We start from the raw sequence: 72,089 nt of genomic DNA, 5'->3' as shown, positions 1-72,089 counted from the left end.
AGAAGATTGATTGGGCTAGAGCTGCTGAAGAAGGCCCTAGGGTTCTCATGAACCTTAGGGTAGATTTCTGAGCCCATGGGCCAAGGTTGGGTCCAATTATCTTTGTACATATTAGACTAGGATGTCATTATATTTGGTCCTTGTATTTAGGGCTCCATATTGTAGGTAGGGTACCCTAGAAATATAGGATTTTTCAGCCCTCGTATTTTTGGGCACCTAGACTAGTTTTTGTATTAGGGGTAGTTTTGTAATTTCACATGCACTAAGTGGATATTTGATGTGTGTGGTTGGAAATAAATTTAATTGAATTGGTAGAAGCCCAATCCAATTAAATTTTAGAGGGGGAGTGAGCATTTGCTTACTACACCCCATTGCCACATCATATAGTCACACTTTGTGCATGTCCTTCATGCTTTTCATGCCTCATGACACCTAAGCACACTTAATGGAGAATCTTGGAATTGATCTTGGATTAGTGGGCTGAACCATAACTAAAATTCACTAATCATAATTAGTGAAATTTTGGCTCCAAAGTTTGGCTCTACAAATTCAATTTCAAATTCAAGTGAAATTTGAAATTCCCTCCAATTTTGTGTGACACTTAGGCTATAAATAGAGGTCATGTGTGTGCATTTTTTTGGAACTTTGATCATTTGAATATTAACTTCAGATTTCAGAGCTCTTTTTTAGCACAAAATTTCGTTCTCTTCTCTCCCTCTCCCTTCATTCATCTCCTTCTTCCTCCAAGCTCTTATCCATGGCCTCCTATGGTGGTGAGCTTCTTCTAGACTCATCTTCTCCTTGAAGTGGCGTCTCCTCTCTCTCTTCCTTCTCCATTCCGCTGCCATTTATCTTCCAAGAAGCAAAGGAATCCATTGATGAAGAAGATCCTAGGCCTACAAGCTCCAATGGAGCTTGCATCAAAGGGCACCAATTAAGAGGGTTCCAATGTGGCCCCACAAGCCGACACAGGCTTTGATAAACACTGTTTCCAGAGCGTGGAACATCAGTAGAGTTTCGAGGCCATCAAGGGATGGTCATTCCTCAGACAGAGACAGAGGCGGCTGTGGGATGATGAATTTCCGCACTTCCTTGGAGGAGGTGGAGCCATACAGCCAGGATCGCCAAACTTGTGATTTATCCTTTATTACTACTTTCAGTTATTTTCTTATTTTGTTATTTCCCTTGTGATCTGACATTATCTACTTCCAATTATTATGTCCATTGTGATTGAACTGAACATGTTGTTATTTGTCACATTGTGAGTAATTTACCGCTTTTGGCATATGGTCGTACTTACTTTACGATGATTTGTCCGAAACGGAAAAATGTGTGCAAGTATGGTGTACTTTCGTTCGCACGCCTTTTTTCAATAAAATGTAATCTTGGGTATCAACCGTGCCCAGGTTATGAGCTGTTTTTAATCTTTTGAAAAAAAAAGGCCGAAACAAAAAACAACAAAAACAAATAAGGACAAAAAATATATTTTTTTGACTAAAAAGCCTAGACTCTTTCGAAAGGAAATAAACTCCAGCTCTTTCTTTGAAAAGGATTCACCGATCAAAACACAAAATGGTTTTGTTGAAAAAATGTGTATACACCTGAAGGGTGAATGCTGTGAAAATTTTCCTGAACACCCAAAATGGACTCGGATGAATGCATGAATTGATAAAAGAGCATGTTTTGGAAACATTGGGTTGACTTAAATAGGGAAAATGAATCCTGAGCCCTAGTGTCACATGACCATAAAAACTTGATGCTTGAGTGTCCACATATGTGCATGCATGACCAATTTTGCATAAAATTTCTGAATCATCATTATTGCATATGTGTCATGGAAATAATGTGGGACATCCCCTTTATCCCTGAACCACTGGCCAAACCAACACCTTGGCATACATCATGTCCGGCCGTTCTACATGCCTTGAGCCAAAATCCCAACTCACCATAAACCTTGACCCAGGATGAGAATTTCTATCCTTGCCTTCAGAAGAAGGAACGGTGGGGTCTCCTAAGAAAGAAGGGTCACTCATTGTTGAGCTGCTAACACGTTTCAAAAATAAAAAAGAGAGAAGAAAGTTCTCGATCAAAGATCGGAAGAAAACAAAAGGAAAAATAAAGTTCCCGATCAAAGATCGGAAGAAAACAAAAGAAATGTACAGAAGGGTCTTCGGATCAGACAAATATCCAAACAATACGGAATATTCACAACCAAATAAGGAAAGAAAGGAAACCACGACTTGAAGTGGTCCTTTCCCTTTGATTGCCAACTCAAATCCTGTGTGCTGACGACTTTCTCGTCCCACGCTAAACAAAAACAGAAAAAGGGAAAGGCCAAAACACTCAGATCCAAATTTCCCACCAAAACACACCATTCCCAAAAAAGTCCTATTGATCCATGATCATGCATGTAATCTTTGATTTGATAGGAAATGATTTGCAAAATCAAGTCATGACATATCTATGGTTCGGAATTAGGATAAAACACTTACCTGTGTGAGATTGATACACTTCAAGTGATTTTCTTCTATTTTGTTGGACCCAGTGTTTCCTCTAAATGGTTGTTTAGAAATGAAATGCTAACATCCAAAATCTCATTTATGGTTATGAGAAAATGTCATCAGCGTTCTCTCCTCCCCCAATAGACACATTGTTTTTCACCAAAAATTATATGTTGCTCTGATCAGTTAGAGGTTTTGTTTCTTTACTAAAGCATGTTCGCATTTTAGTGAAAGAACACTGAGACTATTTTAGTCTCACAAATTCAAGAACTACGTAGGTCTGAGTTCCTCATCACGAATTGAGGATACGTAGGAGCAAAAAGCCTCGCTTTTGTCGACCACCCCACCTTTTGCTATCATGACCTGTGGGTCCGGTGGCAAGCGGAGACGCCCTATAGGGTAACCCGTACACACTCGTTTGCTATTCGTCAGACTCAAGAGTCCGGTAGCACGCAGAGACCAATGTGGTCATCTGCACCTTTCCTGGAGATGTCAGCGTCTTCCGGTCGAGACTGCGAAAAAGTCTCGTTTGCTATCCGTTAGAATCAAGGGTCCGGTAGCATGCAGTGACTAACGTCGTCATCTGCACCTTTCCCGGATATGTCAGCGTCTTTCGGCCAAGACTGCGAAAAAGTCTCGTTTGCTATCCGTCAGACTTAAGGGTCCGATAGCATGCAGTAACTAATATCGTCATTTGCACCTTTCCCGAAGATGTCAGCGTCTTCTGGCCGAGACCGTGAAAAAGTGTCATTTCTACCGTCAGACTTAAGGGTCCAGTAGCATGCGGAGATACCTTCAGGTTATCCGCACCTTTCGTCAACTAGAGGCAAGCGAGCCCGTTGACACGCAGAGACCAATGTGGTCATCTGCACCCTTCCCAAAGATGTCAGCGTCTTCTGGCCGAGACTGTGAAAAAGTCTCATTTCGGTCGTCAAACTCAAGGGTCCGGTAGCATGCAGTGACTAACATCGTCATCTGCACCTTTCCCGGATATGTCAGCGTCTTTCGGCCAAGACTGCGATCGTTTGCTATCCGTCAGACTTAAGGGTCCGATAGCATGCAGTAACTAATATCGTCATTTGCACCTTTCCCGAAGATGTCAGCGTCTTCTGGCCGAGACCGTGAAAAAGTGTCATTTCTACCGTCAGACTTAAGGGTCCAGTAGCATGCGGAGATACCTTAGGGTTATCCGCACCTTTCGTCAGCTAGAAGCAAGCGAGCCCGTTGACATCCAGAGACCAATGTGGTCATCTACACCCTTCCCGAAGTTGTCGAAGTCTTCCGGCCAAGACCGCAAAAAAGTCTCAATTTCGCTATCATGATCCAAGGGTCAGGTAGCACGCGAACACACCTTATGGTTATCCGCACCTTTCATCAGCCAGAGACAAGCGAGCCCGATGACACGCAGAGACCAATGTGGTCATCTGCACCCTTCCCGGAGATGTCAGCGTCTTCCGGCGAGACTACAAAAAAGTCTCATTTCTGCCATCAGACTCAAGTGTCTGGTAGCATGCAGAGACACCCTATACGGTAATCTGCACGCATTTTGAAGACAAAAATGTCTTCAGCCATTGCATGCCTTCAAAAGGCGACAATGACCCTCATTTACATTTCGAAGACAAAAATGTCTTCAGTCATTGCATGCCTTCAAAGGCGACAATGTCTCCATTTGTATTTCGAAGACAACAATGTCTTCACCTCAAAAACTTATATATCCTTTTCCCCTGTGCTTTGTAGGACTCGACGTCCTTTGTTTGTACGCTTTTTTTTTAAAAAAAAGGGAGAGTTAAAATGAAAATGAAAATGAATTAAACGAGAAAAGAAGGAATTTCAATATCTTCATGCCTTCACGGGTTTTACTGCTTGGATTTGCGCTAGTAGCCAGTCGGGTAAAAATTCAGCTCGAACGAAATTAGTGTCTTATCTTTACTTCCATTTTATCTCTAATAAAAGATAAGTAAAGAGGGACAACTGTCATAACCTAATTTGATCCGGGGACCATTGTTTGTCGGCATGCGACCTTCGTTTGACCACCTCCAAATGTTTAACACCCATCGTTGTGGAGTCCATAAAGTTTCGAGATGTGTCGGGAAGAAACTGATCAAAAACACGAAAACAGGAAAGTAATTAGCAAAGTGGGGTGTGTGTAAATAAACTATCATACCCTAATTTTGTCCGAGGACCATTGTTGATCGCTTCGGAAGGCTTAACACTCATCACGGCGGAATCTGTAAAGTTTCGTAAGATTTCAGAAAGAAAACAGCCAAAAACATAAAAATGGGGGGTGAACTTATCAAGATAGGGGTGTAAATAGAAATTCGAATCTAGGCCTTTCCGGAACATTTTGGAAGTTGGGTTGCTTAAGGAGGAAGCAACTCGGCGGCAAGCTCCTCCACGTTTTGTTGAAAAATGGTTTCTGGGGATTCCGGGGATTCTATGGCTTCCGTAAAATTTCTGAAAACCTTGGGTAAGCATATTTTACTTAATAATTATGAAAGGGAAGAGAAAAAAAGAGGAAAATCAAATCTGAAACACTTCCGTAAGGTTTCCTTAACTTTTCCGTAGAGTACAAAAAGGGGGGGTGAACTTAGTAATTAGGGTGCACTCAGAAATCTTCCTCAAGAAGCCTCTGGGCAGCAAGCACCTCCCTTTTTCCCTATAAATAGGGGAAAGGAGGGGTTGTTTCAAAAAGGTTCATGACCCCTAGGTCATGCATTTCGACTATTTTGGGTAAAAAAAACACGTTTTTGTGAAGAAAAATCGAGTCGAAGTCCTTCCGTAACGCTTTCGAGGCGTTTCCGTGAGCAAATCTGTGAAGATTTTCCTCCGTTCTTCACCGTTCTTCATCCTTTCTTCGTTCTTCAACCGGTAAGTGTTCGAATCCGAGACTTTCAATTCATTTCTTGTTTTGTTTGCTTTCATCTTCATCTCGTTCACTTTTGATTTTCTTTTCTTCCATCTTTAACGTGTTTTAACCGTTTATTTAAGTTATTATCTCGCCTAATAAATGATAAAATGAATTTCTACCAATCATTTGTGTTGTAATGCCGTTTAATCATTATTAAAGCAAAATCTAACTGATCGTTCACGCTGTAACCTCGGTTAAATAAAAAAAAAATAATAATAAAATAATCAAAATATCTTGAAAAATAATAATATAATAATCAAAATATCTTTGAATAAAATAATCAAAAAAATCAATCGAACGTTTTTCTTTGGAAGTTTCCTTGAATGAATTGACTAACAACCAAAGTGAAACTAAGGCTAAAGTCAACTCACAAATCAAGCTTTGTCCGCAAAAGTCACTTAAAACCGTTTTAAGGTCCAACGCCTTAAACAGTCCTCTTTACTTTTATCGATTAACATGGACCGTTCAAAAGCATAAAATCAACCCATAACTTTACCGCTTTTGCAAGAACTACGTAGGTCTGATTTCCTCATCGCAATTGAGGATATGTAGGAGCAAAAGCCCCGTTTTTGTCAACCACCCCAAGAGATTGTTAATGGTCCAACGCCTTAACGTTTCTCTCCTTTCAAAACCAATTTCACAATCAAGAGATCACTAATGGTCCAATGCCTTAATGTTTCTCTCCTTTCAAAAGAATCAAAAGATCATTTAATGGTCCAACCCCTTAAATGATTTTTTCGGTTAAAATCTATCTCGCAGAAAAAGATCAAAACAACTTAACCAACGTTTAGTTCTAAAAGAACTACGTAGGTCTGATTTCCTCATCGCAATTGAGGATACGTAGGAGCGAGGGAAACACCCTTGTCGACCACAAAAAGATAAAAAAAGTTATAAAAAGACCCATAAAAGTTGTTAGACCACACCTTCCCCGTGCATAAAAACAACTCCCGAACCTTTCACACTTAAAGTTGTTAGACCACACCTTTTCGATTTTTTTGGCGTTTTTCTTAAATAAACGTTAGTGGCGACTCCGTGCGCCTTCCTCCCTTGGAAGACGAACCCATGAGCCCTCGCATCGCCCTCCCATCGAAGGATAGGTTGCGACAGACTCTTGTTCCCAAACCTAAAACCAAGAGCATCATTGGAACAAAATGGATATTCAGAAATAAACTGGATGAACAAGGAAATGTGGTAAGAAACAAATCTAGGTTTGTAGCTCAAGGCTATAACCAACAAGATGGAATTTATTTCACTAAAACCTTTGCTCCTGTTGCTAGAGTTGCATCTATAAGAATCATGTTTGTCTTTGTTGCTCCTAAAAGCATAAAGCTTTTTCAAATGGATGTTAAAAGTTTTTTTTAAATGGATTTATTGAAGAGTAAGTGTATGCCAGACAACCTCCTGGCTTTGGATATCATACACTTCTAGACCATGTTTTCAAACTTCAAAAAACTTTGCATGGTATGAAACAGGCACCTCGTGCTTGGTATGCCAGACTGAGCTCTTTCCTCTTATAAAATGGTTTATTGAGAGGCAAAGTAGATACAACTCTCTTTAGAAGAGAAGTTGGTAAGGATTTCATTATAGTTTAGATATATGTTGATGATATTATCTTTGAAGCTACTAATGAATCTCTATGCAAGGGCTTCTTTGATCTTATGAAGAGTGAGTTTGAAATGAACATGCTGGGAGAACTTAAGTTCTTTATGGGGCTTCAGATCAAGCAAGAAATCAAAGGAATCTACACATTCACCAGTAGAAATACACTAAGGAACTTTTGGGGAAGTTTAAAATAGAAGATGCTAAGCCTATGAAAACTCATATGCATGCTTCCACTCCTCTGAGCAAAGACGAATAAGGTAAACCAATGGATCAAACAATCTACAAAGGTATGATCGAATCTCTTCTGTATCTAACCTTAAGTAGACCTGATATTATGCATAATGTATGTCTGTGTGGTAGATTTTAGTTTGATCCTTCTGAATCACATATAAAAGTTGTAAAAAAAGATATGATGATATCTAGTAGGTACCACTAACCAATGTTTGTTTTATAAAAAGAATCAAGATTTCGGGTTAGTAGGATACTAGGATGCAAACTATGCAAGAGACAAAGTAGAAAGAAAAAGCACGAGTGGAGGATGTCAATACATTGGACCTGGCCTGATATCTTGGGAAATCAAGAAACATTGCTTCATTGCTTTATCTACAGCTGAAGCTGAATATGTGTCTGCTACAAGCTGTTGTTCACAACTATTATAGGTAAAGTTTCAGCTGGAAGATTACTCTAGTTTTGAAAACAATATACCACTATATTGTGACAACACTAGTGTAATCAACCTACCTAAAAATCCCATACAACATTCAAAGGCTAATCATATTGAGATAAAATATCATTGCATTCATGATTATGTGCAAAATGGTGTTTTTTATATAAAGTTAAAGACACAAATCATCAATGGGTTGATATCTTCACTAAGTCTTTGTGTGAATAACACTTTGTTTATAAAAGGAAACATTTAAATATGACTAGTTTATCATATTAATGAAATATTTCTTTTTAGATGATCGCATCGTCTTACTTTCTTATCATTAATCTGTTGGACTAATGTTTATTGAAGTATATAGACAAAAGAGGAAACATGTTCACAAAGACAAACGTTTCAATATTTAATAGGATTTGAGCCGTTACATCAATCTCTCTTTCCTCTCCTTTCTGAAAAAATATAAAAGGAAAACACGGGAACTTGTAGAAGTTCTTGGAACTTTTTGAGCTCTCATAAGTATTTGTGTTTGCGCAAATCATCATTTGAGAACTTATAAAACTTTAAAACTTTCTCTGGTTTCCTTCTCTTCAAAAATCTGTGAACAATGACACCTCCAAGGAAGAACAAGTCCCCGACATTCCCATCATCAACAACATTGTAGATCCCATTCAAGTTTTCATTGAAGACGGGTTTATCCTTAGGAAGTGCATAAACTTTCAAAATCTGAAGGAAGAAGGCTTTGATATGAAGGGACTCCTTGACAGGGTTGGCTGGACACGCTTTTTGGAGAAGTCATTATTGAATCTTTGGAGACCTCGACAAGGGAAGAGGAGCTAAGACAGGCAGTTGCTAGTGATCAAGTACCTGATGAAGTGAGGCTTGAAGCTGTCAAACCTGCATATGAAAAAGAGCTACAGAAGGCAAAGTTTGATACCAGAGTGTAATTAGCCTTGGAAACAAGTGCTAAAATATTTTTTGTAGTGTCTACTGAAAGAGACTCATAGCTCCAACCAATTATTGTACAAGAAGAAATAGCTGAAGAAGAAAGAGAGGCTCTAGATGCTACAATACTTTAGTCTGTCATTAAAGTGTCATTGCAAGGGTCTGATGTTGCTACTAATTCAAACTTTATTAAAACAGACCCTGGAGTTGCACCTTTGCACTCTCATCCAGTCGCAATTGATGATGAACTTGTTGCTAATGCTCTGCTTTCTCAACCTATGCCAGAAGTAGACATCTCAAGACTGGAAAGCATCTATGGAGCTACTGAGTCTGTGTCCTTTGATACAATAAAGGTAAGATTGGAAATCAGGAAGAATGAAGATTATTGTTGTACCTCAACTCTTAACTGATATTTTCAACAAATTGCATCAACGTCTGAGCAGACTAAACAAAGACTCAACTGATTGGTTGTTGCCCTCAAGATCTCAACCTCAGACTAAACCTAAGCTAGTGCCTGTTTCAAACGGAAACGTTAGACTTTACCATGGCTTCAGGGGATACAAATTGTCTGAAGGGAAAACAAGCAACCAATCATGGAGAGAGAAGATGGATATAGGCACCCAATGCTTAAACCCAGAGATGCAAAAGATTGAGCTTCAAAAGTTAAATCTAGTTAAACTATGGAAAGGTGTGCAAGGGATTGATCATTTCTCTTATTCATCTATTGAGACCCATAGAGAAGAAAAGTTCCATGCTCTATCCAATTACATTGGAAGAGCAAGTCATATAAGGGAATTTACCTCTCCTCCAAACCTCCTCAACAACATCATCTTCGAACACACACCATTTGAGAGGAAGGTCTACCCTCCAAGTGCTATAGTCTGGAGAAGAAGGGAGGTTGCCTTTGATGAAATGCCTTTCTCCACTCCTCTAGACTTACAACAATTTCTCGATCTAAGCGTCTAACTTGAAGATCCTAAGCTAAGTCCAACCTTCTTAGAGTAGAAGTTCTCAGACTATGGCCCGTAGTTGTGTTTGTGCCTCAACTAGTATAAGGAAAGAAGTAGGGCAAGGCAAGCTTCCTTCAGATGACTACAATGACTAAATGTGCATCTACCTTTCATGTTAGGCTCTCAATTTCTATGTCTTGCATCCTCTAGAACTAAGTTCGAATTAGTAGTGGACAAGCTAGTTTTGATTCCTAAGGCAAACTTCTACAAGGACAAGGAGAATATGATTGAAGATGATGAAGATGCACCCCCAACATGCTATGTTAAAGCAAGACCAAACAGGCTCTTCAAACATTAAGTAGTTGCTCTGCATTAAAAATGGAAACTTACAAGCAAGGATTGGCAAGCTCTACAAAGGTATTATAGACTTGGAGCCCATTTCTCTGGTCTGGAACTTGAGAAGAAGCCACCACCAAATGGATTTCATCATAAGACAGGTTGCTGCTATCAAACAATCAATCAATCACAATCCTTTTGTGGTTGATTCACCATCCAATCACATCTGTTAATGGAAGAGAGACTTTGTTGCTATGTCTGAGTGCAATTTCTCTTTTACTGTTGAGCTTCCATACTCCACTTTCATTCATCACATATAACCTATCATTGAATAAGTTAATTTTGATGATGAGGTCCTTGCTGCTGCTGATATGGCCACAGAAGTCTACAACAACCCTCCTTTATCTCGAGAGTATGTTAGATTTCTTAACACAATTCTGCTCAAAACATGAGAGGGGCTTGCTGAAGCTCTTCATGATTGGGCTCATTGATCGAGGCCGTACCCGAATCAAATAAACATGAAAATGCAGTAACTAGGAAGTGATCCTAGGTCGTTTCCCAACGAGCAGTGACAAGCCAAATGTTCATAATATACTTGCAGTAACAGTAACGATGCGGGGGGGGCGGGGTTGGTTGTTTGGTAATTAAAGAGCAGAACAAATAAAATGGAATACGAAACTACTAATATTAAAAACGGGTTGTTTCCTCTGATTCAGAAGCCACTCTCTTATCCTGGGTTATGGAGAATTCGTCCCTAACAGTCAACCACTTAATCCAACCCTATTTCAATTTACTAAGCGAAAATCAACTTAGGGTTTTCAATACGTGATTAGGCACCACATACACCAGTTAGCCCTTCGTCCATTAAGCATGAACGCAAGTTAGGCTCAGAGGCAATTAATCGAACACGAAGCGTGCACTGATTAATATTCACGAAATTGGGATAACTGGTGAAGGGAAAACTGTCAGGAAACCACATTACAAACGAAACCTCAAAGAGAGTTGGGCTTCGTCCTCAAAAGGAAACAACACCAGAAAATCTAGCCTTCCATGGATTCAAACAGAAAACGCAAATGAAGCATAAAGTAGAAACGTAAATGAACGGAAACGTAAATGAACAGAAACGTAAATGAACAGAAATGTAAAATGGAACAGAAACGTAAATGAGAGTAGAAGAAGAAGAAGTAGAAAACGGAAATTTGCATTAAGAACGAAAGTTGTAACAAGGGAACAGAAAAATGTGAAAACCTAAAACCAAAGCTCTGAATAATGAAAATATCATAGCAGAATAGAATGCCCTGCACGAATCCCAAGGCAGCTATTTAAAAAGAGTCACTCAAAGTCACTGGGCCCTATTACAATACTCTGGCCCAAAACGAAATAAACACTGAACAACATAAAATAAAATTGCGAAATTTCCTAATTAGAAATTAACTAAGGTAAGCGCTGCTTTATTTGCCCTCTTCAAGTCCACAACCAAAATCCGGATTAAGCCCAATGTTTCATTAATTCCTGAAATTAGATTAAAAACATCAAATTAGCTAAATGAGCCCAAATAATAAAACTGCCTAATTAATTGACAATTAAGACCAATCAATAATTAAAATGGTGCAAAAAGGGTTTAGAAAATAGAAGAAAATGATGGCACATCAAAACCCCCCATACTTAGCCTTTTGCACTCCTGGGCAAAATGAAACAAAGAACAAAATCCAAGGATATCAAAGGGAGACAAACAAAAACATTCACATATTTCTCAATGAACATCAAGGAATGAAAGGAATGGGTAACATCTAACATAAGGAGATCCAAAAAGTCAAGACATTCATGAAAATCATCCAAGCAACCCAATCATGGCAAAATAGTTAATCAGCTCAAGAATGAAAAGTGATAAAGCCTCACAAGATATACACTCTATCTCTCAAGTGTCTAGGCTACTATTTACCCTCAAAGCACCCATGAAAGCAAACACCACATAAACTTGGCAAGATTCTAAAATTGACAATCAACCCATAAACACAAGCACATGAGGATCAAAAGGTCTTTTAAGGTTGTAATGGGGCCAAGGACAAGGTATGGAGAAATATGGAATAAGTGGCTAAATCCCAAAGGAATAGAGGAGCAAAAGGGAATAAGTGCATATTAAGAATAAGAAAATAAAAAGAAGTAAAGATAAAAATTAAACATGAAGAGTAGAACCAAGAGTTTCATCATTCTTGTGGCATTTAAGATCTTATTCACTCAACTTTATTGCTTTTCTTTTTCTTTTTTCGAATTTTTTTTTTCGATTTTTTTTTTTTTTTACTCTTTAGCCTTTGAGAAACAACATTTCATTCAGCATGTCCAACATTTAACCAATATACAATGTACATCAAGTATGGCCCAAAATACATCATGAAGCATAGCCAACAAAACAAGTTGTCCAATGAAACAAAAACCCCCCACACTTATTCCCAAAACAATTCCAAAGCTCCAAAATTCCTTAAGGATATGGTAATATCATGGTTTTTCACTTAAGGCTTGTAGTGAGCTTCAAAACAAGGAAAGGGAAACAAGGCTCAAAAGGGCTATCAAAGGAATTAATTCAAGGTAAGTCCATTTGGCTAGAAGCTTATAAGAACAAAATTGCCTTAATCATTTCCAAATATGCATGTGAATTAGGACGCATCAACAAGAATCAAGCCAAGGCTATTGTGCAAGCAATCAATGAGGCAAAACACACCAAATGATTATAATGATGGATGGCTCAAATTCTCACAAAGGTAAAATCATCACTTTCAAATTGAGCTTTCAAAACTATCATGACATGTAGAGAAGAATCAAGGATTTCAAGTCACAAAATGTCAAGAACTTTTATTTTCAAAACAATTACCCATTTCTTGAACATATCCTATAATTCAAAGAAAAACATGCAAAGTCGTACGTGCACACGAAATTGACCCAAAATATTAAACTGAAAATCCGACGAAACTAACAACATTAACAAATTAACACAACTAACAAATTAGCAAAACCAACAAAACTAGCAAAACCAAAGAACACTCCCCCCCCCCCATACTTAAACAACACATTGTCCTCAATGTAGCACAATTAACAGATTAAAAACAATTAAATCATCAAAGAGAATCGGACAAGTGTAATAAAAGCAAAGAAGGAGATAGGAAAAGAAAAACTCCCTAAGTCATGGTGGAGGAAGAGTAGGGTGGAGTAAGGAAGTCTCTTCCACCACTACGTCCACTAAAGAAGGGTTCGTGAGGAATGGCTTAAGTCGATGTCCGTTGACCTTGAAGCTCTTGTTTGTGGAGTCGCTTTTGATCTCAACTGTACCATAAGGAAAAACATTAGTAACAACAAAAGGACCAATCCACTTAGACCTCAACTTACCACTCATGAGTCCAAGCCTAGAATTATACAATAACACTTTTTTCCCAACCACGAAGTCTTTTTTAACTATCATGCTATCATGGAACTTCTTGGTCTTTTCTTTGTAGAACTTGGCATTCTCGTAGGCTTCTAGGCGGATTTCATCTAACTCACTCAGTTGCAACTTCCTTTCCTCGCCAGCTTGATCCATAGAGAGGTTGCAAGTCTTCACTGCCCAGTATGCTTTGTGCTCAATTTCCACTGGAAGATGACATGCCTTTCCAAAGACAACCCGATAAGGAGACATTCCTATGGGTGCTTTGTAGGCAGTCCGATGTGCCCAGAGAGCATCATCAAGCCTGGTACTCCAATCTTTCCTGCTTGGCTGCACAATCTTCTCTAGAATTCTCTTGATTTCCCTGTTAGAAATTTCTGCCTGTCCATTAGTCTGGGGGTGGTATGGTGTGGATACCCTGTGTACCACCCCGTACTTTTTAAGCAGGGCATGCATTGTCCTGTTGCAAAAATGGGTTCCTTGATCACTAACAATTGCTTTAGGTACTCCAAACCTGCAAAACAGATTAGACCTGACAAAGTCTGTGACAACTTTAGCATCATTAGTTCTAGTGGGTTTGGCTTCCACCCATTTTGAAACATAATCAACTGCAAGGAGAATATAAACATAACCAAAAGAGACAGGAAAAGGACCCATGAAATCTATACCCCAGACATCAAACACCTCACAAAATAGCATAGGTTGCTGAGGCATTTGTTGTCGCCATGTAAGTGTATTTCCTGCTCTCTGACACTACTCACAAGTGCTGCAGATCTTCCACGCATCTTTAAAGATGGTGGGCCAATAAAAACCACAATCAAGCACTTTGCGAGCTGTCCTTTGAACACCCAGATGACCTCCCGGTGTGGAAGAATGACAGAACTGCAGGACTGAGTCAGTCTCATGATCTGGAATGCACCGTCTAATGACCTGATCACTGCACAATTTCCACAAGTAGGGGTCATCCCAAATAAAATGCTTAGCATCACTTTTAATCTTATCTTTTTGGGCCTTAGATGCTAAGGGAGGAAAAACAGAGGCAACTAAATAATTGACAATGTTAGCAAACCAGGGAGTAGAAAGAGAGTCAGAAATACTATACAATATATACAAATGATCATCCGGGAAATCATCCCGAATAGGTGAATCTGCATCAGAGACACGTTCGATCCGACTCAAATGATCAGCAACTAGATTTTGTGCTCCGCTCCTATCACGGATCTCCAAGTCAAATTCTTGGAGCCAGAGCATCCATTGGATCAACCTAGGCTTAGAATCAGCCTTCTTCAACAAGTACTTTAGAGCTGCATGGTCAGTATAAACAATAATGCGAGTACCAAGCAAATAAGATCGAAATTTTTCAAGAGCAAAAACTATGGCTAGAAGCTCTTTCTCAGTAGTAGTATAATTTGCTTGGGCAGCATCTAAAGTCCTAGAAGCATAATATATTACCCTGGGCAATTTATCAATTTTCTGAGCAAGGACAGCCCCCAATGCATAATTTGATGCATCACACATAAGCTCAAAAGGGGCTGTCCAATCGGGTACCTGGATGATGGGGGTGGTAGTCAACGCTCTTTTGAGGCAATCAAAAGCCTCTTTGCATCTGTCATTAAAGTCAAACTCCACCTCCTTTTGCAACAAGTTGGACAGTGGAAGGGCTACTTTGCTAAAATCCCTTATAAAGCGCCTGTAGAATCCTGCATGACCCAGAAAAGATCGCACCTCTCGCACACAAGAGGGGTAAGGCAATTGTGAAATAACAGAAATTTTTGCAGGATCTACTTCAATACCCTTATTGGAAATAATGTGGCCTAAAACTATACCTTGCTCAACCATAAAATGACATTTTTCAAAATTTAGAACAAGGTTAGTTTCAATGCATCTATTCAAAACTTTTTCCAAACTATTCAAACAACCATCAAAAGAGGATCCATATACAGTGAAATCATCCATAAACACCTCTATGCAATTTTCTAAAAAATCACTGAAAATACTAATCATGCACCGCTGGAAGGTACCAGGGGCATTGCACAAGCCGAAAGGCATCCTCCTATAAGCAAAAGTGCCGAAGGGGCAGGTGAATGTGGTCTTTTCCTGATCCTCAGGAGCAATAGTAATTTGCATATAACCAGAAAAACCATCAAGGAAACAGTAGTGGGATTTACCTGCCAGGCGTTCAAGCATCTGGTCAATGAATGGCAGGGGAAAATGGTCCTTTTTGGTAACCTGGTTCAGCCTCCTATAGTCAATGCAGACTCTCCAACTGTTCTGCACCCGAGTAGGAATCAGCTCCTCCTTCTCATTTCTGATCACTGTGAGGGCAGTCTTTTTCGGGACTACCTGGACGGGACTCACCCATTGGCTGTCGGAGATAGGATAAATGATTCCATCTTGCAAAAGCTTGGTTATCTCCTTCTTCACTACATCAAGAATCACCGGGTTGAGTCTTTTCTATGGCTGTCTTACTGGTTTAGCTCCATCCTCTAAATTTATTCGATGCATACACGTGGATGGGCTAATACCAAGAATGTCTGCCAGGGTCCAGCCTATAGCCTTCTTATGCTTCTTGAGAACTGACAACAACTTCTCCTCTTGCTCATCAGCAAGGGAGGCAGATATAATCACTGGAAAACTCTTGCTATCATCCAAGTAAGCGTATTTTAAATTTGATGGCAGAGGCTTCAATTCTGGTGTGGTCGGCTGGACAGTGGTAGAAGGAGATGGTTTCTCAGCCTTTACCTCATAAAGAAAGTCAGAGGTATGTGTACTTCCTGAAACATGGTTAGTCCTATCTGACTCTATAAAATCAATCTCAAGAGGTAAAACACCACCACCAGGCATGCAATCAATATCACTCTCAGATTCACTCTCAGCATCAAATTCAGACATATGATCAAGTACAATTTCAGACTCAATGCATGAAGAGTGAGAGGCATGCAGATTAGAATAAAGATCAGTCATGTATTCATCAACAACATGGTCAATTATTTCAGCACGAAATACAGAAAGATCTTCAGATGGGTATTTCATAGCATCCAGAATATTAAAATGAACAGTTATATCACCAAACTCCATGGACAGTGTGCCTGCATAAACATCTATCTTAGTTCCAGCAGTTTTCATAAAGGGTCTGCCTAGAATGATGGGAACTGATCCTTGAGAAAATCCATCTTCCATATTCAAGATATAAAAATCAACAGGGAAAATCAGTTCACCAACTCTAACTAAGACATCTTCTATGAAACCAACAGGATAGGCAACACTTCTATTAGCTAAATGAATTACCACATCAGTTGACTGCAAGGGACCTAGAGATAGAGAATTAAAAATCGACAGAGGCATAACACTAACAGAGGCTCCTAAATCTAGCATGGCATTGTCAAACTTACTATTCCCTATAATACAAGGTATGCTGAATGTACCTGGATCTTTGCATTTTTCAGGAATTTGAGGAACAGATTTACCAATCAATGCGGAGACATTTCTGCCCATGCTAATTCGTTCACTTCCTTTAAGCTTCCGCTTATTAGTGCACAGCTCCTTCAAGAATTTGGCATATCTTGGAATTTGCTTTATTGCATTCAACAGAGGTATGTGTACCTCTACTTTTCTAAACGTTTCCAAGATCTCTTTCTCTGCCTCTTCCATTTTTTTGTTGGAAACTGCTCTTGGAGGGAATGGAAGAGGGGGAATGTGCTGCTTCTGCAAATCAGAATTACCTGTGGAAGAAGATTTAACTGCACAGAAATTGTTAGGTAGATTTTTGTCATCACCTTTTTCTGGAATAGAGTGAAGTTTGGCAGGTTCATTTGCAGATGAGGAAGGTGCTACGGGTTGAGGTCGTTGACACTGCTTTCCCGACCTCAATGAAATGGCACTGACATTTTTGGGATTTTGGACAGCTTGAGAAGGCAGCTTGTCAGAATTCTGGGACTATTGTTGATTCAATTGGGTAGCTAATTGTCCCATCTGATTGGTTAAGCTCTGAATGGAGGCTCTGGTCTCTTGCTGAAACTGCATGTTCTGCATAGTCATTTGCCTCACAAGTTCTTCGAGGGAAGGTTGTGGAGGGGCCTCAACTGTTGGCTGTTTCTGGGGTTGTTGCTGTTGTTGGATTGGTGGAGGAATGTATGGTCTGCTTGGGCCAGCAGCATTTTGGAAGGAAGGAGCAGGCTGCTGTTGTTGTTGCTGAGGGCTGGACCATCTGAGGTTAGGGTGATTCCTCCATCCAGGGTTGTATCTGTTGCTGGAAAGGTCATAATTGCTCTACTGTGGTTGATTTTGCTGCTAAGGTTGAGGAGGTCTATTGTAAATATTTGCAGCATAAGCTTCAGGCTGCTCAATTGCTCCAGGTTGCTGCATGGAAGGGCAAAGGTCTGTATGGTGGTCAGCAGAGGAGCACAAACCACAAACCCTTGCGACAGGTACAGATTTCTGATTCAAGGCCAGCTGGGTTACCAAGTTGACCAACGCATCCAGTTTGCCTTCAAGCTTCTTAGTTTCAGATGATGCAGATGGGTTTGTAGCTACCTCATGCACTCCTCTAATGACTATGGCATCATTTCTGGCGCTAAACTACTGGGAGTTGGAGGCCATCTTCTCAATTAAATTTCTGGCTTCAACAGGAGTCATGTCTCCAAGGGCTCCACCACTGGCAGCATCTATCATACTTCTCTCCATATTACTGAGTCCTTCATAAAAATATTGGAGAAGAAGCTGTTCTGAAATCTGATGGTGGGGGCAACTCGCACATAGTTTCTTAAATCTCTCCCAGTACTCATACAGGCTCTCTCCACTGAGTTGTCTAATACCTGAGATATGCTTCCTGATGGTTGTGATCCTGGAAGCAGGGAAAATTTTTTCTAAGAATACTCTCTTAAGGTCATCCCAGCTCGTGATGGACCTTGGAGCAAGGTAATACAGCCAGTCCTTTGCCACTCCCTCTAATGAATGAGGAAAAGCCTTCAGAAATATGTGATCCTCTTGGACATCTGGGGGTTTCATGGTGGAGCAGACAATGTGAAATTCTTTCAAATGTTTGTGCGGGTCTTCACCTGCAAGGCCATGAAACTTTGGAAGCAAATGAATCAGTCCAGTTTTAAGAACATATGGGACATCCTCATCAGGGTATTGGATGCACAAGCTTTCATAGGTGAAATCAAGTGCAGCCATTTCCCTTAGAGTCCTCTCACGAGGTGGAGATTGTGCCATGTTCTCAGAATGTGCAAAATCAGAATGCTCAGAATCAGAATGCTCAAAATTATAATGCTCAAGATCAGGATGTTCAAAATCACCAATAACAGAATGCACAGATTCACCAGTTATGGAATGCTCAGAATGATCAAAAGGTATAAAATGATGTCTAACTAATCTATGAAATGTCCTATCTATCTCAGGATCAAAGGGTTGTAAGTCAGATGGATTGCCTCTAGTCATACACTACATTCAGCATGCACACAACTAGTTGCCTTGTCATGTAAATAAAGGTGTAGGTTTGAACTATAGCTACCCTCAAATGATATCCAAATGACTTGAAATTTTGTGAGCAACCTTATAAAATGATGAGAAGATAGCACAAAAAATTTCAGACAAAAATTCAAAGTCTAACTATGAAAGCTAAAATTGGTAGGTTAAGAAAAATAAGTGAATAAAACTTGAAAAATAAAAAACTTTTGACAGAATCGCTTTTTTTGGACGATGGAGACCTCAGCCGGCCATAGGTCAGCTACCACGGCGTAGGAAATTTTTTTCTACCCCAAATGCATATATAATAATTGCGATTCTGATAACCGGAGCAAAAGTTATGGCCGTTTGAAGTTTTGACAAACACAAAATTTGCTAGTTTTTTGGAACTTTCAAATCTGACCAAACTAAAGGCTCTAGCTATTTTTCCCACAAATATGGATTAAAAGAAGTTACCACAAAAAAATTCAGCCAAAAATAACAACCCTAGCTACTAAAACAAAAAAATCCCAAATAATTCAGCATGGGTGGTCGCTAAAATCCGTCTCTAATTGATTTCTATTACTACTCTGTTTTTCCGCAAGCTAATTTCTACTACTACTCTGTTTTCAAGCACAATCTTCACAGCAAAACATCCAAGACTGAAACAGGGGAAACACTTAATGGGAAAACTGAAACAGAACACACATTAAACAAAATGCCAGGACACTAAACAACATTAACACACATACTAACACAATACTAACAATTAAACATAAAACACGAAAGGATTAAACACACAACACTAGCTAGCTATTATGAACCTTTGCACACTGCTCCCCGGCAACGGCGCCAAATTTGATCGAGGCCGTACCCGAATCAAATAAACATGAAAATGCAGTAACTAGGAAGTGATCCTAGGTCGTTTCCCAACGAGCAGTGACAAGCCAAATGTTCATAATATACTTGCAGTAACAGTAACGATGGGGGGGGGGGGGGGGGTTGTTTGGTAATTAAAGAGTAGAACAAATAAAATGGAATACGAAACTACTAATATTAAAAATGGGTTGTTTCCTCTGATTCAGAAGCCACTCTCTTATCCTGGGTTATGGAGAATTCGTCCCTAACAGTCAACCACTTAATCCAACCCTATTTCAATTTACTAAGCGAAAATCAACTTAGGGTTTTCAATACGTGATTAGGCACCACATACACCAGTTAGCCCTTCGTCCATTAAGCATGAACGCAAGTTAGGCTCAGAGGCAATTAATCGAACACGAAGCGTGCACTGATTAATATTCACGAAATTGGGATAACTGGTGAAGGGAAAACTGTCAGGAAACCACATTACAAACGAAACCTCAAAGAGAGTTGGGCTTCATCCTCAAAAGGAAACAACACCAGAAAATCTAGCCTTCCATGGATTCAAACAGAAAACGCAAATGAAGAATCAAGCAGAAACGTAAATGAACAAGAACGTAAATGAACAGAAACGTAAATGAACAGAAACGTAAATGAAAGTAGAAGAAGAAGCAAGAGTGAACTCGTAATTAGAAGCAGAAAACGGAAATTTGCATTAAGAACGAAAGCTGTAACAAGGGAACAGAAAAACGTGAAAACCTAAAACCAAAGCTCTGAATAATGAAAATAGCATAGCAGAATAGAATGCCCTGCACGAATCCCAAGGCAGCTATTTAAAAAGAGTCACTCAAAGTCACCGGGCCCTATTACAATACTCTGGCCCAAAACGAAATAAACACTGAACAACATAAAATAAAATTGTGAAATTTCCTAATTAGAAATTAACTAAGGTAAGCGCTGCTTTATTTGCTCTCTTCAAGTCCACAACCAAAATCCGGATTAAGCCCAATGTTTCATTAATTCCTGAAATTAGATTAAAAACATCAAATTAGCTAAATGAGCCCAAATAATAAAACTGCCTAATTAATTGACAATTAAGACCAATCAATAATTAAAATGGTGCAAAAAGGGTTTAGAAAATAGAAGAAAATGATGGCACATCACTCATGTTGAAAGATAAGCCAAAAGATGGAAAGTCCTTAGAGAGCACCTTTTCAAGAAATGTGTTGACGCTCTCTTTGACTGTTCATCTGATGACGAATTTGGGGATGAGTTCTTTCGTAAGCTTGAAGAAGAAGAAGAAATTGCCAAACAAAACAAGGAGAAGAAGTAAAAAAAGATGAGTAAAAGATGTACAAGCTGAGGGAGAGTGCATCATCTAAGGGGGAGATTTATCTTAAATCTTTAAACTCTTATGCTTTTCTTATTCATTTATTATCTATGTAATATGTTTGTGATGAATAAAACAAGATTTTTTTATGAAAGGACTATATCTCAAAGTTTTATGATGCATGATGTGTTATATTTTCTTATATTGCATCTGATAAGAGTGACATTACACTTAAACTGTCATTATATATATCATAAATATGTTTTCAACGTTTGTATCTCTATTTGTTTGACATCATAAAAAAGGGAAAGATTGTTAAGTCAAAAGATATTTATGTCTTAAAGATGAATCAGGAGTCCTAATTATTATGATTAGATACAAATAAATACAAATGATAAAAGTTGTGTTTTATATGATTATGATATGTCTTTGTGCATCTAAGTTTTAGACAATGCACCCATAAGACAATATGATAAATTTAAGCAGTGCATTTAAAGCTTTCATTTAATACTCTATGTCTAAGATTCTTTCATGCAAAAAACATTTTCCTAGGCTCTATCAAAGTCCTATAAAGAATAAATGAACCCCACAATCTAGAAGACGTTGATCCTCATCAAAAAAACATGCTTTATTGTTGCAATCATCTAACAAATCTTGTTGATTTGTTTAGAGGCAATGGTGACTTGGTAGGACAAGAAATACAAGGTTTAAGTCAAGCTTGGGGTAGAGCTTGCAAGTGTAAGAGCCAAAAATGACAGTGGACAATACTTATGACTTTGATAAGTTAGTAGAAACTTGGTGATTGCCAATAACGGGACAAAGTCTTGAGGTTGTGACAAACCAGTATAAATTATTTGTGTGCTTTCTTATTCGACAAACAAAGGATTTTTCAATTTTTTTTTAGATCTCACATCTTCTTTTTAAAGAAAATTATTTTTCTCATCGTCTGATCTATTTATATTCACTAGACGATAAAAGTGTTTTACAATCGTAAGAAAAGTTATAAATTTCTAAAAACACAATTCAATCTATTTTCTTGTGTTATTTTCTTCTTTACCTTTTAATAAAAATGATATAATTTGTTTCTTTAGATAACAATTTGATTATATGAAAATATATTCAATATTTATATAATAAAAATTCAATTTCTCTTGTTATCTTTTGTTTATGTGGAATAAAATACGTAACTAATTAACTAAAACAGAAATCTTATAAATATATTTTATATGTATATTATTATTATTATTATTATTATTATTATTATTATTATTATTATTATTATTATTATTATAGGTTTTTTAAACTTTAAAAAAAAATATGCTGATTTTAAACTTAATTTTTTTTAATTAAACAAACTTTAAAAAATTTCATAATCTAACTTGTTAAAAATTAGCCTAGAACGCATTAAAAACAACCCTAGAATAATCATTTTATATGTTTTTCTAAAATATTTATATGTATTTTAAAATGCATATATAAATAGATTTTAAAATATATACATAATAATTTATTTTATATATTATATATAGAGTTTAATGATCATATCATCATCCAATGACAAATTATTATTGATATGACTTTTAAAATAATTACCATAAAGTCAACAATCTTACCATCTATAATGACTAATAATTAGATGATGGCATAAAATATTTTATATTGTTAGTATATAATCTTTTTTATTTTAAATATAATATAGTTTACATAATATATTTAAGAAATAAAGAACCAAAAAAAAAGTTGCATAAGAGAAAAATGGGTGGGTCACGTTACCACCTTAAAAATCAATAGTTTTAGTTATAAAAAAAAGTTCAGAAGAGAAATGAATAGGTCGGACTCATTCAGTTTTACTTTAAAAAAATTAAATATATTTAAAAATACATATAAATATATTAATAATAATAAAAAAATACATATAAAGTATATTTATAAAAAAAATCATTAGTTAGTTATAAACAAAATATAACAAAAAAATGTAAATATTTAATAGAGAAAAAGGATTATACGTTAATAGTATAAAAAAATTTATATCCTCTAATTATAACCCACCACATGATAAAATTGATGACTTATGATAATTAGTTTAAAAGTCATCTCAATGGTGATTTATAATTGGATGACACTATATAACTATTTTAGACAGTAAGTACATGACCATTAAACTCTATTTAGTATATCTTCATAGGATCACATTGTTCTTTAAAGAAACAAATTATATCATTTTCCTTATTAAAAAGAATCATATTAGTTCCAATAAATGATAAATATTTTTTCTTTTATTTTATTATTTGTTAAATTTCTATTGGTTGTGTATAAGAGTGAGGTGTTAGATTTATGTTCATCCAAGAATATTAGGAAAAATATACTTCCTTCATCTAATTTATTTTAGTTTTTGAATCATTTCACTTTTCTTTCTCATATTAAATTTGTCGTTTAACTTTTTTTTATTCAAATCATCTCTTATGGTTAGAGCGGTATCGTTTTGTTAATTTACTGCAAATACCACACAAAAGTAATTTAACAATGTTGTTAAGGTGAGTTAGTTTCTTATTTTATTGTGTTTTACCCCATTTTGTTAAAACACGAGATTGGTGTTAATTTTTATTTTTTTTTTGGTATTAAGGGAAAGTAAAAAAAAAATCATACTAGGGTATAAGAGTCAAAAGCTAGAGAAGCTAAAATCCCAGTGGGTGGATAAGCCATGATTGAATCGTTGGGGGTATAGAGGAACCCCATCCCGCAAGTGTGTTTGCCACATCGTTTGCCTCCCTAGGAGCAATAACAAGAATTGGTTGCCAATTTTTTCATAATAGAACATGAATATTATTAACAACATCTGCATGCAGGTGCACTCTACCTTTGCTAGCTTCATGATGTAAAATATCATTATAAGCTTCTCTACCGTCTGTTTCACAAGCCACATCCTAAAACCCATAATTCCAAGTTGCACTAAGCCCCTCCTTAATAACTAGCAGTTCAACTCTAACATAATGTCCATTGGGAAATGAATTCACAAATCCTTCCACCCATATTCTTGCATGATCATGAAGAACACCTCCAACCCCCATGCAGCTATTGTAGAAGCTTCCATCAAGGTTGATTTTCACTTACGACTCCCTGGGATATTTCTAGTAAAACTCGTTTCTAGTAGCAAGAGATCCAATTGTAAATCTGGTGCAATCAGCTACATAAGACCTAATCATACTACATATATGCCAGTGTTAGGACTCAAAAATGAAATTTGATCTCCATCTCCAAGCCCACCAACACATTGTGGTCATTAAGATCTCCTCGTTATGCTTCAAGATTCGAGTAACCCAAGTGTGGACATCCATTCCGATCATGATGTTGTTGCATGACACTCCTAATTCGAGCCATAATTCCCTAGAGTGGGGGCAATCTCTGAGCAAGTAGGATAGATTCTTCAGGAATTGAACACCTAGGGTAGAATGGGTTAGATGTCAAATAACACGCGAAATGCTTGTCATTGCTTGGAATGGCATTTTGGTAAATCTTCCAGAGAAAGAAACAAAACTTCCCAGGCAGGGGCGCGTGCTAGATCCTCCACCATAAAGAATTAGCTTTCCCTGGTTCAAAGGTTTTTAACCATCCGTAGGCAGATAGTGAGGAGGAAACCCTAGAGTGGATCCCTACCCAGCAAATGGTATCCTTTCTCGTTGGGTTTTGGGGAACTGGAATACTTAGAATATGTTGGACCCATTCTCGAGGAAGAAGTCGGTGTAAATGAGCCCCCCTCCAGCCATTGTTCTCACAAAAATTTGCAACCGTGAAGTTGGTGTCAGATATATGGACATAAGGTACCTGATTGCACAACAAGCCTTTACCTGTCCAATTTGAGTGTGAAAAAGAAGATTGTCCCTCCCCTAAGTGTGGTTTAAATCCCTTTAGTAAACTATCCCAAGCCTTTAAAATACTCCTCCAGATATACAGTGATCTCGATTTTACTGTAGCTGGGAGTATAGACTCACCCTTCAGGTGCTTGTCTTCCAAAAATCAGACCTAATGCTTATTAGTTGAATGAAGCATGTTCCATGGCATTTTCCCTAAGAGAGTCGTGTTTGTTGCTTTAGAGTCTCTCATTCCTAGTCCCAAGAGTTTTGGGTGGGTTATCATTGCCCATGAAGCCATATTCCAGCATCTCCTGGCACCCCTTTAGGGACCAAATCATAAATCTACAGCTTTGGTCAATTAGTTGACAAGTAGCATTAGGAAACCACATGGTTTGTATTGAATATATCACGATAAGAAACGATGGAGAAAAACAAAGAAAGTGTGCATGGCCAGGGTTCGAAGAAGCCTCCTGATGAAGGGGGTAGTGATGATACACAAAAGCAGTACTTTAAGGAGAGATTAATAAGGAAAACCTCTATGCCCACAGAGACTAAAGAACCACTCAAGAATGGAATGACACACTTGGACTATGAAGGAGGAAGTCATCTACTTCCAAATTTTATGCTAACTCCCATTGCTTTTGAGCAATTGTGTCTTCCTTGGAAGCAGTGTTTGATCGTGAAGTTACTAGGGAAGAACATTGGATACTTTGTTAGATATTAATTAGAAAAATAATAATAACAAGTTTTATGAGCCTTAAATTGTGGAAGATGAAAGTTGTAAGGTTGTAAGTTACAAAGTCTTGAATAAGCAATTATGTGAGCATTTAGTATTCTTGAATAAGGAAATTATGTGAGTGGTCACTCTATTTTAGTATAAATAGGGGATCATACTCTTGTATTTTGTGTGCCAAATGAATAAAATCTTCTTCTTCTTCCAACAAAGTGGCATCAGAGCTTGAGTTCTAGAGTGTTGAGAGAGAAACACTTTGTGAGTTGAGAGATGGCAAGCAATGGCTTGAGTATGTTTCAATTCCCTCGTCTTACCAAAGGGAATTATGATAATTGGTATCGTCGCATGAAAGTCTTGTTAGGTTCTCAAGATGCATGGGAGATTGTAGAGAAAGGTTATACCCAACCTCAAAATGAGGCTATTTTGTCACCAAATGAGAAGGAGACTTTGCTGAAGTCGAAGAAGAAGGATCAACGAGCACTTACTTTCATTCATCAAGGTTTGGATGAAGCTATGTTCGAGTTGGTGTCAAATGCAACCGCATCCAAAGAAGCATGGGAGATTTTGAAAACCTCCCTTGAAGGTGTTGATAAGGTAAAAAAGGTGCGCCTACAAACTCTACGTAGAGAGTTTGAATCATTGCATATGAAGGAATCCGAATCTATCTCAGATTTTGGCAACAAGGTGTTGGCTATTGTGAACCAAATGAAGCGTTATGGAGAAAATATGGAAGATGTTCGTGTGGTGGAAAAGATCCTTCGCTCCTTAATTGCTAAATTTGATTATGTGGTTTGTGCTATTGAAGAGTCTAAGGATTTAGACTCAATGACCGTAGACCAATTGATGGGTTCTCTTCAAGCCTATGAAGAAAGGTTCAATATAAGACATGATGAGCCATTGGAGCAAGTCCTCAAAGCCAAAGCTTCTTTGAAAGAAAATGGAGGAGAAAGTAGTCAAAAAGCATGTGGACGTGGAAGAGGACGTGGTTGTGGACGTGGTCATGGCCAAGGAAGAGGAGGAAGAGGAGATCGTGATAATTTTGAAAATAATGAATGGAGGAGCCATCAATCCACTAGAAGTCGTGGAAGAGGAAGAGGAAGAGGTAGAAACAATTATGAAAAAGCATATGAAATGAGGTATGATAAATCTAATGTTGAATGTTTTAATTGTCATAAATATGGCCATTACTCTTGGGAGTGTAGAACAAATGTTGAAGAGAAGGTCAATCTTGTTGATGATAAAGAAGATAAAGAAGTTGAAGAGTCAACACTACTACTATCACTTAATAATGGTGAGAAGGAAGACAAATGCTTATGGTATCTTGACAATGGAGCGCAATCACATGTGTGGATGCAAAGAGAAATTTGTGGAACTTGATGAGAAGGTGAAAGGAAATGTTTCTTTTGGAGATTCTTCCAAGGTGCAAATCCAAGGAAAAGGTACCATTTTAATTTCTTTAAAAGATGGTGCTCACAAATTAATCACGGATGTTTACTATGTTCCTAAACTAAAAAGCAATATTTTGAGTTTGGGACAACTTGTTGAAAAGGGGTATGAAATTCATATGAAAGATTGTTGTTTATGGCTTTGAGATAAAAATTCTAATTTGATTGCCAAGGTGTTTATGTCAAGAAATAGAATGTTCACTTTGAACATTAAAACCAATGAAGCAAAATGTTTGAAGGCTAGCATAAAAGATGAATCATGGTGTTGGCATATGAGATTTGGGCACTTGAATTTTGGAGCACTAAAATCCTTAGGAGAGGAGAAGATGGTGAAAGGGATGCCTCACATCAACCATCCTAATCAATTGTGTGAAGCATGTCTCCTTGGAAAGCATGCAAGACGGAGTTTTCCAAAAGAAGCTAATTCAAGAGCAAAGGAGCCTCTCCAACTTGTTTACACCAATGTGTGTGGCCCAATCAATCCTCCTTCATGTGGTAACAATAAATATTTCTTGCTTTTTATATTGATGATTATAGTAGAAAGACTTGGGTTTATTTTCTAAAGCAAAAATTTGAGGCATTTGTAGCTTTTAAAAATTTTAAAGCTCTTGTGGAAAAGGAGAGTGGTTATGTAATCAAAGCTCTAAGATCCGATAGAGGTGGCGAATTCACATCAAAAGAATTTAACGAATTTTGTGAAAAATATGGGATTCGTCGCCCTCTAACGGTTCCTAGATCTCCACAACAAAATGGGATAGCGGAGAGAAAAAATAGAACTATTCTTAATAAGACTAGATGTATGTTGAAGGCTAAAAATATGCCAAATCAATTTTGGGCCGAAGCTGTTGCATGTGCCGTTTATTTGTCCAATCGCTCCCCAACAAAGAATGTCAAAGATCAAACACCACAAGAAGCATGGAGTGGAGTGAAGCCAAGAGTTGATCACTTGAGAGTATTTGGGAGCATTGCATATGCTCATGTACTCGACCAAGGAAGATTCAAGCTTGATGATCGGAGTGAGAAACACGTGTTCATTGGCTATGATGCAAGCTCAAAAGGCTACAAATTGTACAATCCAAACAATGGAAAGACAATTGTGAGCCAAGATGTCGAGTTCTATGAAGAAGGCACATGGAATTGGGAGGAGAAAGAAGACACTTATGATTTTTTCCCATACTTTGAAGAAATAGATGAAGAAGCCTTGACTCCAAATGATTCAACTCCAGCACTTTCACCAACTCCTTCAACCAATGAAGCCTCATCATCTTCCGAAGGGAGTTCAAGTGAAAGGCCAAGAAGAATGAGAAATATTCAAGAATTATATTATGAAACTGAAGTTATAAATGATTTGTTTTATCTTTTTGTTGACAGTGAACCCTTAAACTTTGATGAAGCAATGAAAGACAAAAGGTGGAGACAAGCCATGGAAGAAGAAATCAAAGCCATTGAGAAGAACAACACTTGGGAGTTATCAAGCCTTCCCAAAGGTCATGAAGCAATTGGAGTCAAATGGGTGTTCAAAATCAAGAAGAATGCAAAAGGAGAGGTTGAGAGACACAAAGCAAGACTTGTAGCTAAAGGCTACAAGCAACAATATGGAGTTGATTATGATGAAGTGTTTTCACCGGTTGCCCGCATGGAAACCATTCGTCTTCTTATTTCCTTGGCAGCTCAAATGAAGTGGAGAATTTTTCAGCTTCATGTAAAATCGGCATTTCTAAATGGCTATCTTAAAGAAGATGTCTATGTTGAACAACCAATGGGTTTTATTCCTTAGGGGATCATACTCTTGTATTTTGTGTGCCAAATGAATAAAATCTTCTTCTTCTTCCAACATACTTAAACATGTAGTAGCGTCTCAAGTCCATCTGGAAGCCTGAGGGAGATTTTGACCTAATTGACATCTCACATGGTTTTTTCATGATTAAATTTGATCTTAATGCTGATAGAGAAAAAATGGTGAGTGAGAGACCTTGGGTGATATTTGACCACTACCTCATTGTGTCCATGGACTTCGAAGTTCATACCGTTAGAAGCAACAATGAACAAAACCTTGGTATCGGTTCATTTCCTAGGCCTTGGAAAGGTCTATTATGAAGAAAATGTCCTTTTTACGATTGCATCAGCCATTGGTACACCCATCAAGGTGGATAAAAGCACCTTGAATATGCATCATGGATGATTCATGAGACTTTGTGTCCAGATCGACTTGAGCATCGCTGTGGTGGGGAAGTTTAATCTGAATGGAAGTTGGTACTACGTTGAGTATAAGGGATTGCACATTCTATGTGTAGAGTGTGGCTGCTATGGCCATGTAGCAAGGAATTATACCAAAGCTGAAATGAAGACGCAGAGGATGGCCATGGGAGTGATGTTCTGCCATTAGAAAGGCCAAACCCTAGTAGTGGTACCACGTCAGCATTTGCGATTAAGGGCCCCAATGATGTCATGGCCCATGGGGATGTTGGAAATAAGGCTTTTTATGTTTAGGAAAAGTGTTTAAGAATACTGGAGACTTTGAATAGAAACTTGATAGGAAGGAGAATTCTTTATGGAGGAGAGAACTTTGTATTTTTGCTTGATACAAATGTGTAGGATTACATCTCTATTTATACTACTCTAAGGAGAACTCTAGACACACTAATTCTAGAGAGTTCTCAACTCTAGAGATCCAAAGAGTATTCTAGAAAATATTACAACCATAAGAAGTATCTAGACACTCCAAACACTACAAGAATTCTCTAGAAACATGACCCATAATTACTTAAGCCCAAAATAACTAAATCCAAGGAACCAAATAATTAATTTAGGCCCAAATCAAGTTTATATTTCAACATCCCCCCTTAAACTTGATTTGTGACTCCAAGCATACTCCTTAGCTTCACGAAAGTTTCCAACTTGAGTGGCTTTGTGAAAATGTCGGCAGCTTGATCTTGAGACATCACATACTTCAACTTTACCTCCTTCTTCTCAATGCATTCTCTTATGAAGTGGTAACGGGTGTCGATGTGCTTACTTCTTTCATGAAAGACTGGATTCTTTGCCAAAGCGAGTGCTGATTTATTGTCAACACATATTTCCATAGGTTCTTCTTGTGGCATTTTTAACTCTTTCAACAAGTTCCTTAGCCAAATTGCATGACAAACGCATGATGTGGCAGCGACATAATCGGCTTCAGAAGTTGATAGTGTGATTATTGGTTGCTTCTTTGACATCCAAGTGAAAGCAGTATCTCCCATAAAGAACACAAAACTAGTAGTGCTCTTCTTATCATCCAAGTCTCCACTCCAATCGCTATCACTATAGCCAACAATGTTATAATTGTCAGAAGAGTAATAGTGCAAGCCAAAGTTTGTTCTACCTTTGATGTATCGAAGGATTCTCTTTGCCGCCTTGAAGTGAGTTGTGGTTGGAGCTTCCATGTAGCGACTTACTACTCCTACAGCATAGAGAATATCCGGCCTTGTACATGTCAAGTAGCGTAAACTTCCAACCAAACTTTTGTAAAGAGTTGGATCCACATTCTCTCCTTTTTCATGCTTCCTCAACTTGCTGCCACATTCCATCGGGGTGCCAACTGGATTGGCATCATCCATCTTGAAATTCTTAAGGACTTCTTTGGCATAGCCTTCTTGGGTGATGAAAATTCCTTTGTCTTCTTGTTTTACTTCGATGCCGAGATAATATGCCATGAGCCCCATATCCGTCATCTCAAATTCATTTGACATATCTTTCTTGAACTCTTCGAACATGCTTGGATTGTTCCCTGTAAAGATCAAGTCATCTACATACAAACACACAATCAAAATATCTCCACTTTACGCTTTGATATAGAGTGCATGCTCATATGGACACTTGATGAAGTTCTTGTCTTGAAAGTACTTGTCGATTCGAACATTCCAAGCTCTCAGTGCTTGCTTGAGACCGTACAACGCCTTCTTCAACTTCAAGACTTTTTCTTCTTGCCCCTTTACTTCATAGCCCAGTGGTTGCTCAATATAGACTTCTTCTTCGAGAAAACCATTCAAGAAGGCTGACTTCACATCCATTTGATAGATCTTCCATTTATTTTGGGCTGCCAAAGAAATGATCAGTCTAATAGTTTCAAGACGAGCAATAGGAGCAAATACCTCATCATAGTCAATTCCTTGTCTTTGACTATAGCCTTTAGCCACCAATCTTGCTTTGTATCTCTCCACATCTCCTTTAGCATTCTTCTTTGCCTTGTACACCCATCTTACCCCGATTGCTTTGTGTCCTCGTGGAAGTGTAGTAAGTCCCCACGTATCATTCTTCGTGATTGACTTGATTTCTTCGTCCATGGCGTCTTTCCACTTTATGTTTTCCGCCGCTTCTTGATAGCTTAGAGGCTCACAATCACCAAAAAGACAAAAGAGGTTAATGTCGTTTAGGTTTTTGGTTACCTCATAAATCTCTTCAATGCTCCTTAGTCGCGGTGTCCTCTCACTTGAACTTGTTTCATCCAGCCTTGGTGTCGGTGAGGCAGGTGGTGTAATATGTTCCTCTATGATTGGTTGTTCAATTTCATCATCTTCTTCAAAATAAGGAAGAAAATCATACTTATCTTATTGAACACTCCAATCCCAACAATCTTCTTCGTCGAACTCCACGTCGCGACTTATGACGATCTTTCTACTATTTGGATTATAGAGCTTGTACCCCTTGGATCTTGAGTCGTAACCCACAAACACGTACTTCTCACTTTTATCATCGAGCTTTGTCCTCTTTTCGTCTGGAACATGGGTATAGGCAATGCTTCCAAACACTTTGAGGTGAGAGATTCCGGGCTTCCTTCCACTCCATGCTTCTTGTGGTGTCTTCTCATGCACGCTTCTTGTTAGGGAACAGTTTGTTAGGTAAACTGCACATGCCACTGCTTTAGCCCAAAACTCCTTCAGCATCTTCTTGCTCTTGAGCATGCTTCGCACCATGTTAAGTATGGTCCGGTTCTTTCTCTCTGCTACTCCATTTTGTTGTGGCGATCTTGGCACTGTCAGTGGGCGACGGATTCCATGGTCTTCACAATATTTGTTGAACTTATTTGAAGTGAACTCTCCTCCTCGATCAGATCTCATGGCCTTGATGGAAAGACCACTTTCTTTCTCCACGAGGGCTTTGAACTTCTTAAAGTTTTCAAACACTTCTGATTTCTCCTTCAAGAAATAAACCCAGGTTTTTCTGGAATAATCATCAATAAAGAGGAGAAAGTACTTATTCTTACCAAATGAATTGGGTTTGATTGGTCCACAGACATCGGTGTGTATGAGCTCTAGCGGCTTTGTTGCTCTTGTTGTTGATTCCTTTGGAAAACTTTTACGAAATTGCTTCCCAATTAGACATCTTTCGCAAAGTTGGTCTGGGTGGTTGATGCTAGGCAAGTCTCTCACCATCTCCTTCTTCGCTAAACGTTCTAGACCGTCGAAGTTGAGGTGCCCGAATCGTAGATGCCATAGCCACGAAGAGTCAGTATAGCAAGCCTTGAGACACTTTCCCACATCATTTTGAATGTTCAAGAGGAACATTCTATTCTTTGACATAGGCACCTTAGCAATCAATTTATGTCTACAATCTCTTAAGAAAAGACTATGTTCTTTCAAATGGATGTCATATCCTTTCTCTAATAATTGTCCCAAGCTCAAAATATTATTCTTCATGTTAGGCACATAGTAGACATTGGATATGAATTGATGACTCCCATTCTTCAAACGTATGAGAATTTTACCTTTGCCTTTGACTGGTATCTTTGAGTCGTCTCCAAATGAGACATCGCCAGTTGCCGCTTCATTGATCTCCACGAACATGCTTTGATCGTCGAACATGTGATTGCTTGCGCCGGTGTCGAGGTACCACTTGTTTCTTTTCTCTTCAAATTTGTTTTGGCACACGAGTAGCAAAGTTTCTTCTTCTCCGCCTTTTCTTCTACAAAGTTAGCTTTCTCTTCAACCTTCTTCGAGAATCTACACTCGGATGCGTAGTGACCAATCTTGTTGCAATTGAAGCACTTGATTTGTGATTTGTCATACCTCGACCATGAATTTCCTCTTCCACGACCTCTTGTTACTTGTGGATTCCAACTTCTTTCTCCATTGTTAAATTTGTTGGAGTGGTTGTTGTAACCACCTCTTCCTTCTCCTCCATGTCCTCGTCCACGTCCACGATCTTGGCCGCGACCTCGTCCTCTTTGGCTCTTGTAATTTGCATAGTTTGCTTCCTTTACGTTGAGTTGTAGTAGTTGCTTCGTAGCCTCCTTTTGTTTAATTTTTATCTTTTGTTTTTCTTCGTATGCTTGTAAGGAACCCATGAGTTGCTCAATAGTCATGGTCTTTAAATCCTTGTTTTCTTCAATGTTGGTAACAATGAAGTCAAAACTTGGATTTAAAGTTCGAAGTATTTTTTCCATGACCTTCACCTCATCAACACCTTCACCATTTCTTTTAAGTTGATTGACTACGGCCAATACTCGAGAAAAATAATCAGAAATTAACTCGGACTCCTCCATAAACAAACGCTCAAAGTCACCTCTAAGAGTTTGAAGATGAATCTTTTTTACCTGCTCAACTCCTTTGTTGCAAGTTTGAAGCTTATCCCATGCTTCTTTGGTCGTCGTTGCGTTGGATATCTTCTCAAATGTATCTTCATCCACCGATTGATAAATGAGAAAGAGATCTTTCTTGTCTCTCTTTCTTGACTCCTTCAATGTCTCCTTTACACCTTGGCTTAGCGAGGCTTCATCTTGCTCCTCGAAGCCATTCTCTACGATATCCCACACATCTTGAGCTCCTAGTAGCGCCTTCATCTTGATACTCCAATTATCATAGTTGTTCTTTGTGAGCATCGGCATTTGAAAAGGAAAACCTCCATTCGCCATCTTTTGAGGATCTTGAAGCTCTGATACCACTTTGTTGGAAATAAGGCTTTTTATGTTTAGGAAAAGTGTTTAGGAATATTGGAGACTTTGAATAGAAACTTGATAGGAAGGAGAATTCTTTATGGAGGAGAGAACTTTGTATTTTTGCTTGATACAAATGTATAGGATTGCATCTCTATTTATACTACTCTAAGGAGAACTCTAGACACACTAATTCTAGAGAGTTCTCAACTCTAGAGATCCAAAGAGTATTCTAGAGAATATTACAACCATAAGAAGTATCTAGACACTCCAAACACTACAAGAATTCTCTAGAAACATGACCCATAATTACTTAAGCCCAAAATAACTAAGTCCAAGGAATCAAATAATTAATTTAGGCCCAAATCAAGTTTATATTTCAACAGGGGAATGGTTGGTTGTTAAACGAAAACCTAGGAAAAGTGGTGCAAATCCTAGGGTTGCTATGGGAGATTCTGGGAATTAGACTAATAAAGGCAAAAAGGTGGAGGAAATCTTGATATTCAATAAGGGATATCTGTTTTTTTTTTTTTTTCATAAGGGATAATATCTCCTTAAAATCTGCGCTCTGAATATGAGATTGTTAACAACGTGATCTCTAAGGCTTTTTCCCCAAGTCAAGCTCGTGTCTTCAAGAAAAATGAAAAGAAACAAACATGTGTGGATACAAGCACACGTGGCAAGTCTGCTATGGACACAACCAAGGTCAACATATCTGAGTTAGAAAGTCTCACAATTGAGAACACTTAGGTTTGCACCCAGGTCCACAAGGCTATGCAAGGGGTACGTGACAACGAGGCAATACATGCTAGGCCCTCTGAACCTACTGCAGAGACTCGTCAAAGGATGGACATTGGGAAGCCTCTCTTGAGATTTATCTCCTTGGCCTATCCCAAATGAATTGGTCACCACATCTAATAGAGTTTGCTATGCACATTGATCCAGTTGATGGGCCACTTCACTTACTCAAAAGAAATAGTCTTCCTTGACTCAAGTGATTGTTCCTCCTCAAGACATGACCTTGCACTCTTAAGAAATCACCCCCTCACTCTCATAGTTATTTATGAATGTCTTCAATGTTGTTAACATTGTGCCCTGGAATATCCGGGGTGCAATTAATGCGAAAGAGAAACGTCGTATTAAAGAGCTGGTGCAATTGTATAAACCAACTATCTTCATCTTAATGGAAACACACTGCCTCTTTGCATCTGCGAAAGTAGTCCTTGGGCTTTGAAATTCGCCACTTGGTGGAAGCCTCGAGTCATTCCAGGGGCATCTGGATTTTAGTAGACAATCAGAGCGGTTTGAATACTTTTGACATGTATAGCTTTCCCCAAGCTATCACTTTTGGCATTACGAGAGACGCTTAGAGGTGGTGTTGCATCGATGTATATTCTAATCCCCAGTTTACACAACGATACTATCTTTGGTATCATCTTATGTCCATTAATTCTAGTATCTCTGACCCATGATGCTTATTGGGGACTATAACAAGATAGTGAAGCCATCTAAAGTTCTAGGGTGAAATTCATAGCATCAAGAGCCGACCTTATGTTGGATATGACGGATAAGTGTTATCTCTTGGATATGGAAGCTACAGGTTTGAAATTTACCTGGTACAAGAAACAGGTGGGGAAAATGATGGCCAAAAGGCATGGTAGGGTGTTAGCAAATCAAGCTTGGTGTATTGCCTTCCCAGAAGCCTTTGTGGAAAACTTACATGAAGTTTATTTCGATCATTGTCCCATGCTTCTCTAATATGCAGATATGAGGGATACCCGTGGGGAGTGCCCTTTTTGATTTCATGTGGCTTGGGTCACCCATAATCATTATGGTCAGGTAGTTCGTTCTTCATGGGCAAAGACGTCTCTAAGTTACTAGATGCCTAAAGCAAGTACAAGACAACTCCCTAGTTTTTAATCAAAACGTTTTTGGGAATATTTTTCATAGAAAGAGGCAAGTTCAATCCAGGCTTAAAGGGGTGTAGCTTTCCTTATAGAGGGGCGAAAACGAGAGTCCCTTGAGGCTTAAGGAGGAGTTCACCAAGAGCTGAATGACATCCTTCTTTGGGGATAGGAACTCAACTTTCTTCCATACCCAAACCATTGTCTGGAGGAAGCAAAACAAAGTTCATGGGTTATTTCTTGATGATGGTCTTGAAACTTTGAGCCAGAAACCCTTAAGAAGGAGGCTACTAGGTATTTTAAAAATTAATTTTCAAATGATATTGCAAGCACCTCCTCTTTTCCTCAGGGTATCATCCTCCCTCAAATTCCTGGTGAGGCAAGGGAAGCACTTATTAGGTTAGTTTTGAAAAAGGAGGTTCATCGTGTGGTGATGAGTATGAAATCCTTTAAGGCCCTTAGCCCTAATGGATTTCAGCCTTTCTTCTTCAAACACTATTGGAATGTGGTTGGGGGGAATCTCTGGTTAATGGTGAGGGAGGATTTCAGATCTGGATCTACTGAGGATAGTCTTCTCTAGACACTCCTTGTTTTGATCCCCAAAGTTGATCAATTTGATTGCCTCTAGGAGTTCGATCGGGCCTATTAGCTTATGTAATATCGCTTACAAGGTCATTACGAAGGTTTTGGTATCCTGGATTCGCTCTTATCTAAATGATATAATGGGCCTTTCCAAGATAATTTATACATAGACGAGACACTATAGAAAATGCTATCCTAACTCAAGAAGTTATCCATTCGATCTCCAGATCCACAATTAAGAAGGGTTATGTTGCTATTAAAATTGACTGAGAAAAGGCATATGATAGGGTCAAGGTCAATTGAAATTTTCTGAGGATAACGCTCATTGACTTTGGCTTCCTACCCTCCATTGTCAAGCTAATTGTATGGGATGTTTAGTGTTCTCCCTTTTAATTATTTGGAATGTTATAAAGCCGGGGAGTCTTAGCCAATGCCTAAGGCAAGGTGATCCCTTCTCACCTTACCTTTTTCTATTATGCATGGAGAGATTAATAGTGAGTATTCAAGACCAAATCAAGAGGTGTGTGGGAGCCCATCCATGTCTAGGGGATGTTTATCGGTGTCCCATCTTCTATTCGTAGATATCGTGTTGTTATTTTGTAGAGATTCTCATGAACAAGCCAAAGTGATGATTGACGTCCTTGATAATTTATGTGTTATCTCAAGCCATAAAGTAAACCTCCGCAAATTGAATTTTGTCTGCTCGAAGGGAGTTCCCCCAACCATGAAGGATGGGATTGAGGGCATTATGAGCATTAAATGTACCTCTTGTATAGGCAAATACTTGGTATTTAATCCTGTTATAGAGTGGGTCACAGCCGGGGATTTTAACAATGTGGTAGTAAAAATTCAGTCCAAGTTTGCCTCTTGAAAATGGAAGTTATTAAATAGAGCTGGACGTCTCCGCCTCACCAATTCAGTGCTTGCGTAAATGCCAAACTATTTGTATATTGTATTAATATATAACTTTCTCTAAGTAATTAGTCTCTAATATTAATAATATGCATTTTTTAATCATTTTAATCAATGGTTAATTATGCATATTTCTTAAAGATTTGAATATATTAAAATTTATACTATTAAATTTTTTTATTTTAATTTAAATACACTTGCAAATAAATTTGATTTTAACCGACGTATATACAATATCACACCCCCAAATTCAAAGTTCCAGCTATTAATAGAAATAATCAGACAACAGCATTCACATTACATAATACAAATTAAAGTTAAAAATAACAAACTTATTTTTTGTTTTTCATTATATTGAGATAAGTGTAAAAACAATAATACATATACACCCGCCTTTCTAACCAATAACATTAAAAAAGAGAGAGAAAAAAAAGCCACAGATATAAAATACAAACTTGATAAAATGAAAGAATTGGACCTGCCCACTGTCTAGTGTCTTCATTGCTACAATATGCAAACATTGCAAGAGGCAACAGCAAAATCTAAAAGGAGAAACTAAAAAACACTCTCCATGCATGCGGCGTCACATTCAAACTTGGACACTAACCACAGCTACGCCCATTATATAGGCCGAAAGCAAAACGCTATGATAAGAACCCAAACTATGGTATATACCCAATAAAACCACACTATCTCAACAGATAAGAGCATTTTAAAGATAACTGAGGAAAGGTATAGCAGCTAAAGAAGCAGACGTCACTCTTTCATTTCAAGTTTAGAACAATTCGTATTTCTTTTTCAGCATGTCTTGCTTCCATCTTGGCAACTTGTAAAATGCTTCTTTTGCCATTCCAAATACAGTGTTGAACTCATCCTCTGACAGATAGGCCTGACCGACAAGTGGAGAAGAAAGAAAAATGGTATATCAATCTAAAGCATAAAATTGAAAGATAATCTAATTTTGTTAGTTTGGCTTAGGGGAATGCAAGTAAAGATGATTTAATAAAATTAAAGGGGTGGCGATTGTCAAAATTTCAAGAGATATTTCAAAATAAAATTAATATAATATTAAATTAAATATTAGATCAGTACAAAACAAGACTAACCTCTCTCCGTTTAAGATCAACTCCAGGCACATTATGACCAGATTTAGTCTTTAATTGCTCATAACTGAACATCCTTTGACCATCATTTCCTTCCTCCGCATTCTCTTGTTTTAGTTCCAAATCCCCATTGCTACCGGTCTCAGGGGGAAGTTCCTCTGTTTCCTTGGCTTCTGCAACTTCTTCAACTTCAGAGGAGTCACTTTTAGTTTCTGCACCAAGAACTTAAAACTTATAATATGATCAGACGCAAGCACAAACAATTTTGTGCGAACACTGGTCAGTTTTGCTTTTTAATGCAAAACTGGCATTTATTTCAATGATTCCTATTGAGGGAAAGAAAAAACCTAAAAGTTATTAAATTGGCATGTGTTGTTTCTTCTCTTGATCTCAATAAAGCCACAGGGGTTTCTAAGATGCTATGAGAATGTAGTACAACAATGTAGCGCTTAGGCTTCCAGTCTTAGTAGTTTACTAGCAGTATATATTATTATGATTAAAAAATATCAAATAATTAGAATTAAACAAAAAGGATTTATATTAATTATTCAAATTTCAAAAGAAAAACACATAAGTAATAGGGTGTAGTAAAATATTCAACCCAAACAACCCATTGTATTCAGGGAATGCAACATCACATTTAGACAAGAACTATTTTGCTTACCAGTAGCACTACCTTCAGTGATAGGACTCCTGCTAGCAACAGGAGAACCATCCGGTGATTTTTTCTTTTCAGCCATAAGAACTTGTGAAAGAGCAGCTACTGCTGCAGCTCTTTGTGATCCTTGACCTCTTCCAGATGGCCTAGGAGTAAAAGTCTTCGTCCCAGATGATGAATTAAATGCAGAGTTTAAAGCGGCTAAAGCTTCTGCCCTTTGCCTTGGTCCCCCTTGGCCTAACCCATTCAATCTATCTTGTGCCTGCAAGAAGGCAAAGGGTTAATTGAGAACTGATTATAATAGAATAATGGAACAGAATAATGACAACACAACCACAAAGAAACAATAATGAAGGTTATAGGAATAAAGAACCATATAAATGAAAAATGTACAGAATACAACACAGATGATCTCCACTTAAAGTAATTTTCTTTAATGCAGCTTCCCCACTCGAAAATTACTTTATTCTCTCTGATCCATTCAATCCTCATCTAGGCTACTACAGGTCTTCCTCGCACATGCCTAAACTACCTGAACTGAGGCTCAGCCATCTTTCTCTCTAGTGCATTCTATCCTGATCGTATCTTGTCTAATACGTCCCCCTTATCAGACACACCATTATCATCTCTATTGCATAGAATTTATTCCCTTGATAGCTTTTAACTGCTCAACATTCATTTTCATACAACATTGTAGGTTTTATAGTGCTGCAATAACATCCAAAACCCTCCAATTCAAACATCTAGCTTGAAGCCCATGTCTATATCTCCATTGTTTTGTATGATGAACACAAGATACTAAAACCATGAGGGTTATGATATGGTGTGGCCTCCAATTTTCACTTATAAGTCAGGATTGATGTGCCTCCAGCCGACTTCACATTCCATACTCCATCTTATTTCTAGCAAAAGTCATGTGCTCCCAATTCTTGTCTCCAACCACGTGTGAAAAGGCATGCATCATCGAACCTCTTGGACATGCTCAATAAGTGCATCCGAGACTAAAGGTAGAAAGGTCAAATTTGACCCTCAGTTTAGCCATATAGTTAGAGGAAAATCTACTGTGACCCCACCTTGTGTTATCAAATATCACCCTAGTTGTGATCCCCTCATACATATCCTTAATTGTGTAAATATAGGCAATATGAATTTGCACCCAATAGTAAAAAGGCTACATGTGAGGGGGTTTAATAAGGAATAGAGGGAACTCACAGAAGAATGTAAAGAGACAACATATAAATAAAAATAATAGAGTCAATTAGTTAGTTAGGCATTAAGTCAGGAGTTCACTAGAAGAGGAGGGGTTGCTCCTGAAGTTGCCAAAGGGATACACCTGTAATCTTGTTTGTTCTACTGAGGAAGATTTCTTGGGTCTCTTTCTGGATTCCAATTTTGCATTCTTTTCTTGCTTCAAGCACTTCGATAGCAGTTGAATCTATTATGCAAACTTCTTTTTCTTTAGGGCCTTCCATAATATCTATCCTTGCATTTTACTGCATGTATTTTCCAAATTAATGAAGAGCACGTGAGTCTTTTAGATTCCTCTAATATTGCTCCATCAATCGCCATAGCAAGTATAGTGCTTCATTGGTTGCCCTCCGCTCCCCTGGTTTCCTCATCAAAATACCACTTACACTTTATTCTCCAAAGTGCACCCCTCTTTAAACTAAAGGAGCCAATTTGGGTTAAAATTCCTTGTAATAATTCCTATGTCCTATAGTCAAGATAATCTACTTTTGGTTTAAACATCATTGACTATAAAAGTATAAAATAAAAAGGTACTGAATTTTCTATAAGCAAGTAAGCATACCAAACCGGATGCTTTCTCAGAAGATGAACCAAATGCATTAGATAAGGCAGCCAAAGCTTCTGCTCTTTGTCTTGGTCCCCCTGGACTTGACCCATTCAACTTTTCCTGTCACCAAAATCAGCAAAGCCTTGTTAAGCAGTAGAGGAATGACAACAAATTAATTAATGCAACAACAAAGTAAGACATGATATTTAACACTGAAAGTATTGCATCTACACAACTTGTAACATAACATTGAAAAAGAAAAAATAAATATAGCTCAACAAGTGTGGTAAATCATTTAACTAGAAACATAAGAATCATAGTGTGGAGGGCTTTGAGGTTGGTTCTTAAGATATAATTAAATCATGGGTAACAAACAGAACCAAAGGTCTATAATTAAATCATTGAACTTCAATGTTAATTAAAGAGAAAAGAGGCATTTCTATAAGTAATTCATAGTTATGAATATTCTAAAGCATTTCTGCATTACCATATCAGTTGTTGGATATATGAAAGTAAACACATTGTTTATTACAGTAGTTAAGGTTCACGTGGTTCGAACATAAAATATGATACAATAATCTGTAAATTGGACTACTTTGCATGGTTCAACATCGGCTTTCCCAATTTAAAATTAGAAGCTGAGTCATAATACCTCCACAGCATGGCCAAGTCCAAAGAGTAGTGACACCTTTTTCTGAAATGAGTTCCCCATAACCTGCATTGCACATTTAAAATAAAGCATGAAGAATTAACAAAATAGCTGTTTCCCAAACAATAAATTTTGAATGGCTTGAGCATTTTGTCTCGTTATGGTGAATTTCTTTAAAAAGTTCTCTCAACCACTTCACCATTTTCTGAAATCTCACAAATTTTTTATCTACTTTTACCATGTAAATAGACTGACAGCACTAACTAGCACTGTTTCATGCATGGGAGCAGTACTATGTTACATTCAGAATTTTGTGAGCCTATAAATAATGATAATAATATAATGGGATTCCACTAAACTTGCCACTCAGCCAATAATTATGGTCTCTTCTCAACCAACAAGGACATGCAAAAATTTAAAACTTTACAGCTGAAGATAAAGAGTGAAAATAATTAATTTTCTCAAAGAAAATAGAAGTGACAACAAACCAGAAAAAGGGACATTTTTATGTTGTGGTACATACCATAGCTTTTGCATGATCCCATGAAAAGTATGTTGTGAAAAAGCAAGGTTCATTCCCTTCTGTTACTTTATATAGTGGTACATGTGGAGATAGCCCCTCCAGAGATGCAACCAAATCTATGTATTTCTGAGGGAAATTTTTGAGTAAGCATCAAGAATATCAAGTAGAAGGCAATATAGGAGATAAAAGCCATAAATTGTTTAGCATGTTTACCTGGCCAATTTCAAAAGCATTTCGCTTTTCTTTGGGTTCCACAGAATGACCAATCCAAATAAACACTTCTGCATGTGTGTCAAGTATAAGGATATCCTCCGGCAACAGGTCGTCCTGAGAGAAGTTGTAAACCTCCTCTACCTGCAGAGTAAAATATAAAAATAGATTTAGAAGACATTCAGAACCTCCTGTGGTTACTATTTCCTAAAATTAAGGGGAAATTTTATATAATGAAGGTGCAGTCACAAAACTCACATTGAACTTTCCTGGTGGATCCACAATGGAAAAAAACAAAAAAATATCAGAAATGGTCAGTATATCAGTAAAAAAGTATGCAATTGCATAACAATATTCTATAATAAGAAGTAACATGACAAGAAATGCAACCTTTGTTAAATGATAAAGTGAACAAATGTGGATCTCTGACAACCTCATTAACAACTTTCTTGCTGGTGTAACTTTGTTTTCCTCCTAGTGCAGACCAGAAAGCTGAGCTTTCTGTTCCTTCTTTAGCATGCTTTAAAGTAGCTCCTGGCTGAACATGGACATGTATCTCATAAGCAAATAATGTATAGAGCAAAACTACTATTATTTTAACTTCATGCTAAAATCACTTTGTTTGGATGGAGGTAAGATATAAAAGAAGGAAATAAAAAAGAAATATAGTAGAAGAAGTATATTGTTTGGATGAATATAAATAGGAAGGAAAGAAATAGACAGTGTATATTCAACAACATTTTATCCTTTAAAAGATTTCTTTTAAAAAAGAGAACACACATGAACCCAGCAAAGATTCTCTGCCACCCCCACCCCACCACCATGTCTATTCTTCTCTGCTATAACATAGAATGAGATTTGGGGCAAATGTACCAAAACAAAGATACTTGTTTCTGGCACAGTTGAAGAATATGGCACTGTAAAAAAAATCAGGGCATTGTCCAAGTATCACCAATCACCAAGTTAATTCTCTGCTGCACTGCTCTGATTTTAGGACAAATTTGTCACTGTTAAGCACATTTTCATTCATCCACCAAAACAGTGAGCTAAACTTCCAAATGAAGCTTCTCAACTCATAATTCATTTCTAGGGGCATATTGTGTGTCTCCACACCACTCTATATTAAAACAATGAGCATGGGGACCACGAGCCTTCCAGTTCCAAGGTGTTCAACAATGGTAATTGATCCAACAGCCTCCACGGCAGGCATGAAGAAGCCTCAGATGCTCTCGCTACTCATCTCCAAGAAGAAAACAAAAGAGAGAGATAGGGTAAGAATATGTTCTCCTACTTCATCATCTCTTCGGAAATATTGCCTGTCATGGAGAAAAACGTGTGTTGTACCCAACCTCAGTTTCTCTCCTTCCACCTTCCCATGCACATACAAACAACTGAACTATGATACTTCTCCATCTTTTTTATTTTTTCGATTTCTTTCCTCTCTAATTCTATTAAACCAAACAAATCATAAAATAAAAATTAAGTCGAGTCCCATGTAGCTTCAAGGGATGCACTTTAGTATAACCAGAAGATTATATCACCACATCATGTCAGTTTGAAAGATTTGATCTTGAGGTAACAAGTTCCATAAATATAAGTTCAAAACTTGACTGAAAAAAATACCCACAGGTTCAAAGTTTTCATGTGTAAATTGAACTTCTCTAAGTAGAAAACTGAGAATTGGTTATTCTTCAAATTTTTATGAGAGCCATAGATCTTACCCGTAAAAAATCAGCAACCTTTGCTGCTAGCTGTTGCTGCTCAAAGGAACACTGATTTCCATGCCAAGTGAAAATTGTAGAGCCAGATTGCAGGACAAAACACTCAGTGGAATTCAATGATGATGGCACCTTAATAAGAATAACATAAGTATTAAGGGCTAGAAAAAAAATATAAACCCTACCAACATACTTGTAGAGGAAAAATAAGGAATACTTTCATGAGTACATACTGCATCAACTTGTACTGATTTATTGTTGTAAATAGAAGTTCCAGAAATTCGAATAAGTGCAATACTCTCTGCTGTGTATGTCTCATCTGATACTCCTTTGTCTGCTATTAGTTTCTTGTATCCAGAGCTGAACCCTCCCTAAAACAGGTGTATATTAGTTAAAAAAAGAGTTAGCTTCTCTAAGCTATACTATATATTATTGAAAACACCATATACTTTTCCTCATGATACCTTGAGAACCACCATTGGTTGGAAAATAGCAACAAACTGTGGCGGCTCTTTGCCTTCAAATATGCGACCCTGCAAGAAACTACTGTAAATTATACACATTTTCCAAGCAACATCCTCAACTTGACATTAGTATTACAATACCTGTACAGGTCTACCCTTTAATGAGGTAGACATTGTATTGGCCAACCTAGTAGCCGTTGTTTGGTCCTCCTGAATAGGAAATTTAACCCAAGGTCAAAAGCATTCAAAACAAACTTATTTGATTCAACAAAGTATTAGTGCAGAAAATACAATTTGAATTGAAAGTACAGATAAACAATTATGTGATTGGGCGAAATTTCCAAAAAAGAATCCTTAGTAAAAGTATTTTCAGTTTAGGAATGACTAACCACTTAAGGGGTTGATTAATATGTGATTACTCACCATTCTTTGAACAATGTTAATCAGTAAAGTGGTGAATTACAAATATTCCAACACCTTTCCTCTACTCAAGAAGAAAAATTGAATGTAATAACCAGTTTGACTTTTAATATTTAGCAAAAACAACACTAGTTCTGTATAGATGAACATTCTAATTTATTATATTCTTAAAGAGGAGCTAACACATGTTCAATTAAGCTTATTTTCATAAAATAATTTCTTTTTTTATCGAATCTTAGAATTTGGGTTTGGGTCTAACTCAACCCCAAAACCTAGCTTATGGGGAGGAGGTTGCGCCCCACTTAAATACATTATCTTGGCACCATCTCTAGACAATGTGGTGGGACTTTGGACTTGGTGCATGGATAATATGGTAGGTGATTCAATAACAAATCTATAATAGGCTCTAATAATTTGGGTTAAGGATTGCCCCCCCACTTATCCTGGCACTATCTCTAGTCAATGTGGGACTTGGATTTTTCCCAATATGAAAAATTTTAATCCTCCCATAGTACATACTCCTGCCCTTAAAGTAGAAGCACCCACCTTTGTATGGTTATTTTTTTCCTAATTTAATTTTTTAACTAAAAAATATTACCAAATAAAGTTGACTGCAAAGGAACATATACTACAGAAGTACGGAAAATTTACTCGCCTTTAACTTTAAGGCCTCTCTATGATGCTCTGTTTTTTTTTTTTTTTCTAGAAATATCAGTTCGAAAGATATGCAAAATAGAATGGAAGATGACATTGATTAATGAACCTATTTGCTTTCTCCTATGTTTTACTTTTTTGCCCTGGTTGATGCACACAGCCATGTGAAAGGGATAAAAGGAAAATATTTTACCCTACTTGTAATCCATAATTCCTAATTATATAAGCTAGTTATTTTTCTCACCAAAATTGTGGGTTGTTTTTATGATTTTTTAAGAAAAGAAGGAAGTTATTAAGACAAAAGAAAATTATAAGGAATCTGGGGGATAAAAAAATTATAAGGAATTTTAATGCCTATACACGAAAATTCTAGATCAGTCCTAATAGTGTTGGAACCAAAAAGTGAATGTAATGTGCATATATATCTATAGATCTCAAATCAGAAAGAACATAAATTACCTCAACACTGTCTTTGCCAAACCAACAGCACAAGAAGTAGTCTTCTTTCCGCTCACCAGAGTGGTAGGTGTACAGTACAATGTAACAATCTCCACTATAAAATTTACCGATCTCCTCCTTTGGCAATGCATTCTTGGCATTTCCATTGATTCGCCATACCTACAAATTTCAAATAATATTAAGTGTTTACAGGTGTAAATTAAATAATGCTAAGGGAAGTAGGAAAGTTTATAAAGAAAATTATAACCCCACCTCTATCTTTCCACCTCCTTCAAGCAAAGGTGGAATTTCCTCATTTACAGGGGTACTTTTTGTCATTCCTTTGACACCCATGCCTTGTTGCTTAAGCAATGCTGACAGTACATCAAATAGCTCACTTGTCAGTATGGCTGGCTACACAAAATGGCAAGTCAAAGTATAAGAGAGAACAAATGATATACACCTGCAACTTTTCCTCTTCCTTCCTCAGCACTGGTACTAGCAGATCCTGATGGCCAAGAATCAAAGTTGGACTTAAATGAATGTGGCTCATAACCTTGAATAATCCGGGTTATCCTTGTAGACTTTGGCCTATTTTGGCTTGCAACAAACTCCTGGAGGTATTGGTAGAATTAATGAATCCAATTTAACAAACAAATGGAAATGAATTAGATTATAGATTCTACAATGGCCTTACCTCAACGGCTTGGCAGGCTGATTTTCGTTCTTCAACTTGTGTCACACGACCAACCCAGACAAACACCTCAGCACCACAGTCCAGTAAATAGCATTTGTTGTTTTCCAACAGTGATTTAGAAAGTTCACCTTCCACAGGCTTGATCTCAACATCAACAATACTGGCAGGACAAGTCATATGAAGTTATTCTTCATTTTAGTTATTGGAATAAAGCATTGTCAGTGACCATATGCAAACTATTGATATGCTAATCAACACATGATGAAGTGATCATATCCTCCAGGTCAATAAATTTAAATGCCTAGGGCACACATATAGAACACAAAGAAACATAAACTTCATTTGAATTTATATTGGTAAGCTTATTAATGAGAAAAGAATATGAAAATAAATATTTAACTATGTGACAATAATATTATTTAACCAAAATAATACTGTCCTGAGCATAATTCAGCAAGCAGAAACAAAAAGACATCTTCATTCTTCAGACAGTATTAGAGGAATTCCAAAGCCCATAATTCCAATCAAAATATCCTCATGTCACATAAAAAACTCAGACATTGAGCATAAACTATATGCATGCATATTTCAAATCATAAGATTTAGCTATCCAAAATTGTATTTAAAGATTTTTAGTAATATAAATGACAATGGGCTCTTTGAGCCAAATTCTCAATATATGTGTATATATATATATATATATATATATATATATATATATATATAAAGAGAGAGAGAGAGAGAGAGAGCAAGGTCCTTTTGATAGCATCTCTAAAAGTTATATCTGATTTATTCTCTCCTTGTTAATCAGACTATCTTCCCTCATATCCATCTTTTGCATACTTGCTATTAATCTTCTCCTCACATTGACTAAACAAGAGCTTATTGTATTTTTATTTTAAAAAAAAAAGATAATAGAGCAAAAAAAAATTGATCGGCAAATGTTATTAATGTTATGTTAGTGGGGGGATTCAAACCTAGATAATATAGCAATTGATTACATATAACTTTTCTAATTGTCTTAGATCTTACATGCAAATGAGGTTATATGGCAATCTTTAAAAAATTATATAGTAGCTGACAATTCATTTGTCTTGATGGTATTATTTGGGTTTTGTTAAAAAATGACCAAAGACTCTCTAATTATATCACCGTTTCAAAACAAAAATGCTTCAGGTAAAATATGGAGTGGGGGAAGGGACTTAAGGACCACGAAACCAAGATACCTGTAAAGCTGAGCAGGAATTGTCTCTGGAATAATATCATCCTCACTGATTACCTTCTTCCCAATGGGAGCAAAACCACCAAAGAGGACCCAAAATTCACCTGAGTCTGACTCAGTGTCTAATTTTCCATCGTCTGCAATGTGGGATAGATTTTATGAAGTAAAAAACAAATGAATGTGCATTGGAAGAACAGAAATACTGAAATACATAATAGGAAAATTGCCTTACCAACAATTGCAACATCACATTTCCCTTCATGGTATTTTTCTTTCAGAAACTGTATGACTTCCAAAGCCTTGGCTCTTTCCTGAATATTGGAATTTGCACCATTGAATTGATAAATCTTGTTCTCAGTATCTAGTATGAATACATCTTCATGGTTCAACGAAGACCTTGCAAAAGGGACCTGTCAAAGCAAAATGTCAAACTTCATGCGTACTGAATTAATGAAGTTCATGAATAACAGAGAAGACTATACCTGTCTCAATCTTACAACTCTTTTCCCTCTGCATACATACAAACGTGTTTCAAACTCCTCTTCTTCAGGTTTTTTAAACCCAGATGCAACTCCACCCTCTAATGGTATAATACATGGTTTAAAGTATGACAAAAACTTGTCGGACTCATGTCCTTGGATTTCCCTGTGCTGCACTGCACGCCCTCCAAGAGCAGCATCAAGTTCAACAGTTTTAATGGCTGCAGTTCCAGCCTCATCCTAGAAGTAAAATCAGTGTCAGCCAAGATTATTATTTTGTCAAAGCAACTATGAACCCTCCTAACCCCTGCCCTTTCCAAATAACTCAACACATCTAAATACTAGTTAAAAAGGAGTCAGGAAAGGGGGGAAATAGTGAAAGTGAATGGAGACATAAAACAACCATGAAATAGTAAACTTTTCAAAAAAGCACAATTCTACAACATTCTACATGCCTCTTCATTCTAAGAGGGAGAAAAAAAAGTAATGCAAGATGAATTAGGCAAGACATGGGATGGAGAAGAAGGAAAGCAAAGTCCAGGCTTACCTGACTTGTATCCTTTCCAATCCAAAAGTGTAAATCATAAAAATAAGTGCCTCCTTTGCCTTGAGTTGTCTGTAGATACAATACACACAAAATAAACACAGTTTTTTTAAATGGAAGAAAAAGACAACAACCTATATTTCACACTTAATGAAATTATGAACAGCAACACCAGATACATTCATATATATATGAATGCATCAAAGGTAATATTGGATATAGCTCAGACCTGCAAGATGATGTACGAATCTCCCGTGTAGAATTTGCCATACTCAGATTTGGGCAATGCAACTGGCTGAAAATTCTCAATCCTCCATATTTCAGTTCCTCTACAGCAAGTTAAGTTTAAAACCTCTCAAAGCATACAGTATATTCAATATTCAATATATAACACAATATAGCATGAATGCTAGACATAAAATCATCCATATGTCTTAACTCAACAGCTCTTTTGAGTAACAAATTCATGACATGGAATCGGAGCCTCTATAACCGTGTGGTCTAGAGTTTGATCCTTGTCCCCCATTCTTAAAAATAAAAGTTAATTTTCAACACAGTGAAGGTTCAAGCATGTTGATGTGTTTGATATAAAATCATTTTATGTACCTTCACCCAACAGCTCAAGCTTTGGGAATATTTGGTTCACGATAGTGAATAAGCCATGCTTAGAGCTGAAGATTAGTTGCATATGTTTGATGATTCTATCAGCAGTAAACGTTTATCATACTTTTCACTTTTACTTTATTCATAAAGATAATTTTATTCACACCCATTACTTAAAGGATACACTCTTTGACCAACTCCCTGGAATGCAGGATCCAAAACTTTTGCTGAGCTAGACATGGCTAAAAGTTCCTTCTAGAGTATCCTTTCTTTATCAGCAAACACAATTTCTGCAAATGTGAAAGTAATCCAATGCATGAAGAAAACAAAGTTGAGAAAAAATAAACATGAGAAAATCATTCATTACTATGCAGATAAAGTAGTTGCATATTCTCCTAGAATAAAATATTGTGCATACGAGTGCATGATTAAAACTTGATAAGTATCAAGTGATGTGTAGAGAACAGCAGCATCAAAAGACTGCACAGAAAACATGAAATATTTTCTATATTTTTCATCTAAACCATGGCCAAGGCAGAATGGTTTTTATATGTTTTTGGAGAATCAATCATAGAAAACTCGCTTTCCAACAGATAGTTATGATATAAATTGACTTTCTATATCCTCTATACATCATTATAATCACAAACAGCTAACAAACTGCTGGTTTATAAATAAGGAAAATGACTAAAGCAGACCACAGAACAACTTAGGCTTACTATGATGGAGGACCTCGTATTAGAAATAATATGCTCTTCTTAAAAAGATGGAGAAATAAAGCAAGGATTTGCAAATCAAGAAAACTGCCCACTTTTTCATGTTATAAAAGCATCACTTGATTCACTTCTGGAATGCAAACAAGTTTCTAGCAATGGGAGTACATTACTTCTGGAAGCACATATATTTCAGTGATGATCACAGTTTGCAATGACCTAAATAATATCATTTTAAATATTGCATGCTAACACAATTCCAAAGTACCTTCCATAACAAGGTTTGGCCAGTCATTCTATTCAGTAGCATGAGTTGTCTTGTCAGTTTTCAAAAGCAATGATCAAGATGGTAACAAAATGAAATCTTTTAAAGTAATCTTTTAATATGCAAAATAATACAGCCAGGACCAGCCTTCCATAGTTGCACTATTTTCACTATAGATTACTTCTTTAACCAACGAAGCAAATAACAAGCTCCTTGTTACCAGAACAACCCCATCTCTGCCATGCATGTCCCAAGCTTCCCAGTTCTTTAATTAGGCAGATACTGTAAGCCGAGAACAACATTAAAAGCTTAAAGTGTTATTGCTGCAAAGACTTCAGCAAATAATTGCTCTTCTACAGCTTGTTCCACCAAAACTTCTCTCAAATCAAATTCACTAATAGCCAACTCGGGAAAGCATTCCAATATTTTTTCCAAAATCAGATAATTTATCAAAGATTACATTCAGAGTTATGCACTTAAAAGCCCGTGGAATTTTGAACACTAACTTGATCAGAGCTAAGAATCAAGCACTAATTAAAAAAAAATGAAGGATTTTAAACTTAGAAACTCCAAATACGTTAGACTTGAACACTAAAGATCTACCAGCACTGTTCATCTAATGTTCATTCAACCAATTGATCAAATTAAAAGCAAACAGAAAAATACGCCAATTGATCAAAGCTCCAAAAGAAAGAAAAAAAACCACAAATCACAGCAAAAACGCGAGATCACCAAAAAAAAAAAAAAAAGCACAAAACGACGAAAAAATCGAAAAATCAAAACCGATCCCAGACCGTAAAAAAAACGACGGAGACAAACATATCACGGAACTCAATAGAATTGGAGAAATAACAACGAGAACAAACATCGAATCGAATAGCACAACAGTTACAACGAGGAGAAGGAGTAAGATCAGCGATTACGGAAGGCGTTAAGAGAGCACAACGCGGAATTGAATTGACCAAAGCCAAATTGAATTGACGTATACCTGAGATCTCAACGGCGATGATGATGATGAGTTTCAGAGAGAGAGAGATAGTAGAGAGAGAGGGAAGGATATAGTTGGAAAAGAAAGTGAATTATTGCTGTTTCTGTGCGTGGTGGTCTTTCTCTCTCTTCTAACTTTTGAGGCTTTTGAGATTTGCAATTTCAGAGAGAAAGAAAAGAAAAAGAAAAGGGGTGTGTATCGTGTGTGGATGAATTATGACAACGATGATGGTGGAAAAAGGGCGGTGAGATGAACAGAATCAAAAAGGAAGAAAGAAAGAAAAAATAAATAAATAAAACAATTATAACAGATATAGACAGGGAAAGGAGGCTTAATGTTATTGTTGTTAGTATTTTTTTTATATTTTATTTTATTTGTTTGTGAAGGTTGTTGTTGTTAGTATTTTTTTATATTTTATTTTATTTGTTTGTGAAGGTTGTTGTTGTTAGTTATTTGTTAAGACAAAAAAAAATTAAGGCAATGGTTCACAGTTTTTTTTTTTGCTGATTTTTTTTTCTGAATTATGGTCTGTTCACAGTGCCACCGCCCATGTTTTTTGCCTTTTTCTTTGCGTTTTCTTTAATATTTTTATGTTTTGTGTTTTTTATCTTCTTTTCTCTTTCCGTTACTTATAAGATTTGTTGGGTTTGCTTGTTTCATTGCGCCTTAATTGGTGTAATGGATAGAACTAAACGTTTATTCTAAATTTAAAGTGTATTTATTTTTATTCGTAAGAATATATGTTGAACCAATTGAGACTCATTTGATTAGTTTAAACTTTAGACCTAAATTTATTAAAAATAAATTATTAAAAAATTCTAAGCATTTATTTTGAAAATTTAGATCGAACTCCTAATCAGCAATTGATTTTAGAAGAAAAGAAAGTTATTTTAATAATTAATAAAAATTAACGGCTAATAGTATGTGTATATAATAACAAATTATGAATATATTAAAATATTAACGTTGATTGACTCATCATGAAATTATTCATTTTATGCTTATTTACTTTGAAAGCAATGAAATTAAAAAAAAAATCTATTGAAAAGAGAATTTGTTTTTTTTTATTGTAACTATGTTGTTCATGTTAAATATCTATTAGGTCTATTGATAATTGATTTTTATAAGAGAAAATGATTCACAAATTACTTTTAGTGGAATATCATTTTTTTATTATATTTTTTTACATGCACAAAATTGAAAACATGAGTAATTATTTAAGGAAATTAAATGTAATTTCACTCAAACAAATAACTTATTTATTATCATAAAAAGAAAGAATTGTTCACAATAGAATAATTCTTCTAAATTAAATTCGTTAATAACATGGGTATTACATTGTGATTTTTTAATATGAACAATAATAAAGTTATGATATTTATACATCTCAACTTTTTATAAGTCACTTATACCTTATTTTTCTCTTCATCTCTATATCTTTTTATTATATCACATATCACATCTATTATTTCTCTTTACCATTTCATTTTTTTCACTTTATTTCCCTAAGGTGGTTCAGTCTAGAGAATCGTCATTGTTAGCGCAATTCATATACCCATGTGCGCGGGTCGTCCTCTTCATCACTTAGCTTGCGTCCGATTCTAAGCCTGACTTATCGACATCGTCGCACTCCCGTGCCGGCCCACCGTTGTGCCTTGACCCTACTGTGGTCCCGTCGTCATCGCCACCCTACGGTCTCAGCCCTAAGCTTTGTCGCGTTGTCAACATTATTTCATAGTAATTTATTTCTTTTCATTTTCCCTTCTGTACTTGGTTTGCATTTTATTTGGGATTAATTTCCACATAATGGTGTCATAATTCATATGCAGATGAACTTTATGAGCTTCATGGAAGAAAGTCAGTGTTAATTTCTCACGATCCATCTTCACCAAGTACTTTGTTAAGGGTAAATATCATTGCATGTTAAGGCCATGATTATCCTTGTGTAAAGACTTAAGATCTGTTAGTTTTGAAAATGCATATAGAGAAATGTTTTAGTTATGTTGTTGTTTTGAAAATGCATATAGAGAAACTTTTGGAAAGGATCTGTTTGTTTTGAAATAATATTTGAACAAGAAAAAGGCTTTAAAGCCTTCAATGCATCAGTGTAATGATGGTGCTACTACTTATAGTACATTTTGATGTTGTGGTAATATAGGGCAAAAATAGAATTCATCAAGACAATATTACCTTTGGGATATCTCCAATTCGAATAGTGTTAGCAGGGCAGTTCTGTGGCTGGTATAAATACCTGGGTGGAGCTAAGAAGGGGTTGCAAACTTGAACAACATTGACAGTTGATGTTGCTTGCATGACTGATATGTTTGCATTCACTTGGACAATGATCAAAACCAAAACATCATTCCTTCATCAAAATGCCAATATTGTATAAACAACAATATAGTGCAATAGTAGAATTGCAACACCAAAACATTAGTCCTTGATATTATGAAAAAAATAAGTTTAGTCCCTCACTTTGGCAACTTTTGAGACAATTTGGCTCTCAACATTGGTGTTGGTTATTCAGTTTGGTATTTGATAATAGTTCTCGTTGTTTTCACATTTTTCTAAGATTATACCCTTTTATTTATATCTTTTGTTCTTTGATATAAAATGCACAAATATACTGAAACTCGTGTTTTTCAGGTGATACATGCAAGTGCAAAAGGAAACTTGGGGGCGTTTCATTAATCATAGTTGAGATCCTAATTGTCGGACAAAAAAGGTCAGTATTATACTATTATTACTTTCTTTTTTTGTGGTTGACTAAAGAAAGGTTATGATAGTAGAGAACCTTTTTTTTCCTAATACTGTTATTGGGAAGTATATTTTTGCTAGCTTTAAATTTTGCATTCTACCAATTTCCCCATTCCGATAATACAAGTAATTCCCCATTCCGAGAAGGAATTGTGAGAAACGTAGTGAGCATGGGAAACTACTAATAAGCCAGGCACAAAGTGATAATAATAAAAGGGTGCTTCATGAATGAGTGAAACATAGGATTGGCTCATAATTAATTAGTTAAGTTAAGTAGCACCACCAATACTATCACAATAGATGGTGGATAAGGGTGACTTGTGTTGTGGAAAGAATGTTGGGTTCTTTGTGAAGCTCACGTAGCCAGTGGAACACAATTGCAGTAGAGGTTATGGTGAGGTATCATCTTTAAGCCACTCATGGAGATTTGTCAAGATGTTGACTAATTAATAAAAAAGAAATTAATATATACAATAAAGGATAAATATTTGGATTATTGGAAAATGAATGTGTGTGTATTTGTTTCTTAATCAAACTATATATATACAATAAAAGGATAAATATTTGGATTATTGGAAAATGAATGCGTGTATTTGTTTCTTAATCAAAGTATATATATACAATAAAAGGATAAATATTGGAAAATGAATGTTGTGTGTGTGTGTGTGCGCGTGCGTGCGTGTGTGCGTGTGTGTGTGTGTGTGCGTGTGTGTGTGTGTGTGTGTGTGTGTGTGCGTGTGTGTGTGTTTGCCTTTTCTTTATCTACATTTGATAAAGGATCTGAAGTAGTGATCTAAAAAGGGCATATCAAAGAGGAGTGCATTAATACCCATAATAGGGAGATAAAACTTTGAATTAGTGATTGACAAATCCCAACCTATGATCTACGCAAAGCTCATAGCTAAATAAAAAAAAATCTCCATATATGAGATCAGGATTGAGTCACAGTGTTAGAAGACTAAGCTACACTAAGATAAGTAAGAGTTAACTAATAAAATTTTTTCTTGCCCATTTTGTTCAATTATCCAATTTATATAGAGATGTTGTAGGTGAATACTAAGCCAATCATTGGCTTGATTACAATAGGAAAAATTCTGTTATGGGAGAATAACAACAATAGGTAGTGTTGATAACTAACTTAGTGCTTCTAACTAATTGACAAAGCAAGAATATTCTGAAGTGAGTGGGAAAGATCACTCATAATCCTCGAAATGGGTAAGCCTCCCAAGTGTCCTCTTGGGCATGCTGCTGAGTGCTTGGGTCATATTGCTATCACACAACAATAATGCCATGTTCATCAATCATCATAAAAATTTAATAAATGAAAAAAATGTTCTTTTTTCCTGTGAATAACAAAAAATAGAGACAAAACTAAGATTTTATGACATTTATTAAAAAAAAGAGTCATACAACTTGATGGCATGTTTTAGCTTATCACAAGAGCATATCAATCCTGAATCAATTCAGATTAGGTCCGTGACACATCAGATAATGGCCCAACCTCTTCCTGAGATAGACCAAATGAAGTGTTCCTAAAGCAGTCCACACTAGGTCGTTAAGCCCCACGAAAATCTCCAATATCCCACTCATAACCTGAATAACAACAATGATACTGTATTCATCCTTAGAATTTATAATTATGAAAACTATAAATGTTTAAAAACAAAAATATAGAGATATTTAAAAATATGAACTGAAGATATCACCTAAGAGCAGAAGAAACAGATGCTAGGTCAACCCAGTCTATTCCAACATTTTTCATACTTGTAGTTGCACAAGGGATACTCCATGTATGTTAGTCATTGATAGGCAGTTCCATGAGTGTTATTTCTAATATAAGTATGTCCAGATTAGAACTAACGTTAGAACCACACCCTTACCCCTTTTAGGTAACATGCAAAGACAAGACATGTTTACCAGTTAAGGAGCGAAATCAAGTTCCCTTTCAGATAGGCAATTACAATGAACATATCATTTGTAACATTTTGCCCATGAATGTTGCTTAGGTTGCCCTTGATTATATGACTAATGTCCTTATGTTTGTTTTATTCAAATCTTACTTTCCAATGCACATAAACAATGATGCAAACACACCCTTAATCATGGGAAAGAGTATACTTACTCCTTCCGTCACCACAGGGAGAACATTATGATATTACCTGCCACACCTGAGTGACAAAACACCCAATCTCCACCTTGGGTAACCTGTAATTCAAAGAGGAAGGTATAGACTACATAATTAACTATGACATTAGCTATCCAAAGGCTCAGGCTAACATTTTTCCATTTGGATCATGTCATTTCAAATGCCACCTAGTTTGAAGCACTTTGATCAGCTCAATAGTCAATACTATCTAATGGTATCATTTCTAACATTTGAACTCTCTGGAGAAGAGTTTATCTCAATCAAGAGGAATGGTGTAGATTGGATAATTATCTGGTTAGTTACTAAGTAGGGATTTTTTTTTATTTCATCATTGGGGTTTGATTTGAGATTATTTTGGATTCTAACTTAATTCGGAATTTGCGTTATCTTTTGGATTTGATTAGTTTAATTAGATTGGACTTCATCTTGTTTAGGCTTTGTTGGCCTATATAAAGATCCTCATTGTAAATTTTATACATTTTGGCTATTGAATAATAATTATTTTTTTAAGAGAGTATGAGTTGAGTGGAAGGAATACCTCGCAAGTAGAGGAGTACTCTTAAGATTTCTTTCTAACCCCCTTGTTCTTGAGTAGTTCCTTAGGAGACCTCAAACTCAATATAATTATTCCAAGCCTAGAGCATTTGACTTATATGCTCCAAAATGAGTGACATTGTACCAATAACAAATTTTCTATTTTATTTCATTTATTCCTAGTAAATTGTAGATTTGAGTAAATAGTATGTATCAAGTGTGTACTTAGGCAGTGTATTGGTGTCAATCATTGTAATATAACTGACATGGAGATGACTACAAAAAATAAAATTAATTTTTTTTTAAAAATACATTCTAAGACGGTTGTCTTTAAGACCGTCTTAGAATGTGTTTCATTCTAAGACGGTTGTAAAAGACCATCGTAGAATGTATAACATTCTAAGACGGGTTCCTGCCCAGGACCGTCATTAGAATGTGGTATATTCTAAGAGCGAGATACCGGTGATTTCATTCGGGGAACAACTAGAGCGAGATATTGGTACTAAATATTATTCTGACTTCAATGGATTCTTCTTTTTCCTGAGAAAAAAAATATTATAATATATGATCCTTCTTAACTAAAAGAACTCTGGAAATAGGACAGTATTATAATTTATAACTACATTATCACAGCTTGATGTTGTTTTGCATTTGCATATGGTGTTCTAACTACAGTTCAAACATTGGCATCCACTTCAATATGTGGCATTATACACTCAATCCTTGGAAGGCAACCTTTGCTAATTTTACGGGTGGCAGAACCTACTGTGATCATGTACACTTTCATGTTCAATTTTGCAAAAGAGAGACCAGAGTTGGGCCGGGATTTGTTTCTGGCATGGACTGGATGGTGAATAAGTTTTTGTTTATTTATGTATTTATTTCTCAATGTTTTCATATGGGACCCTGATGCAATTGTTTTCGAGTACTATTCATCTTAGTGTGACTTAACATTGTCCTATTTTCTTTTTCAACTTGACTTTGTAGGGTATTTGTCTGGACTGCACTATTGCTATTCTTGTTTGCCATCTTAGGGACTTGTTCTATAATCAACAGGTTTACCCGTATTGCAGGAGAGTTGTTTCTTGTTTGGCATACTCATTGCAATGCTCTTCATGCAGCAAGCTATCAAAGTAAGAACATTTATCAAAGTTTACCTTTGTCATTCATTTGTTGTTGCTTGATACCAAGAGTTCACATGATATATTAGTACCTGAATTAGCAATGCACTTAAACTGTTAAGTGAAGACACATTAATGATTTTATATTACATCTCTTAACACTATGAATTTGTTATAGGTTGGCTTCGTAGCCTAATAGCTGACTATGGTGTGCCACTTATGGTCCTAGTTTGGACAGGTGTGTCCTACATGCCGGCAGGAAGCAACTGGTACAAAGGTAGAGGCCACGTCACTATTTGAAAATTTTCACCAACTCAAAAGCAGGTGCTGGGTAAGAAAATTATCTCATCTCATAAACTGTACTGTTTAGTTTATCAATAGACAAATCAATCAAGTTCTTCAATGCCTAGCAAGAACATCTAGATCGTTTGCCTGGTCATATGGTTTTTTTTTAGTCCAACTTGTAATGAGCCTAATTTTGAAAATCACAAATTAATTTTAACACAGATTCTTATTTAATTCAATGCTCAAAATTAATTCTATGAAAATCAATTTTACCTAATTTTTGAGACAAACGACCCCTCTAGTCTTTAAAAGCAATCTAATCCAAACAGTCTATAATTGGCCGTTCCTGAACAAAATTTATATGCTCCCCAGAACTTGCATGTTTTGTGCTTTTCCTGTTAATTATCCTGAGTTGCATATTATTCAAATTTATTAGGTGTTGAAGTGGGTAGCATTTGCAGAAGCCTTCCCTGTGGCCCTTGATGCATGCTTTGAGAATCTCAAGAGATTAAATGATGTTATAGTGTATTCAACTCTATACCAATAATAACTTTGTTGCCGTAGTGAAATTGCACAAGGTACTCATACTTAAGAATAGTAACAACCTCTATTGCATCACTTGTCCCTTAAGTCAAATATTTAATATAGTTGTCCTTGATTTGAAAGCATTCAGAATTTTATAATGTCTTGTCTGGTTAAGGTTTATGGCTCTTGCATCAAACATTGATATTTGATATTACTTTGGTGAATAATAGGCAAAGGTTAGGGAACCTCTGGGGCAATAACTCATGGGAGTCAATTTTAAATAAAAAATTGATCAAAGTATATTAAGTGAGTTTTCATTTTTTTTAAATAACTTCTGAAATACAATTCACCGTACTACCAATTTTAGACCATTAAAAAAAGTTAAATTCAGATTTATACAAACTTTACATTGCATGAAAATATATTTATCATTTAGTATTAAAATTATGAATATATAATGTTATAAATTCAATATTTTATAGAGTTTATCAGAACATCAAATTTGTGATAATACAACTCTTAAACAAATGCAATTTCTGTCTTGGCAACTAAACTTCAAATATATTATATTGTCATTACAATACTTAAGATTGATTTTGTTTGATAGTAATGTTTCTATTAAAAGATAATGTACTGCTTTGGATGCATTGTTTGGATTTGAGGTATTTTTTTTAAAAATAATTAAAGTTGTTAAGTAATTAATTATATATATGAAATGATTTTTATTCATCTGAATATTAAATTATAATAATATATGATATTTGTTTGTAAATATGAGTTGTGATACTTAGTTAATATCCAAAAAAACTACTGAAGCTCTGGACCTTTTATTTGCATGTCATCACTCATGGACGACTAGATAGACTAAAAAAATGATGATATTCTACGAAAACAAAGACTATATTAAGAAAGTTTTCATTGACTCCCAGATGCCTTCTGGCAAAGGATATAAAAAATTCTAACTCTTTTAAATAAAATTGCTATACCATCAAATTTAATTTAGATAAACTGCTAAAGACCAAGCATTATGGCATTATTATTAGCATAAATTTACCAAGTATATTAAGTGAGTTTTCATTTTTTTTATCAATTGTTATTCTTTCAGGCTTAAAATTTTAAAAAAATCATGCACAAACTATTGCTTCGATAAGGATTTATGAGAAAACTCCTAACATTCCACAACGAAAGGATATCAAATATGTGGGCCTAGAACAAATATTTCCATCTACATCACTTCCTTAGTTGTCTTGCAGCAAAGCTAATTACTTCAATTTTCCCCACTACTAGAAAATAAGGTTTTAACATCGGTTATTTAAGACTTTCAACATCGGTTATTAATTGATGTTGAAAGTACCGATGTGGAAAGTAGTATCATTAACATCGGTTTTTCAAAACCGATGTTAACTAATAAATACAACATCGGTTATTTAAATAAGCGATGTTATATGATACGAATTATGAAAAAAAAAATTATAAATCTATAAATTAACATCGGTTTTTTAAAAAACTGATGTTGTAAGTGACATTTAACATCGGTTTTTTAAAAAACTGATGTTGTAAGTGACATTTAACATCGGTTTTTTAAAAACTGATGTTGTAAGTGATATTTAACATCGGTTATTTAAATAGGCGATGTTATATGATATGAATTATGAAGAAAAAAAAGTTATAAATCTATAAATCAACATCGACATCAGTTATTTAAATAGGCGATGTTATATGATATGAATTATGAAGAAAAAAAAGTTATAAATCTATAAATCAACATCGATTTTTAAAAAACTGATGTTGTTAGTGACATGTAACATCGGTTTTTAAAATAACCGATGTTAAATATGATATTTGACATCGGTTTTTAAAAAACTGATGTTGTAGGTGACATTTCACATCGGTTTTTAAAAAAACTGATGTGAAATGTTACTTACAACATCAGTTTTTTTAAAAACCGATGTTAAAAAATGTTGAGGTAAGTGACATTTAAAAACTGATGTTGTAAGTAACATTTCACATCAGTTTTTTTAAAGACCGATGTTGTTTTAGAAATTTATTTTTAACATGATGTTTGTTTTTTCAATAAATCCCAAAAATAACCTGCAAATTTTAAAATCAGACCACACAACATATAATTTTCATTCTGTTTTGAAACAGTTTTTACCAGAAAATTCAATAAGAAATTTACTAATTACTATGAATTTAAAACATATTTAATGTTGAGACATGAATTGTAAATTAAGTAAGTAAATATAAACTACAATTACAAGATTGTCTAAACATCCTAAGTTTCATTTTTCACTTTCAAATAGTACTTTGCCCACTGGTTGCGAAGCGCCTTCAATCTTTCTGGTTCCAATGGTCTAGGATCAGTGAAATACTGCATGATATAATAAAACATAAGTTAATAATATATTAGCAATCATAATAATATGAAATTTGGTGAATTAAAAATTACCATTTCCCAATTATTCTGGAAATTTCCTAAGATTATAGTTGACATCCAATGCATGACGTAATACCCACACTCAGTGCTTCCTTTTTGTCTATTACACTAAATACATTATGAAATTTAGATATGCAACGTTCAGTACAAATTAGTCTACACAATACTAAAATATAAGTGAAAACATATTGTTTAAATAACTTACTTTAACAACAATCCACCTAGCAGGAGTCTTGGATTTACTTTGTTGAGTATCGTCAAGTCCTTTCAAAGCACTATTGAATACAAACATAGATTCTTATTGTACATTTAAAATTTTGATTTACCTGACTAATGCTAATGCAAATATATTAAAAAACAACACTGACCTATTAATCATGCCTTTGAGGTAGTTGTCTGGCTTATTATGCAACGAACAAAACCAAATGACAACATTTTCCTTAGGCAAAATGACGACCATTTGCCAATGTGCACTGCAGTGGAGACCAATATATGTTATTATACTATTATACATTATTTAAATTCATTTGTTGAGTTTAAGTTACCCATTCAAGTAGGCTCCTAGGTACACATCTCGTTTTGAATTTTGCATCCAGTTCTTAATGTAATTTTCTGATTCAAATTGTGATTGGCCAGATCTCTGGATAGAATGTGGCTCGAGGAATCCATACACATCGATATTCCCAGCTCGCATACTTGTCTCAGTCATATGCCTATTATTGTTAACACAAAGTAAATTATGCATGAAGGTAAAACAATAAATTAGGTAACTAACAATAATCTAAATTGACTTACAGAATCCACAACTGTATAACAGATATGCTGAGACATTGACCACCATGTGCAATTTCAGACAGATCTTCATGCTTTATGTACAAGGGAAAGTTTTCATTAAATAGGCCAAACAAGGTAGCATCCCACATAACCTGCAATGGCTTCAGAAAAAGCTGTGGAATGGTCAATGTCATTAGATATAGCGGATCATCGACCTCATCATCCGGCCTATCTGCAGGTTTCGCGGGTCTCACAGCTCCCTGTTTATCCAACATAATTAATTGACATAATTTAATCACAGTAAACATTTTAATTGGAAAAATAAGCATTTAATGACACTAAAATACCTGTTCTGATAAACGCTTGACTAGATGTGTCGGCCAAGCAAGGAATGTGTTAAGAGCCTGTCCCACGACCTTAACCTCTTTAGTGGGTACAGGAATGGGAGCATCTACATCTCTAATCTCCTCAACACCAACCTTAACTTGATCATGCAGCAAAGGAATGTTGTGAATTGTTGTAGATCCCTCATAAACTCTTCCCAGGGCAACCAGGCGAGAAGGATATTCTTCAATATACAACCCACATTTGTATGAGTCACCGGTGTCTAGATCGTTCCCTGAGGGATCAACACAACTCTCCTTTGTGCTGACACGAGCAGCTGAAGGACCAACATCAGGTTCAGGAGGCAGTGCGAGTCCCTGTGATTGCATTTGGCTGAGGGATAACATTAGCCGTCGAGTGACTTTTTCTGTGATTGAATCCTCTAGTTGGTCCTTGATTTGTTGCGTCAACTGTTGCAGGTATTCGGGAGCAATGGAGGAGGTCCTTGAAGCTGATCCAAAGTATTGTTTGATGGTTATACCGGCTCCTACAGCACGCACACGACCAGGGTGTTCTGGTCGCCCAATGGCAGCAGTCAGTATATCATGACGTCCATGGGTAACAAAGGAACCCTGTGAGGCCTGCTCCTCAAGCGCATCCTGTGAAGAACACATTTATTCTATACTTAATCACACAATAAAAAAAATAATTACAATTATGAATTGAAAGTGACTTACAATCTTGTCAGCAATTTCCTTTGCTGCTTCAGATGTCATGTCACCAGTTTTCTTGGTGCGGGCTAGCTTCCACTTCACGTGTCGTATGATGGGAGATGGAGGATCAATGACGGTGTCAGTGCTTCCGGATTGAGTTGCTTCCTCTAGTTTTTTCTTTCTCTTCTCATCCATCAACTTTTTTTCTAAATATTCATAACCCCCACGAGACATCACGTGAGGGGCAGTGTTTTGTTTTTGGACAGCTTGTGCTTTTTTTCGAACATTCTGTAAAAATGAAACATTAATGAAACTCATGATTACAATGTATTATAATAAGTTCATTTAAAGTTAAAAAAATGAAAATCCCAAATTAGTTACCTCCCATGAAGGGTCTCTACGGCTCTGGCAAAATTGGGTCCATTTCTCCTTGCTAATGCCGTACATTTTGCATACAGTGTCATCAACACTATCCTTGTCAGCTGCAAGTGCCCATTTCGACGTCAAATCAGACTTAAACTGTCTCCACCGCTCCCCCACAGTCTGAAGTATTTTCTTTTTTGTCCTTAAACAGATGCTTCAGGGATATCAAATTCAGCCTAACAAAGAGTAAATTAGGTTTTATTAATACTAAATTCAAATATTTGGCTAACAAACAATATGGAACATGAAATAATACATGATACCTGAATATCCTCCCATATCAAATCCTTCTGAGTAATAGGGACATGCTTCCAATTTTCGTATGTGACATCCACCTTATCACGAGCAACGATCCCTAAATATGTTCTAAATTTCTTGCTGTGGGGACCGTCTGCTTTGCCAGTAACAGGATCCACATGGACAAGGGGTCTCTCTGCCCCAACTGGTCTAGTCGCCAATAATCTTAGGCGTGAGGCCTTTCTATTCCGCTTCAATGGTGGTGACGACGAATGCGATGTTACACCAGTAGAAGGAGGAGGAGGCGGAGGAGAGTTTGACTGTGTAGCCATTTGGCTGTGAAAAAAAAAACATTAATTCAATATGTTATAAAAAATAAATGCGTATGAATGTAATTAAATGAATTGAAATTAAGTACAAAATAAAAAAAAATTACATTAGACGATGTTAATTAATTCTCCTTCATCGTGATCATTACGATTAGCATGAACATCGTCAGTTTCTTCTCCGATGACATTTGGTGACAATTGTGTGGACAAAGGACTAACATAAGTATCAATGTATGAATAATCATCTTCAACATTGACACCTATTGTTTTTCCATGTAAAACCACTGACCACCTTTGATCACAAGGGTCTTCGACATAAAATACTTGTTTCGCTTGTTCTGCCATAATGAAAGGATCATTCTGGTATGCGAGTTTGTTAAGATCCACCAACGTAAATCCCACATCATCGGTCCGCACACCGGTATTACTGTCAACCCACTTACATTTGAAAACACAGACAGTGAATTTGACATAGTTAAGCTCCCAAATTTCTTCAATGAAACCAAAGTAAGGGATGAAAGCTACACAAGGATTGTCATCATGTACACTAGCGAAGTGTTGAGATTCAGCCCTTAGGGTAACCCCACTGTTTTGCATTGTACTTTTTTGGTCTTGTGCTTTTGTATAGAAGGAATACTTGTTTATATCATATCCTTGCCAAGTTATAACATTTCTTTTAGGTCCATCTGCTAGCTTTCTCAACATTTCAGAAGCATTATCATCAGCCAAGATTGTGTGTTTAAACCAATCTAGGAAAGTCTTGTTATGTTTTTTCAACACTGAGTTCTTCGACATTTTTGGATTACTTTGTTTGACTTAATTTTCATGACGAACTATGTATGGCAAAACTTCATTACTATTATTCAACACATACAAGTGAGCTTGTTGCAAATCTTCTACACTTGGAGTGATGACATGCAGTCCTCTTGAACCCTTACCTCTTACTCTTTCGTCATGCCGAGACTCGGGAAGCCCAACAGGTTTAGCTTTTTCAATGTACTCTGAATAAAATTCAATGGCTTCTTCTGCAATGTACCTTTCAACAATAGATGCTTCAGGACGGTGTAGATTTTTGGTATACCCTTTTAAGATCTTCATGTATCGCTCAACCGGATACATCCACCGCAAATAAACAGGACCACAACATTTGATTTCTCTGACTAGATGAATAATTAAGTGAACCATGATGTCAAAGAATGCAGGCGGAAAATACATCTCCAACTCACACAATATAATAGCAGTCTCATTTTCCAGTTCGTCTAACTTCACAGGATCAAGAACTTTGCTACATATAGAATTGAAGAAAAAGCACAGCCGAGTTATGGCAAGCCTGACTTTGTTAGGCAAAATGTCTCGTATGGCCACCGATAACAATTGTTGCATCAAGTCTTTCTTTTGGACCTTTCCAAATATTGTATTTAGGTGTTGAACCCGCTGGAAAATCTGGTCACCAGTCAACGGTACCGGTGTGGAACTTTGACCCGTCGTAGGCATTGACAAAAACTGAACTTTTCCTTTCTGGACAAAGTATGACAAGCTGGAGGCAAGTATATTTTTCTACCATCAGACCTTGGATGTAACGACGCTCGAATACCCATCTCAGCTAGATCTTCATCTCCAACTCACACAATATAATAGCAGTCTCATTTTCCAGTTCGTCTAACTTCACAGGATCAAGAACTTTGCTACATATAGACATCAATACAATGTCTAACATCTAGATCAACCCAATACGGAAGATCAAACAAAATCGACCTTTTCTTCCATATGCAAGTCTTATTTTTGTCTTTCTTTTGGACCTTTCCAAATATTGTATTTAGGTGTTGAACCCGCTGGAAAATCTGGTCACCAGTCAACGGTACCGGTGCATTTTCATGCTCTTGACTTCCATTAAATGCTTTTTTCAATCGTCGGTAAGGATGATGAGGTTTAAGAAAACGTCGATGCCTAGTGTAAACTGTTTTTCTTCCATGTTTCAGTTGTATGTAGCTTGTGTCTTCTTCATAGATGGGGCATGCACGATGACCTTTAACACTGTAACCGCTCAAATTCCCATATGCTGGAAAATCATTAATGGTACAAAAAAGCATTGCACGTAAATTAAATGTCTCATTTCGAAACCCATCAAACACTAAAACTCCTTCGTCCCACAACTTTGTAAGGTCTTCAATCAAGGGATTGAGATAAACATCGATGTCATTTCCTGGCTGTCTTGGGCCCGTTATCATCATAGACAACATCATGTATTTTCGTTTCATACACAACCAAGGAGGCAAATTGTAAATCACTAGCAAAACTGGCCATGAACTGTGTTGCGTGCTTAAACTGCCATATGGATTCATTCCATCAGTGGCTAGTCCAAGCCTAAGATTTCTTGCCTCTTTGCCAAAATCCGGATACAAACGGTCTATCTTCTTCCATTGCAAGGAATCAGCCGGATGACGAAGCATTCCATCACAGTTTCTCTCATTTGCATGCCATGTAAGGTCTTTTGCGTCGTCTCCATTAGCAAACATACGCTTAAACCTTGGAATGATCGGAAGATACCACAACACCTTCGCTGGGGGGCCCTTGTTTGAGTTTTCATCACTACTACACTCCTCATCATCCTTGAGTTTGTACCGTGATACCCCACACCTAGGGCATTTCGACATTTCTTGAAATTGATGTCTGTATAATATGCAATCATTCGGGCAAGCATGAATCTTCTGATACTCCATACCCATGGGACACAATATTTTCTTTGCTTGATAGTAACTTTTAGGCAATGTGTTTTCCTCTGGAAGCATGTCGTGCACTACTTGAAGCAGTGAACTAAAGCTTTTGTCACTCCACCCATATCTGGCTTTGATATTAACCAGACTTAAAACTGCCGACAACAGCGTCAACGAATTCTTGCACCCCGGATACAAAGGTTTCTTTGAATCAGTTTGTAATGTATCATACATAGGGGCATGTGCTTGCTGAAAAGACTCTTGTCCAAGGTCACGAATCATATCCTCCAAGCGATCTCCCATTTCTACATCAAACGGTTCGGATTGTTGCCCACTCTGCATGTCTGTCATTTCACCATGCCATATCCACGTCGTATAATTCCTCTTAATTCCATCACACAACAGATGCTCTCGTATGTCATCCAGTATTTGTCGTCTTCCATTCAAACAATTGATGCAAGGACAATAATATTTTCCATCTTCATCCGGTTGACCTCTTTCTGAAGCAAATTGTAAGAATTGCTCGACGCCTTCCTCATATTCTGGGCTGATGCGACTTTGATTCATCCAACTTCGATCCATCTAAGTAATAACTCGGTCATACTCTCAAAGTTATTCGATGCATGAAAATCTCACTTTTTTATTAAAGGTGTGGCCCTATCCCATTCGGCAAGACCGTCTTTTATGGTAGCTTCATACATCAGGGTTAATTCTATTTTGTTAAATTTGACAAAATTTTGGCAGCATTTCGCATTGGTCTCTAAGTACACGACATGAAATCGGTGAAATTAATTTCCCGATAATCAAGTATGCACTCAGAGAACAACTAGAAATGCATTACCAAAATTTCATCAAATTAAACAAAATAATTTTAACCTTAACACATGAATCTACCATAAAAATATCAGTCTCCCCAAACTGTCCAAACGGACAATTCAAGATTGAATACAATGATTAATGCAAACTGTCCGCAAGAATCATTGCATCCAATCTCAAACGGGAATCTAAGGTTCACTCATCATGAACACAATTTGTATAGCATATATCAATTGTCATTAATGGCAGTGAACACGTAATAAAAATATTCATTGGTAACAAACATTTGTACCTGTGATGATGAGCAGCACGGTCCAAAATGAAAACAAGAATCAAAGAAATAACTGAATGAACACCTACATAAGACAATCTTGTGTATGATAAAAAAAAAAGAGTAAGATTAAGTATAACAAGCGCTCAGAAGATACGAGAATAATTTATTCTAAATTATACACACAACTTCTATTACCTCTCACAAGATCACACGAGAGATATGTACAACTTCTAAAAAGTAGTTGCTGAATCTTATATGTATAATTAATATGTACCTTAATCCAACGCCTTCTTAACTTTGGTCTTGAACAGTAGTATATATAAATTTTCCATTGAAAAATAAAGAAAACACCCCGTTGAATGTGTCACAAATGAGCCAAAATTTGAGCCTACAATGCAATGCCAGACCGGACCATACGCTTTGTCAAATTCCTGCACATGAACATACCAGGAATACATCGTAGATAAATAAATAATTTTATCAACTGTTAAAAAATGGAGAAGAAAGAAGCACTATATTTTATAGATCTAGCTGATCAAATATAAATAAATAAACCAACTCTGTTTCTGTTGTGCACATGGGTTAGGCTTTGTATAAGATGAATAACATTATTAATTGAAATGCACCTTCTTTCTGAGACAAAATTAATCCATGATTAGGTATAGTATTGGGGTACGAGGGTTAGACACATGGGCTGTTGGAGAATTTTGTAATTAAGATTTGATCTTGACAAAAGACTCAACTTAATCGTATTAACTTGTGGACGGTCCAGATCGAAAGATCCAGTCACAGGTGTAAGGTGTTTGCTAGCTAGGCCAGTGATCTCCATAGCAATGGACCAGTTTCAAATATTCTAATTCTATCCAATAAACAAAGAAAGGAGGACGGGAAGAGTTAAAAAATGCCAACACATGGTTCGTCTAGTCGGCTTTCACCATTAATTCTTTTGTGGGGTTCAATGAATTTGAACAAATCTCAATCATTCAAGAAGCATAGTTCCAAAAAGAACACCAAGAAAATAATCTCAATCACTTCTCTGGATTGTGCGCTAAAGTCTGCTGAACTAATTAACAACACTACTATCAATCATATCACACTCTATATATCATTAAGACTAAATCAATTAATGTGAAATTATTTTAATTTAATGAAACTGACGGAATACATAGTTATATTAATATAATTGCATATATAATAACTTTAATTAAATTAAAATAATCTTATATCAATTGATCTGTAAGTTTAATGATATATAATGATATATATAAGTTTAATGATCACCAAACACACATAATGGTATAGCGGTGGGCTGCGTATGGATTCTTACGAAATGATAAGTTCAAACTATTCAAATTCATTTTAAGTTTTAGTCTTTAAGCCATAAAACAATAAATTTTAGTCCTTGCACTTACATAAAAAAAAGGTTTGGTAACAAGTTTTAGTGACGTAAAAAACTATTACAAAAATCTTTTCACGGAGTTAAATTGGCACAAAAAATTGTTTAAAGACTATTTTTTTTTTTTTAAAAAAAAAGACAAGTATATGAATCAATTGAAAGCATAAACAAAATGATAGTCATAAGAACATATGTTGGCAGTTAACCTTAATTTTTTTTTTCAGAGCACAAATATAATTTTTACTATAGATAACTTGTCCGAATGCACAAGATGGACAGCAAAATTTTGATTAAATTAAAACAACTTCACATCAATTAATTAACATGCTTAATAGTTGATAACCTTTATCCTCTTAAAATATATTTAGACTTTCAATTTTCAATATCAGTACTCTAAACGAATCTCAATACTTTTGAGTTTTGATTCATTCTTGACTGAATACTAATTAAGAGCACTAAAAATTTCTTAGAATGCAGTATTTTCATTATTTCATCATTTATTTTTTTCTACGTTTTTTATCATCTGTCATCGACATCCATTGAAAGATTTGTAAGCTTTAATGACCATAGTTAATTTCCTTTTCCGTCTTACCTAGTTTAGTTTTTATTCAAAATTTTGAGAATAGAACGATTCTCAAACACGTCTTTAATTAAAGAACATTTGCTTTGCAAAAAAATAATTATTAGCAATGAACATAATTAATTTTAAAAAAAACAAATAATTAAGCCTTGTCTGTTCACTGTTTTCAAACTTCAAAGAGCAAGAAATAAGCGGAATGCAGAGCAATTCATCAATGCCACCTCCGAACTCAAAATCGAGACCTAAAATTAATCAAACGGACTTCGAAATGAGTTAACCACTCGGAGACGAAGCAAAACCTTAAGCTCAAGACTCTAACAAAAACAACAATAACAACCTGCATTTAGAGAGGTATTTGCCCCAACCACAAAAAAAAAAGAAGCAAAGTTCAATAAGAGAGCCAAACAAAAGAGACGCAAACCTGATTGCGGTGGCGTCTCAGAGGTGTGCGGCTGCGCCGTGGTGCTGATTGCTGCAAGGGTTTTGCGTCCCAGCGCAATGCAGAGAAGCTTCTCTGCCCGATGCGAACTCCAAGAGCGAAGGGAACCCTGTCCTCCGCCACAGGTCGCTGCCGTCGATGAAGCACCCACCGTGTGCAGACCGTCGACGCTTCTCTTTTGCCGAGTGAGTGACTGAGAAAGGGTTTTGTGTGTGCCGCCGAGTGAGTGAGGAGTGATGTGTGCGCTTTAGCTATTAAAAAACAAATTACAGTAACCTTTAAATTGAAGGTGTGAATTATTATTATTATTATTATATTTTGAAACTATTTTAGCAAAAATATAAAATTGTTTGACTCGTATTTCATCGAGCAATTTGCTAAAGAGGACGTTTGATAGGAGAAAGATTTTTTGTTTTTTTAGAATCATAGGTTAAAAAATTTAGGTGGTGTTTTGTTTGATTTGCTTCTGTTTTTATTTTTTTTAAAAATAGAATATAAGAGTAAAAATATTTTTGTTTCAAATTTTTTAAAAAATATTTTATCAAAAAATATTTTAAAAAATAGAATCAAAATTAAAAACAACAAATGTTTTTAATTTTTCTAAATAAGTGAAAATATGATAACACTTTAGAGTATTTTTTTGTTGATAAATATTTTTTAAATCTTGAAAATTTAAAAATAAAAATTATTTTCAAAAAATGAAAATAAAAAATAAAAAACAGAAAATAAACACTCAAATCAAGACTCATCTTAGTTTTTGATGTTTGATAGGTATTTTTAAAAAATAAAATTTACGAGAAAAGATATTTTGTGAAAATGTTTTTAATCAATTTTTCACGAAATTTTTTTCCATGGAGAGAGTTAGAAATTTTATTTTTTTCAGTTTAATTTTTTTTATTATAATAAAAAAATTATATTTTTTATTAAATTATATAATATGGTAAATAATTTAAATAATTAGTAAAAATATGGATTCTTAGAAAATTTATCTAATTTTTTTTAATAATCAATCAAATAAATTTGATTGATTCAAAAAAAATATAATTTTCATGTCATGATTATTAAAAATTATGATATCGAACATGAAAAACTTCTTTACTACTGAATGTCCCTAAAAGTAATTTTTTTTTCTTTTTTTCTATAGTCCTTCGTTCTCAAAACTACCATCTTTTATTGTACCATATGAATGGAAATTACAATGAAAATGTTACATTTAAAATTATTGACATGAAGGAAAGGACTCTTACTTGAGTAGCGTCCTTAAAAATAAATACAAATATAATTTTTATTTAATTGATAAATATTAATTATTAATTTATTAATTTTTGTTAGTGAAAAATTTAAATTCACAACCTATCTCTTCTTTTCTCTCTTTTATTAATCTTTTTGGTCTCAATGGTGTGAAACTAATTTTTTTTAATTATTATAATTTATATTTTAATTCTCTTTTAATTTTTATAAAAATTAAAAAATATATTTTTAGAGAAGTAAAATGTAAATTATAAAAATTATAAAAACCAAATAAGTAATTTAAATTTTTTTAAGTGATTCAAATTTTAGGGTTATTAAAAAACTACAAATCCATGAGGTTTCTGATCGCATTCTTACTGCTGAAAGTCTTAATTAACCAATTAGTCTTCAGTCTGTTGGAAGCGTTCAATCCTGTGAAGCAACAAACTGTTTGCATAATCCTGTGGTGTATTTGACATCGTAGCAATCAATGGATATGGGAAAACACAAATACGCAGCCATCAACTTTAGTCCACTCGGAATGGTCGAATGAATGCCCCCACAAATCACTATTTTCTTTAAAGTAGAAAATCCTTTCTCA

The 72,089-nt window shown here is 36.0% G+C and overlaps 3 protein-coding genes and 1 non-coding gene across 6 annotated transcripts; 2 read left to right on the top strand and 2 right to left on the bottom strand.

Annotated features, from left to right (window-relative positions):
• The first annotated feature begins 18,047 nt into the window (after window positions 1–18,047).
• LOC112998214 (small nucleolar RNA R71) lies at window positions 18,048–18,154 on the top strand. The gene has a single exon (XR_003263254.1). It is a non-coding gene; the product is annotated as a small nucleolar RNA R71 (small nucleolar RNA).
• A 7,654-nt stretch (window positions 18,155–25,808) lies between these two features.
• On the top strand, window positions 25,809–26,915 carry LOC102666268 (uncharacterized). Its single transcript, XM_006589982.1, has one exon. The coding sequence runs from the start codon at window positions 25,809–25,811 to the stop codon at window positions 26,913–26,915; it is 1,107 nt and encodes a 368-aa protein (XP_006590045.1).
• A 10,817-nt stretch (window positions 26,916–37,732) lies between these two features.
• LOC100807846 (villin-3) lies at window positions 37,733–51,734 on the bottom strand. Of its 3 annotated transcripts, XM_006588949.4 has the most exons (25): window positions 51,435–51,710; window positions 50,450–50,728; window positions 49,653–49,758; window positions 49,095–49,194; window positions 48,869–48,937; window positions 48,325–48,561; window positions 48,075–48,252; window positions 47,847–47,979; window positions 46,621–46,780; window positions 46,387–46,537; window positions 46,197–46,297; window positions 45,945–46,103; window positions 44,553–44,621; window positions 44,412–44,480; window positions 44,181–44,318; window positions 43,951–44,079; window positions 42,620–42,767; window positions 42,488–42,498; window positions 42,233–42,373; window positions 42,020–42,145; window positions 41,500–41,562; window positions 40,863–40,967; window positions 39,059–39,314; window positions 38,398–38,606; window positions 37,733–38,180 (listed from the first exon to the last, which is right to left on the bottom strand). In XM_006588949.4, the coding sequence occupies exons 3-25, from the start codon at window positions 49,706–49,708 to the stop codon at window positions 38,067–38,069; spliced, it is 2,922 nt and encodes a 973-aa protein (XP_006589012.1). In that variant the 5' UTR covers window positions 49,709–49,758; window positions 50,450–50,728; window positions 51,435–51,710; the 3' UTR covers window positions 37,733–38,066. The 3 variants fall into 3 exon arrangements, with proteins under 3 accessions (XP_006589012.1, XP_003535925.1, XP_006589014.1); XM_003535877.5 differs by lacking the exon at window positions 50,450–50,728 and having other exon boundaries at window positions 51,435–51,734; XM_006588951.4 differs by lacking the exon at window positions 50,450–50,728 and having other exon boundaries at window positions 39,071–39,314; window positions 51,435–51,734.
• Window positions 51,735–61,610: 9,876 nt separating this feature from the next.
• LOC112998170 (uncharacterized) lies at window positions 61,611–68,065 on the bottom strand. Its single transcript, XM_041006181.1, has 9 exons — window positions 68,039–68,065; window positions 67,862–67,939; window positions 63,737–64,046; window positions 63,432–63,649; window positions 63,075–63,338; window positions 62,361–62,996; window positions 62,035–62,273; window positions 61,911–61,952; window positions 61,611–61,635 (listed from the first exon to the last, which is right to left on the bottom strand). The coding sequence occupies exons 4-9, from the start codon at window positions 63,495–63,497 to the stop codon at window positions 61,611–61,613; spliced, it is 1,272 nt and encodes a 423-aa protein (XP_040862115.1). The 5' UTR covers window positions 63,498–63,649; window positions 63,737–64,046; window positions 67,862–67,939; window positions 68,039–68,065.
• Between the last annotated feature and the right edge of the window lie 4,024 nt (window positions 68,066–72,089).

The sequence above is a fragment of the Glycine max genome, chromosome 10 (assembly GCF_000004515.6).
Source record: "Glycine max cultivar Williams 82 chromosome 10, Glycine_max_v4.0, whole genome shotgun sequence".
Classification (NCBI taxonomy): domain Eukaryota; kingdom Viridiplantae; phylum Streptophyta; class Magnoliopsida; order Fabales; family Fabaceae; genus Glycine; species Glycine max.
Note: the sequence above shows the minus strand (reverse complement) of the source record. Positions and strands in the feature narration are given on the sequence as shown.

Coding starts and splice junctions, on each gene's coding strand:
- LOC102666268 (XM_006589982.1), top strand. CDS start 25,809: ATGGCAAGCAATGGCTTGAGTATGTTTCAATTCCCTCGTCTTACCAAA.
- LOC100807846 (XM_003535877.5), bottom strand. CDS start 49,708: ATGTCTAGCTCAGCAAAAGTTTTGGATCCTGCATTCCAGGGAGTTGGT. Junction 46,298..46,386: donor AGGAAGAGGAAAAGTTGCAG/GTGTATATCATT, acceptor ATGTACTGTCAG/CATTGCTTAAGCAACAAGGC. Junction 44,080..44,180: donor AATCAGTACAAGTTGATGCA/GTATGTACTCAT, acceptor ATTCTTATTAAG/GTGCCATCATCATTGAATTC.
- LOC112998170 (XM_041006181.1), bottom strand. CDS start 63,497: ATGTACGGCATTAGCAAGGAGAAATGGACCCAATTTTGCCAGAGCCGT. Junction 63,339..63,431: donor GTAGAGACCCTTCATGGGAG/GTAACTAATTTG, acceptor TCATTTTTACAG/AATGTTCGAAAAAAAGCACA. Junction 62,274..62,360: donor TCAAGCGTTTATCAGAACAG/GTATTTTAGTGT, acceptor TTGGATAAACAG/GGAGCTGTGAGACCCGCGAA.